At 41.3% G+C, this 72089-nt stretch overlaps 3 protein-coding genes across 3 annotated transcripts in view; 1 reads left to right on the top strand and 2 right to left on the bottom strand.

Annotated features, from left to right (window-relative positions):
• The window catches only part of LOC306980165 (SPRY domain-containing protein 3-like), a 16462-nt gene extending 2568 nt beyond the window's left edge, over positions 1-13894 (bottom strand). Inside the window, exons 1-7 of the mRNA XM_079579425.1 lie at positions 13796-13894; positions 10632-10778; positions 10480-10555; positions 6914-7038; positions 5973-6105; positions 5308-5496; positions 4469-4618 (exon numbers count right to left, since the gene is read on the bottom strand). Of these exons, the coding sequence (XP_079435551.1) occupies positions 4469-4618; positions 5308-5496; positions 5973-6105; positions 6914-7038; positions 10480-10555; positions 10632-10759 (801 nt within the window). The 5' untranslated portion in view covers positions 10760-10778; positions 13796-13894. The remainder of the gene's footprint in view (positions 1-4468; positions 4619-5307; positions 5497-5972; positions 6106-6913; positions 7039-10479; positions 10556-10631; positions 10779-13795) is intronic.
• A 7291-nt stretch (positions 13895-21185) lies between these two features.
• Positions 21186-31434, top strand: LOC306980198 (phosphatidylinositol 5-phosphate 4-kinase type-2 gamma-like; the record flags this gene model as incomplete). The annotated part of the gene is made up of 10 exons (XM_079579464.1): positions 21186-21323; positions 21415-21512; positions 23091-23187; positions 24865-25014; positions 26157-26303; positions 28255-28293; positions 29001-29114; positions 29240-29519; positions 30859-30962; positions 31267-31434. The coding sequence occupies 10 exons, from the start codon at positions 21186-21188 to the stop codon at positions 31345-31347; spliced, it is 1248 nt and encodes a 415-aa protein (XP_079435590.1). The 3' UTR covers positions 31348-31434.
• Positions 31435-35132: 3698 nt separating this feature from the next.
• On the bottom strand, positions 35133-71642 carry LOC306980164 (arf-GAP with GTPase, ANK repeat and PH domain-containing protein 1-like). The gene is made up of 22 exons (XM_079579424.1): positions 71490-71642; positions 70134-70330; positions 69393-69719; positions 67848-68721; positions 56464-56531; positions 54644-54731; positions 54448-54533; positions 54229-54370; positions 53256-53390; positions 52924-53048; positions 52399-52545; positions 50456-50533; positions 48654-48758; positions 48046-48223; positions 47800-47925; positions 47481-47615; positions 46002-46061; positions 44343-44494; positions 42663-42753; positions 41774-41996; positions 40481-40784; positions 35133-38214 (listed from the first exon to the last, which is right to left on the bottom strand). The coding sequence occupies exons 2-22, from the start codon at positions 70260-70262 to the stop codon at positions 37903-37905; spliced, it is 3885 nt and encodes a 1294-aa protein (XP_079435550.1). The 5' UTR covers positions 70263-70330; positions 71490-71642; the 3' UTR covers positions 35133-37902.
• Between the last annotated feature and the right edge of the window lie 447 nt (positions 71643-72089).

The raw sequence follows: 72089 nt of genomic DNA, 5'->3' as shown, positions 1-72089 counted from the left end.
CCAGGTGGTCAATTATACACAATCTATTACATTTGTAAAAGATTGAAACTTACAGACTCAAGGTTGAGAAGCACCTTGAGTGTTCGTAGGGAAATTTGCCCTCTGCATTTGACCCATCCTTTGTTGCCATGCCACTGAGGCAACCCTTTAAGCTGTCAGTTTTGGATTATAGGGTCAATATATTTTTCAGGCAGGTCGTCTGACTAAAATAGCTCTGAATTTCAACGCTTTATTGCAAATCTGCAGCATTGGCTTCAGTCTATGAAAGCATCCCCAACTTGAGACACTCCACTGATCTAATTAACGCTTATATTAAACATTTAAAATGATTCATTGATGTTTATTTGAGCAAGGCTTCTTTTTTTGCCTGGACACAAATAACTGTTGTTCAATGAGATTTACAGTACATTAAAGTAGTACTAAGTAACATGTTTACTGTAAAGGGACTATACGGAGTTTAAAAATGTTAAAACTAAGTATTTTCCTCCCCCTACATGTTCCAGCCATGTCCTAATGTATAGAATGAGCTCAGTCCTGTTCACCACAACTGCCTCTAAAATCCTGCACTGTCACTCAAAAAGGTGTTAATTCGGTCCAAAGTGCCTCATGCACGAGCTTAATATAGAAGGTACAGTTACATGTATGACCTGAGATGGCAGTAGTGAGTATAAAATGGCTAACTTGCATCTAGCCCCTTTAATAAAACCTTTTCGTAGTCCCTCTGGGGGTAATACAAATGTTAATGGCATGAAAACCACAATTGCAACTTCGCTGCCACCAGGTAGGAGTCACCAATACACACTAATGGAAAAAGCTAACAGGCTAACAGGCTAAGCTAACTGCGGGCTAGCGCCACTTAAACAGTATTTACATCCAAGTTTGAGTGAAAAAATGATCTCCATTGTGTAACTGGATGTACAATATTCCTCTTTACCTTTGTCTTTCCTGTCAGTATTTACTCTCACGGACAATTAATGGGTAAAAAAATGCAACATGCTACGACACCTGCAGTGGTGTTTATGGCCTCTAGGGGCATGAGGGGCATGAGTTACTTAGTACTGCTTTAAGTGAATACAAAGTGAAAAGCTCTGAAAACTTTGTCTTGAGCTCATCATGATTCATGTGACCTCCACCTCATTGTCCCGCAAACACAACTTTGGGAGCCCTTGTGTTAGAGGGTGCTGTGCTGTATTCAAATGCATTGAATTTGGTTTCACACTGTAGCGAAAGTAGGATACAGTGGTTAAAATTCATTAGCATAAATATTTTACACCTTGTTATAAGCACATTGAGTTGCCTTGAGCACAACATGCGCGGTATTAATAAACATGCCTTGCCTTATAGATTTCCAATGCAGAGAGTTGAATTTGTTTGTTTTAAAAATCATGCAGCTGGAATTATTATTACACAAAACAAAAATGTGCATTTATTTCTATTGAGTTGGCCATTGCCGTAAAAAATATTTTGTTTTTCGGCACCAGAAGGTCAACACATTTCATGATTTATGATGCACCAGGATTCAGGTTGAGGGCACACTCATGGTGTGTAAACAATGGGCAAGTTTATCCCAATTCTAAAACCTAAACGCTTCCCACATTGTTATTTCCAAAATATACTTCATCGTCATAATTTCTGGTTAAAATCCCTTATCAATTATCTCACACGAAACTGCCCAAACACTTCAGCCCTGGCGCAGACCCAGGTGTGACCGCAGATGTGTTTTGATTTTTGAATCTGGAACAACACTCTCCAAGGAAAAACATAATCTGTGTTTTCTCTTGTTTTCCCCATCCACCTCTGCAGCTGGAAACAATGATAATGTACATTTCCACTGAGCAGTACGCCAGTGTTCATCCGCTTAACAAGATCCGTAACATACGGGTAAATACGCACAAACAAAAGGTGTTGGTGGCGCACTGGTGGCACTGTGGTTAGCCACTGCCTCTAAAGCAAGAAGGTCTCAGGTTCAATTCCCAGATCGACTGAGGTCTTTCTGTGAAAAGCTTCCCATTAAATGTGATTTATTGCCATAAGTACCAGCTTGGAAGTCTTGGAGAGCATTTTCAAAATATGATTCATTCAAGTAATTGTTTTCTACGTTTTTGGGCTAAATGGGCTTTGTGCACATGGAATGTTTTTGGCTAAGTTCCTGTTGGCCAAAAAAAGTTAAATATGATTTAAAAGATGGAATAAAGTTAAATAAATGTCAAGCTGAGTGTGTTTCATAAAAAAAAATGTTCAGATGGTGCTGCTGCTATTTTACCATTTAGCTTCAAGGCAAAAACACTTACAGCTATAAAGTCCCCTCTGTGGAAATATTTTAAGTAAAGTTTATAATATGTTGTGAATATTTATCTTTCTATAACAGCTGCCACATACTCTTTCAATATTTATTTCAACAAGTCAAGGCTAATTCTCTATAGGGGACTGGGAAGATTGAAATAATAGTTGGGAAGATGGATGGAGCCAAATACAGGTACATTTTGGAGGAAAACCTGCTGGAGTCAGCAAGAGAACTGAGGCTGGGACAGAGATTCACCTTCAGCAGGACAATGACCCTAAACGCAAAGATAAATCTACAATGGAGTGGTTAAAAAAAACATATTAATGTGTTAGAATGACCCAGTCAAAGTCCTAACCTAAATCCTATTGAAAATCTGTGGAAAGACCTGAAAACTGACGTTCACAAACACTCTCCTTCTAATGTGACAGAGCTTGAGTTGTTTTGTAAAGAGGAATGGGCTAAAATGAGTCTCTACATGTGCTAATCTTGTACAGTCATAAGAATTGTGCATGCCCCACTTTTCGGTTTTCTATTGTTTGAAAAATAACAGAATCATGTATCATTTTGTTTTCACTTCACAGTGTCTGTTACCTGTGTGTGAACTTTCAGTAAAAATTCTAAATAAAATCTTTATGTTTATGGTTGTAAACATGACAAAATGCGCAAAAGTTCAAGGTATATTAGTACTTTCGAGAGGCACTGTATCTTGAGCCAAATTCACAAATGCGCCCCCAGCAGGATAAAGTCCTGTAAAGTCAGGATTTTTAGAAGAAAATCCTAACTTTAGCAGGACTTTGTGAATTTGGCTTTTGATATCACATAGATGCATTTAGCTGTCTGAGCCTGCTCTTACTGTACTTCTGTTACCCATTGATTTACCAGACCTGTTTACATTGAATGTTCTATGAATGATGAAGCCTGTCCCTATATTAACGTATAGCGATGTATGAGATGTTTGTTTCTTAGCATTTACATAATTTCTGCAGTTTCGCCATCATTTACATATTATAAGATATATAATGTTAAGTGGCTGTTGGATGTGTATGCGTCCTATAAAAAGCAGAAACTTAACGGAATAGGATATGGGAACTCCAGCTCAGACGACACTTTTAATGTGGCAATTCTTATCGAAAGTAAAATCTCCAATGATCTATATATTTATTCATGTTTTCTAACTCGGCTTTGATCACACCTAAATGTGGTTGAGAGTTTGACCACAGCTGAAAACATCTTTCATAATGATGTTTGATGGCTAAATGCAGTTGGCTATAGGAAAAAGAACCAGCTAACCCTGAAAACTTTCCCGGACTAGCCGGCTTACCAACTGTCCGCATATGTTAGGATCGACCTTTTTATTTCTATGCTTTTAATATTATGCAGTACAAGTAACCCCATCCCACAAATAGTGCATGCTGTTCTCCAAAGGTAAAGCTACTTACCAACATTTGTTTCCCATCTCTTCCACCGATGGAGCTAATATTCAGTTTGTAACAGAATATCAATATCTTGGTATTGAAGCTCGGAGGAAACTTGTCGCAACTTGTTACCACTTTTATGTCTGTTGTTGATTATGGTGATGAATGAATTGTGACGGCCTCCACTCACACTGTGTGCTTTGGACATTGTTTATCATGGACCATTGCGTTTTATCAGAATCATGAGGTTGTTGACTCATCTCTATGTTCTGTCCGCCCGGATGAGCCGGTCATCTTTGGCGTGGCAGGCTGAAACATTGATACTAGGGCCGGGCCGTATCATATCATGCACGGTTATACCAATGTCACTTTTGTACACCGGTGTTCATTCTAATACCACTGTAGATGTAGATTTTGCCTGGAGCCAGGACGGAGATCGCCGCTAATGCTACTACGCTCAGCTACACAGCAGCTTGAACATGACTGCGGAGACTGGGGAGGCACTTAACATTTTTAATTAAATTAATGAAGTTTCTCTATTGCTTGAGTGGATCATTCATGCAAGGAGAGGCTTTGTGTCTTGGATGGACAAGTTGTAGCGTAACCAGCTAGCCTTCCTTAAAGTGGCGCTAACAAAAACATGGCATTTTTCACACAGTTTTACTCCTCGCAGTCGTGATAAATACGACAGCCCCTGCAAACAATATCATTTGCATTTTCTCCACTTCAAATTTGGTGCCCAGGCTGCAGTGGCGTAGGTTGCCCTCACCTTGCGTGCCAGTCCCAGGGCGATGTAGCACTTCTCCCCGGGGTCAGTGATCTCCAGCTCGTAGTAGTGAAAGCGAGTGTTGATGGGACGCCGTGCCTGAGCCAAACCCACGTCCATGATGCTCTTCCCTTTTCCCACATATTCAAGCATCTGCAAAAACAAAGCAGCAGAGCTGACATGATTTTCAGTCAGTAATGGACTCAATTACTAATTTAATTATTAATGGAGAATGTGGTGTGAGCAATGGGACAAATTGGCAGCCACACTTCCCGCTCAACCCGCGGCTGCTCATTACCAGAAGTAGGTAGAGTATTTGACTCAAGAAAGTATAAAGTAAAAGTCAGATTTATGTTTTACTGTTGGACAAAGTGTAAAATAATTTTCCACAGAATTCACCATCAAATTTACAGTAATACAAAATAATTATAATTATAAGATACTGGAAAAAGACAGAAAAGAAGAAAATCCCTTGAAGTTTAAACTCATTTTCATATGAAGACATGAAGCTTTTGCTACAGATTTACTTACAATGAAAAAATTGCCCAAATGTTTTACTCAGAGAAGAGTACTGTAGAGGTACTTTATCAATTCCAGACAGACAGTAAAGGGATGTTTGGACACATAACACCTGTGCTATGAAATAAAATACTATGCCTTTATATTCATTAAATGACTCAGAGTTTTTGAACATGTCTCTGGCCTGAAGTTAAGGACTCAGCTGTATCTTGAGTCACTTAAGATTCAGCCTTCAGCAAAACCACACATTAACATCGAAACTCCGGCCTGTGTTTCAGCATCTTTTGTTATACAGTTGTTAAGATATTTGTGCAAAATCTCACCGTTCCTGTGACCTTCACGTCATGGAGCCGTGCCCAGTCCTCTTCATGACTGTCAACAATCATGAGCCCCTCGTCGTCCTCGGGACCCCACTCTGCGTTGAGGTCCAGTAGCACCTCCTCCCCCAGGGAGTGCATGCCCACCGCGGGGAACAGGGAGTCTGGGGAGGCGGCTACGTCTACACTGCCAACCTGCACCGATACAAAGGCTGTTGTTTATTATGATGAAGCACATGCTACGAATGCCAGGTAAACTTCAGACAGACTCATGTGAGGGGTGTGTTTGCGTTATGGGGTTCGTTCATTTCTGGTAAGCTGCCATGTTTTGGTACATTGGATCGCAGAAAACACACCTTTGAGGATCAGATATCAAGACAGGTGTAGCGAGTACAAGCTGGAAAATGATATAGAGCTATTTGTGGACATGTTGCACCTAACTTACATTTACATAAATGGCATGCTTTACAGTATTACGGCACATGTGTGTTACAAAAGAAAAAAAACATTACATGATTGACACAAAGCACAACAGTTTGTTTTTAATAAAAGAACAACTATCTAACGCAGTGGTAGAAAATCATTTCTGTCATTGTGCGCGACATGAGTTTTGTGGATAAAAGAGAGTATTTACTCCTGAACTAGAGCTTGAGTTTGAGTCCAGGTCTCACCTCTGTGCCATTTTTGGTGAAGAACACAGTGACCTGCCCCTCCTCAGAGTCCGGGAAGATGCCACAGCCGACCCGGTCTCCTCTGCAGCACTTTGGCCCAAACTGCTGCCCCACCGTGTTCCCATTGTACAGCCTGGAATCATGTGGAGGTGTTTACTCAGTGATGATAAGAGACCTAAAATGTTCCAGAACTATTATATATGCTATCAGAACAACGTTTGGTTGATGTTTTCCACTTGTGCCCTTATTCTATGAAGCAATAGTCATATATTTTCTTGTAGGGCTGCAACTAACGATTATTTTGGTAATCGATTAATCTACCGATTATTTTTATGATTAATCGATTAAGCGCTTGGCTGTGAAAGGTGCATGGAAATTTCATTTCTTCAATTTGTTTATCACATAGAGCTAAAGTAGCGGCGCTTGAGGACATGTTGATGGAGTAAACTTAAAGTAAACGTTTGTAGGAGGCTCTTTGTGCTAATTCTGCGTTCTGATTGGACAAGACAAAGTCAGATATTGATGAACTTTATAATGTACAAAACACTGCAGACCCTAACTTTAAAACAAAGTAGGTTTTCATCCAAAATACATAATTGTCATGTCTTTTTTGCTCAATTTTAGTCTGTGTTTACTAGAAAACGATTCATCGATTACTGAAATAGTTGACGACTATTTTAGGGATCAATTAAGTATATGGACTCTACTCTGTGTTCGATGTAAATGTATTAAACAGTAGTGACCCATTAGTTCCATGGCTCTTGTATTTTTATGTTGTTTTTAATCTAAAGCTAATATATGGATATCCGTGGCAACTCTAAATCTACAACTCTCCATCCTGAACTCCACTGGGTAATGACACCCCATGGCCTCAAATGAGGGGATACACATACGTATGTGAAGACACATTATCCAGGATTTCCAGGATGCAAGTCACATACTTGCCGTCGTCGGCGTGGAAGGCCACCGAGTTGGGGAGCCAGCCCGGCTGATGGTCCAGTTTATATGATTGAGGTACCAGCCCCACAGAGATCATCCCCCGCACTCCTGTGTCTACGATTGTCACCTGAAGGGGAACAGCAGGCAGGGGGAGGACAACAAATATATATTATTGTTTATTTAGGAGCATTACTGTTGCATAAACAAAACATCCCATACATGTAATTGTTGTATTAAGACAAAACTTCATTATGTCATCGATATAAAAGCAGATGAATATTTTTTACACAATTTCCGCCTGCATTTCCAAATCTACCTGGCACCAGAGAAAAGGCACGTACGTGAAAGTGATTCAGAGCTGATATCACGTACACAGGCCTACAGTTCTGAGGAAACTTAGGCTAATTCCTATGACTTCATCACACTCTAAAGAGATTTACTCTCACTGTAAAATCTAAAGCCAAGCGCTGAAATGTTAAGCTTCGATTCTTTCCCTTTTTACTTCTGTTACTGTCATGCAATATTTTGATCTGACACGGACTTAAGAATTTCAATAGATGGCACTGTTGAGAAAGCGAATAACGCAATGGTATACGATAGTAGGTTGAACTATTAATTGCAATTGATTTGAAATACACAATTTGAATGGCTGGATTATGTAAATGCAAAAGATTGAACATTAAGCTTCAATGTTGGCAGATTGACATAATTGATACAGTACATACAGTGAACTCAATACCACTAAAGTTACATGTCCTATATCACTTTTCCATTCATGTCATTCACTCTGCACTCTTGTTGGGGTCGGATGCTCTAACCCAGTGTTTCACAAGTTGTGGTACTACTGGCATCCCGAATGGTACATGAGATACTTCAGGTGGTACTCCGGCTCCTCTGCAGCTGTAGCTTATTTTGAATTTAATACATTTGACTAACCCTCTTTTGTGAACTGTTTGGAACATCTTTTGTCAAGGTATAACCTCTTTTTGATCTAGAATAATTGTGTCTTTGATCTGGCTAAGATCTGGTTGTACTTAGAGAGCCAAATCAAATCTCAGGTGGTACTGGGTGTGAAGAGAGTAAGTTCAAACCACTGGTTACTCATGGCAACCACTGATAAAAGCAAGCAGCCAAATAACAGAAAGATAGAAAAAGGCCCATTGTGTGAGCGAGAAGGGAGATAGTCATAGTTTCGAGCAGCTTTCTTTGAACCATCTCGACTATACTTCCTCCTCAGATGTGGCAGTTTCAAAGTGAGTCACAGAAATAATGAATAGAAAGGCTGATAAGAGGAGGGTCGCTGTCACTGATCCAGCCGAGACAAGTTCCAACCTGGATAGTTCTAACAGAGTCACTGTCTGCAGATTCACTGCGATCACTGCTATTACTAAATTAAGTCATAGGGAGTAAAATAGGACGTGATTAAATTGCATAAACCTTTGTTTGAGGCATGATGCATTCATTGTTGAAGGTAAACAATAAAAAAATTGCTATTGTAAGAAGCCAAACAATAGACTTTCATCATACAATAGCTGTTCAGTATTAAGTTGACAAAATGGATTCATATGGATTCAAATGGATTCATGGCGCTTGAGAATTTGATGATAATTACAGATGACCAGCAGTTGTTCTAAAATTCTATGGGTGATTGACTGGTTTTAAGAATAAAAAATGCTCTGGGGAAAATCCTCTGTTAAACCATTTCATTTCATTGTCTTTTTTTGTTTTTACGGATTGGGTCTATGAATATTTGAAATGACGACCATGTGGCTTAAATTGTGACTGAATGATTCCACCAATTATTAACACTAAAGAGATCATTTTCACCTTCACAGTCATTTTTTTGTTGAGGGACAGAACATTGAACTTCATGTCAGATATTAAAGGAGCATTATGCGATCTTTAATGTGAAAATAAAGTTGATATTTGTGCATATTTTACCTTATAGTGATGCGGCTGTTTGAATGGTCAGCAAAGCAAGTGGTCTCCACTCTGCTCCAGGATCAGTTGTTTTGTAGATGGTGAGAGGGTTCACCATCACCATCTTCCAAACAATTGATCCTGGAGCAGAGTGGAGACCACTGTGACGGAAACTAAAGGCACCATGCTGACCACTCAATTCATTTAAGAATTTTGAAGCTGCTATCACACAAGGGCTCCTATGGTAAAATATAACTTGACCTGTTAATATTTTTTTGATTGAAATAGCTTTTGATTTCAGTAAGTATGACCTCCTAATGCTACAAATTCAACAAATGACCATTTTCAGTTAATTACAAGCTTTAAAATGTATTGAAACGATGAGTTGCATAATAACTTGGAACAGTGGATTTTGAGGTTTTTACTATATTTATTTTTGATAAAAATACTGTTATCACTGGGAGATTTTTTCCACCACATTGAAAATTATGCTGACTCGCATTTGAGTTGACAATTTAAAAATGTATGTCATTTGCATAATAATTTGGAACGCAGTGTACGCACATTGTCGCAAACAAGGCAGAGATAACACGGAAGGAGCTACTACATCGCTTTGCAAAGCTGGCTTTCCCGCGCTTATTCATTCACAAATATTGACATATTTTACATCCATGTGTCCTGCAAAGGGTCAGGGAGATGACACTATAGTCCAAATATGGTATTTTTCCTTCTGTGAGACGCCCGGTACGAAGAGCAGAGAATTGTGTTGCGCATGTGCACTTGAGCTGGTTTTCTCAAAATTAGGTTTTTGTTCCACTCATGCAACAAATTAGTCACTCAAAATTTTCCAGTCTTGGGCTTAACAGTTTTACTCAGCTTTGAACCCAAAAAGCATGATAATGATTTTATGATTAGGATCCAAATTCCCCTCTGAAAAAATCTTTGTTCCTAATCAATTAAAATCTGGGTCTATCCATTATTTAGATTTTGGCTATTTTTCTGCACAGAATACATAATGAAAAACATTAAATGACAGAAACCTTTTCTCATATTTATATCAGTAAGTTTCAAATTGATATCGATGAATGTATTTTTTTTCCTATTCACCTGCAGTGTCGCATTAAACTCTGACCTGTCCACCTGCAAAATATTAACTATGGACTCTTTAGATTTAAGTCCACAGTAGTACAGCGGTTAGCGCTCGTGCTTCACAACTAGAACCCCACCTAGGACGGGGTCTTTCTGTGTGGAGTTTGCATGTTCTCCCTGTGTTTGCGTAGGTTTCCTCCAGATACTCCAGTTACCCCGACCACTAAAAACATGTGCCAGGATGAATGAGAGTGCGCATGGGGGATGACGGATGGAAATTAGCCCAAGGCTACAACACGGTGTGGCTTGTTCATTAACTTGCACTGTCCCAACCAAATAAACCAATGAACTAAACAAACCATTTATGATCTGGGGTTACAGCAGTTGGTCAAGTTCAGGTTCAGCTACATTTGCGTAGGTTTCCTCTGGGAACTCCGGTTTCCCCCACCGACTTTTTCTTTGGTTGTAAATGCCCTCGACGTAAACATTTGCACCTTTATTGAGCCAGCTTAGGTATTACTACTCCACTTTAACAGCACCAGCAGGAATAAAAACTTACTTCAAAATAGCGATTCCTTTTTGACAATGGTCTGGCTGCGACAAAACAGCCGACTTCATCGGAGTTCCCTTGATACCTTCGGAGAAATACATAAAGATCATTACTCCAATAACAAAGTAGTTTAAACGTGCGAAAAGTATTCTGTGGAGTACCTGATGACATCTCCGTCTCGTCTCATGCGCTTGAGCCTCTCCCTGTAGCGCACGGCTCGGACGTCGCGGATCTCCCGGATGCGCCTCCTCCAGTTCAGAAAACGGTAGTGAAGGTTGATGTCGTCCATCTCGCACACTCATCACAAACTAAAACAAAACAAACAACCTTTAAAATCTGCTGAAATGTGTATTGATAATGGAGGCCGACATTTAAAGGATATTATTTTCAACACTGTCAAACTAAATCTCCAATGTTGTGTGAGAGGCAAAAAAAAACGTTTTTTATTTTATTTTATTTCATTTTAAAAGAGGAAGTTACTTCCCACCCCATATGAGCAGTGTATCACGATGTAGTCCTTGAATGCATCATATCTTACCGTAACACCTGTATCGGGGATTGCAAATTATTTAAAAAAAGCATTAGGAGCATGTACTACAATAAAGAGCCTTTTATTAAGCATGATATCTACCTACAGCCTGACGGAAAAAATAAATCACCTGGATATGACTGTTATGATCTGAGGTGGCTGCCGTTGGTCAGGTCTGGGTTCAGCAACACTATGGGCCGGATCTTGCGGTTCATATCGCAATCTGTATAGCAGACGATTGCGCAGACGGGTGGCGCTCCTTGCACTCGTCTGCTCCTTCCCAAAGCGCTACTGCAGAAGGCGGTGGGTTGTGGGGGCCGGTAGTTTGTCCCGTAAACGACACAGCACGCAATGTTTAATAAAGCTGAGATACAGCTAAATGTGTGTGCACGTTGATCACCTGTACCAAAGCAGGCCCGTGCGTACGTTCAAGCCACAGAGTCCAAATAGGCTATATGCACACGAGCATCACATGACTTCCAGGTGGATCCTCGGGAGGCGCTGCTCATTCTGTCTCCGTTATTTCCCTATGTATCAGCGTTTTGTCCCAAAAAATGAATAGCTCAAGATTACATGGCAGGCAATGAGTTACTGACGGACAGTCACAGCATGTTAAAAATGTCAAGTCAGGAGCTAAGAATTGTCCGGAAGAGAAACACTAAATAAAAATGAAAATAGCAACAAGATTTTGAGTGAATGTCCTTCTGTGGACCCACCACCTGCAGGGGGAGCCATAGGGGCTGGTGCAATGTGATTTGGGCAGATCCAACAGCTGCCCCCACAACCCGGCAACGGACAAGTGGAAGAAAATGGATGGATGGATGGATTTTGAATGAGCCGCTCAAAAAATAATAAGCCTGACTTAAGTGGAAATACTTTTTGATACTAGCCATTAGCTCTGAGATAAAAGACAAAAATGGTCAATAAACATCGGCGTTTCCTACAGTCAAGAATTTACATCCAATGTAATGTTTTTAACACAAAGCCCTTGGTAGTCAGTGCATATAAGATATCACTGTTTACTATTTCATTGTTTTTTCCTCACATATCCTGCCTATTTGCACACCCTGAGGGTTTCTAAGAGCTGATTGTAACAAGTAAATTTCTCCATTGTGAGATCAATAAAGGCTATCTTATCTTATCTTAGCCAGTGACTTCCCATCAGTATCTCTGTCCGTGATGTTTTCTTGAACAGTTCATTGATTGGATCACAAATACTTACTGGGGAAATAGCGAGAGAGAAAGGACCGCGGCATACGGAGCTCGCACTTGGAAGTCACTTGTCATTTAGAGCCTCTCTTAACCCCGTTGAGAATCTTTGGGTGTGTTGGAGGCTTTGGGCCATGGTCACACTCTCCAATAATCCAGATCTTGGTGAAAAATTAATGCCACAATGGTCGAATTCACGAGAATTCTGAAGTTTGTTTTATTGAGCCAGGAAACATATTGAGATAAACAATATTATTGAAGACCTTTTAATGTAATAGAAACTCAAAAGCTTAAAAATGACAGAAATGCGTTGTTTGAAAAGTAAACATGAAATACAACGAAGCACCATTTACTTAATAGAGTATTACACTAGAACAATGTGACATAAAATGCTGAGCTGAAATAATTAGTTAATTTCTTATTTAGTAAACAATAAGTCGATAATTATTGTGATAGCCCTAAACAAAACCACTGCAAATGTGAGCTCTAATCAAAGCTAAAGGTATAAAGTACTAAAATACTGTTAAATACTTATTGTGGGCCCTGTGTCGGGACTCTTTTGTTGTGATGAGTGTTGACCAGGCCCAGCTCTACAGAGATGCACACACAATTTGCTACTAAAGCCTGAAACGTCAAAATAAAAGTTCTGTTGGAGGATAAATGACCCTATGCCATATCAGATACTACTAAGTGTTTATTTGTTTTAATTAGTGTCCTAATAGCTATGATGCAATTGTCCCATTCAGCAATGCCACTGGGATGGCTCCTGGGATGAACCTCCCCCTGGTCTTGACTGGGTCAGTATATCTGAGGATTAGCCCCATGTGCATGTTTTATGTTTGTAAGGATATAAAAATATTGTTTTCAAATGGACTATGTTTGTACACGTTATAAAAATGTAATTACTAGCATGAAATACTGGATCAGACTGTTATGTTAAATCATCTAGCATTAGTATATTTAATCACTCACTGTGATCGGTTCACTTATGAACCTCTGAAACAGGTAACTGTTAAATAATAGCGTTTTCAGTGACTCTATGCTACAGGAAACAAATTACACATCTTTTGCAACCACGTAATTTTACCTAAACAATAGGCCATTCTCTTCCTGCAAGCTTACAGTATACGTTTCAGTGTAACTTCTTATATCCTGTCTTTCATGATTCTTCCATAGGGACGAGGAAAACATGAACATATGTATCCAGATATATTTATTTCCCAGCCGTAAATGCATGCAGTGAATAATACAGCAGCCTAAAGACCATATTGTTATGACTCATTAATAGTCGCGAAATACGTTGTCAAAAGTGATCTGATCAATTTTAAGACAAAATAATGATCATATAAGTGATTTTATTGAATAGCCATGCGATGTGTTGAAACATTAGACTAAAAAGTAGATAAATTGACCCTATTCTAAAGCGAAAACTACATTCCCTGAACTGGCTGCTGCCGCTGCTGCCGGGGATAGCTTCTTTTAGCCGCAACAAATAATCGTTGTGCCGGGCTAACCACGTTTTAAAAGCGTATACCCGTCACACAATGTCTAAACCTCATAAACACAGACATCGGGGTGAATTCTTACTTTTGAAACGCAGAATCCTGGCGTTTTTCTTGGAGATTTCGACAAGGTGAAGTCACTTTTTTTTTGTTTTTTTACGTCCAGAACCTGCACTGTCGGAAGTCCCGCCCCCCGGAACAGCTACAGCCAATCAGAGCGCTGAATCACGGCTGCTGTTTTTTAATCCGTTTTCGGCTGCAATGATTTATTTATTTATTTATGTATTTATTTATTTGTTTATTTATTTATTATTCATGTAATTATTATTCAGTTATTTATTCATTCATTCATTTATCTATTTATTTACTTTTTTTTAATTATTTTTTATTCATTAATTTTTATTTTATTTTTTGTTCATTTATTACCCAAAGTAAGTTGTGTCCCATTGTCTTTCATGTTCATTGTGGGATATTTTAAGATGAAGTGCTGCTTGGGATCGACCTGGTCCAATATAGGTCACCGTGTCCCCAAATTGGACCACTTTCAAAAAACATTTTTTTTTGGATTTTACTGCAATAATATAATATTTGACAAGCTCCTATCTTGGAGGCATAGAGCACTTATTGCAACTCATTCACTGAGGCACAAATGCTTTTGATGCACTTCATTAGAAAGAGGGAATACGAATAGGGGGTCCTTAGGGGGTCCAATATAGGTCCATCTCCCCTAAGTAATAAAACAAAACAAAAAATCCACATTTCAGTTAGCCTCAGGACAGATGTCGTAACAACTTGCTGACCATCCCCGATTGTGCAGAGTGGACCGATAATGCAATGTACAAGAGCGCACCTCACCAGACCTGCGCTCCTCCCAGGCGGTGCTTCCAATGGGCCACTCTGGGTGGAGCCCGTCTATTTTTAAAAGTAAATATTATTCATTGTTTGTCAAGTCGTTGTTATGTTGACATTTCTGTTGAACGTCATCCGAAGTAAAAGAAACAAAAACACACTTCTGATCGTCCGTCTGTAATTTGAGTCATATATTGCAAAAGGCTCTCAGTGTTTAAAGGAAGGTTTGTCAAAGGGTCACCAGGCATAAACAATTGAAATAGGAAAGTTATCTTTATGTTTAGCTACTGTACAGTAGGCTTGCCTATGCAGTATTTTTTTTTAAATGGTTTTTACTTTTTTGAAGAGCTGTAATGTGCAGAGCCGTAAAAATCCCCATCAAAAACCAAAACAGAAGGAAATCTGTGACAATAGCTTTAGTTGCAGTTACTGTTGTTGGAGTTTTTACCATCCAGCTTTAATCGAATGATGTAAAACTGCCCGAAAGTATGTCAGTTCCTATACCTCTCTCTAGCCTCCTGCGTCTGCTGTGACTCAGAGTGGAATGTGGTGGGCGGGGTTTAGGTTCTGACTCACTTAGACGTACGAGCCGCTCCTTTGGTCTGACACATGTTCGGTCTTTGTCACTGAATTCAGTGGAATAAACTGTGGGCTTTTCTGTACAATATTGTTTTAATGAAAACAATGTGTTGAGTAGAGTCAGATGACGTATAAGCCAGGCCCCTGCTTGGATCTTTTATAGCAGTATGGCCTAAGTTGGAAATGACTCGAGGTGTAATTTGCAACTGAAAAGAAAAAAGTGATGAACTAATTCGAGTTGAAGAGGTTGAAGTTGCTTACCCTTGGAGTAACAGTGTACGCAAACCTCTCTTAAAATATTTGACCTTCCAAGTACCACAAGCCCAAACTGTTCTAAAAGCAGTCTACAAATTGTTCAAAATTGCCTTAAAATGTTGAGCGACAGTGGTGTATTCATTTTTCTTTTACTAGTAAACTTTAATGGTGAATAAAGCTATGTACAAAATGTCTCAATTTCTGGCTAATACAGAAGTCTTCAGGATTTGATAAAAGTGATGTAGTATGACCCAGGCGTGCTCGACCTGTGACTGAGCCTGGTAGATCTCGAAGGGTGCGCCATTAGAGTGAAGGGCCCTGCCAAGGAGCGGAGTTGGTAGTGTTATGCAAATAGGCTACAAATTGCATCAGAAAATACTGACACTTTGAGCCAAGGTTTGGGGTTTACTCACTTTTGGTATCACCAGTTTGGACATTTTGATGGAACATTACAGGGACTATGCAGAATTTAAAAATGTCCCAACAATGTCCTAATGTGTAGAATGAGCCCAGACCTGTTCACCACAACTGCCTCTAAAATCCTGCACTGTCACTCAAAAAGGAGTTACTTCAGGTCAGAATTGCCATCATGCATGAGCTTAATATAGAAGGTGCAGTTACACGCATGACCTGAGGTGGCAGTAGTGAGTATAAAATGGCCAACTTATCTATCCCCTTTAAAATCACACTGTTGCAAGCTTCACACGGACTGTTTTAGACTATTGCAAAGTGTGAGTACTTCAGTGTGTACAATAGATATAATGACATGTTTGCTGATATGCAAGGGTAGATACGCAAATAGTAATATCTTCAGCTTTAGCGGGGCAGTATTCAGTTACAGTTACTCAAATACATGTAACTTGGGTAACTTTCTGAAGAAATTGGACTTGTGTAGTTTTTACTTTTGACTTCTACGATACTTCATTTATAACGAAGTATCTGCGTTCTTACTTGAGTGAAAATAATTGTTACTTTATCCACTGTGAGTAAATATTTAAGCGGCTAAAATAGATGAAGACTGTCTTGTGCACCTTATTCTTCAGAATGATTTAGCTTTTCATGCCGTTTTCTTGCCATTTTCTTTGGAAATATCACGATTTCCACATTATTTTAGTTTAGTTTCACACAATTTATGGCGTCGTTGGAAAAAAAAATCAGACTTTTTCGCTCAGACAGTTACTCAGTACTCCAAGTAACGTTTTCTCTTACTTGAGTCATTGTTTGGGTCACTACTTTTTACTTGTGCTTGAGTTGGCTCATTCCATGTTTCTTTGGCATAGTACTCAAAGCTGGTTCTTGATGTGAAACCTGTACTGCCCCGGGGGAATAGCCTATCATTGCAAATCCTGTATTGTGCTCTGACAAAATGCAGAAGCAGTTTTACAAGATGGTGGACTGCTGAATCATGCTCCGATTTGCTGACTTTCTTTTCCTTTTCTTGGCCCATCTCATTAATAACCCTTACATTCGGAAAAAAACCCGGAGTCACGGCACGCGGATTTACGCTTGTGCAGAAAACATTAGTGTGACATGCAGCGAATGGTATGAGTGAGAGGGAGGGGGGCGGGGAGGTGTGGGGTGTGGAAATGACAAGGAAAGTTACATTAACAATTAAGTACCTCCCATAAACTCCATATCAGAGGCTTTAAAAGATGCTGCGATTGTCTTCCAGCTGCATTTGGCATTGGCAGCTTGAGGGAACGACTATTATACTAGCACTGATACACCTACCAACTACTCAAACTAGTACACATACAGTTACCGGACTTACATGTTACTTACAAGTACTTACTAGTTAACATTTGCATCATTAACCTGAGGGAAGTGTTTCTACTAGTACTACTTATAAAAGTACTAGCACTATCGCAACAACAAACTGGAATAGGTGACCTCGGGAGAGTGAAGATTTGACAAAACTTTTGGAGCTTTTTAGAAAGTACAATACTTCACATACTACTGTTACTTCTGGGTTAGAACTCTTGGCAACTACTTCTACTACTATAACTGCTACAACAAGGTGCCATGTGGTACTTGTGCTTTTTGTTGCTTTTACTTCATCCACTCTTCTCCATGCAAAGAGCTGTCCACACAACACCGTCTAAATCAACGACCGTGTATTTGAGTGGGGAAACATTAGGAGCTGGAGAAGCCTGTGGGTTCTATACCTTCAGATGTGGACATGGTTTGAAGTGTGTACCTCCAGAGGATGACCCCAGACCACTGAGAGCTTTGCTGGAGGGGAGAGGGCAATGTGGAAATGCAAGCAACAGCAATGCAACAGAAGCAAGTCGAACTACAGGTAAGGCAACTTTTCTGTTGGTGTAAATAAGATTGACTGCAATAGGTTGTGTTCATGTGACAGTAGAATTGAGGTGGTGGACAGGTAAGAATTCCATCATGGTAACCATTTGGCCAATGTCTTAATCATTACTGGGACAATCCATGAAACTAAAGCCGTCACAAGTTTTGGTGATCCTTTATTTTACACCACCATGTACCAAACTAAATTTAGTACCAATGTAATGTGCTTTGTAACAATGTGTAATAACTTGTACCAATGGGTTACTTACACAATGGAATAATGTGTATTAGTACTTACATGTCTTATTACATTATCTACCTCCAGGGTACAAATACATATTCCATTGTGTAAGTAACCCATCGGTACAAGTTATTACACATTTGACATAGCACGTTACATTGTACTAAATTTGGTAGACACAATGCATCAAGGGTAGTGTAAAGTTAAGTGTTATCCAAGTTTCAGCATCATCTCTGTCAGCACATATAAACCAAGATCCAATTGTTTTCTCATGAAGGTGTCCAAAAGTGGTAACAAATTTCAACATCATTTGTGTTGGTCAGTAGAAAAGACTTTCAACCATGAGATTTTCATGGCAAGTTTGTGAATTCAATCACTACCAAATAAAGATTTCATTCCAAAACGGTTTCTCTCCCATCTAGAAGCTGAACACAACCTATTTTGGATTTAGCGGAAGCAATCAGCAAAAATGACAAAGTATTTTGTTTTGTATAAGGATATATATAATCAATTGTAAACAAGTAAATGTCCCTGTGCCACCATCAGGTCGTACCATGTTCAAAAGCTGCAACGCACTTGTGTTGGTTTAGTCGTTTTTCCGTCTACACAAATCAGTCTAAAAGTCTATAATGTCGCAAATTCAAAACATGTCCATGAAACTGCAGTTATTTACGCTATATTTGTCCAACCAAGAAATGTTATATTACTCCCACTATATTAAGTAAACTGATGACTTGTTTGCTTCTTTCAAAAGATAAATATAAAAATAAACATTATGTATAGCTCTAAATTAAAAAAAAGTGGATTGCTCTGGTGTGGGGGATTTTTAGGCGCATTATTTTTTACCAGTGAGTCGTAAATCCTGCTTTGATGAATGACTTGTGCACATTTTTATTTGCAGAAGCAGCGCCTACAGAAGTCCCAGAACAGGTAATAAAGTGTAATGTATACCTGTAGAGTGTCATTATGGGAAAACGTATAGGTCTATCCTCATCTGAACTGTGCTCCTCAGGCTCCGTGTCGTAAACTTCTCACGGCGTTCCTCTCAGCCACGGGACCTCAGCTGGACAGACCTCAGCAGGGAATCTACCTGCCCAACTGCACTCCGGGCGGCTTCTTCAAAAAGAAACAGGTATGTCATTTAAACGGATTTGCACTATCTACTTTGAACACTTAACAAAAAAAAACAAAAATACTGGGGAAATTGTCTTTTTACTTTGAGCTGTGTATTTGTTAGTAGATTACAGGGCTAAAGCTCAAACTGATGCTTTCTTTACAAACCTCCCCTCTCGTGTTTGCAGTGCTGGGCGTCCAGAGGGAAGCAGAGGGGCAGGTGTTGGTGTGTGGATAAGAACGGGACTCCGCTGACTTCAAACTCAACACGGATGAGCGCCGCAGACTGCTAGATGAATCTGAAAGATATGCACAGAAGATGAAGGAACAATGTTGGTGTAAAGTGCTGGCCTATGGGCAAATGTATTTAATGTAAATATAATTTTAAGACAAGGCTTTTCATGGACATGTTATATAAGCATGTGTCATTTTCATATTTATTTATTTCATATTCTATTGATAATTATCTATTTTGCGTTTACAATAACAGCATATCCTTATTTACCTTTTGGCACTTATGTTTAGTCATATTCCAACCTGCTTTTACTTTGTCGTTTTTTTCCCCCAACCGCTAAGTTCCTGCCTGTCTGTACATAAGCCAGTGTGCATATGCCTTTATGCAAACTATGAGGCCTATGATGGGACTTGTTAAATGTACATTTTACTGAGTTCACGTGACACCTGACTCACCTGTAGGGTAAACCCCGAACAGTGACACCTACTGGACAGACTAAGCTAGTGTTGTGACAATAAACAATAGAAGCTTTGGTTCTTAACTCATTTGGCTGTTGGCGGGATGTGTCAGAATAAAAACTGTTTTTACCAATGAGTTTTCTTGTTTGCATTTTTTTCAACCTTGAAATGGGTTAAATGTTTTCCATGGTAAATGCTTTAAAGAGGGGGTGTTCTGCTTTTTTCAATCACATAGCACCAGTCTATATCACACTACAATGATGACCAAACCTTCTGTTGGTCTGTAAATGCAGTAAATTAGAATAACTGCCTTGTATAAAATGTCTCTCTCAAAATGGCTGTAGTGAATGTCTTGAAATAGGCCTCTGTCTCTTTAAGAACCTCTGACCCTTTCAGACACGCCCCCTCCACACGCTGTCTGTGGCATCAGTGGGGAGGGGGTTCTGCTGAGGAGCAGTGGTTGGTTACTCGGCTGGTGACGAAAGCTCGGAGGCGTCTCCAGGAGGTGGGGGCGTTCCTAGGAGGACTCAGGCAAACCTATCCCTAAAATGGCCGCCATCAGAGTTTTTACAGATTACTCAAAAATACGTGAATGTGCCAAGGCAACACTTCAGGCATGTTTTTAATGAGGGAGTGACATAATAACATGATGTAAAGGTTGAAAAAGTCCATTTTGCAAAATACCTCCCCTTTAAAATAATAGATCCATGGGTAAATGTAGCATTAGCAATAGCTGTGGCTGTAAGAGGCAAAAGCTGACAGAAATGCACAGTAATGTTCATCGAATGTTCATAGGTTACTAACACCAACGATAATATTCATTTAAGCTACACCGACTGCATAACACTTCACCAAATAATCGGTCAAAGATTGATCCAGCGTGACGTGGTTGCGTCAGGCAGCCGAAATGCCGATTGTGACGTCACTTTTTTTTTTTTTTTTTTTTAACCGATTGGAATAAAATAAAATTAAAGCACTCAGAAAAAATGTAGATGGACCGGCTAGCTAGCAGGTCCTTGCACTATAATTAGACGCAGTGTCTTTAATCACTTCGCTGGCATAATGCTTCGTCATTATTTACAGTTATTTATTTTTATTTTAAGTCACGTCACGTAACAACATAACCTGCAATATGTTCTGCTTACTATGAAGAACAAAAAAAAGTTCCGCTTACTATAGCCTACTTTTCCCACTGCCGCTACCATGGTCACTTAACTGTTACTGTATTTGACCTCCACGTGCGCCTATCATGCCTATCCAACTTTTTACGCACGCCTCCTTTGGCGCCGCGGGAGGAGTCCGGACTGATTTTCATACACAGGTGGCCAACAACAACAACAACCAACTCCTACCATCCATCCATCCATCCATCTACAAACAGTACCTCCTCTCATACCACTCTCCTCTCCTCTCTGTCTCTCTCTCTCTCTCTCTCTCTCTCGCCATGTCTTCCCCCGGCGCCGCGTCCTCCCTGGTGCCTAAACGCAAGACGAAAAAGAAGCATTTTGTGCAACAAAAAGTGGAAGTTTTCAGAGCAAGCGACCCGGTGCTGAGCGTGCTAATGTGGGGTGTCAATCATTCGGTAGGTGCGTGAGCTGTGCGTCACTTTAACACTTTAATTAATATCGTAAATGAACCTGAATTGACTTTTGAAAATCATTGTTTTGACGCAGATGAACGATTTGTGCCATGTCCCTGTTCCTGTGATGCTGCTTCCAGATGATTTCAAAGCTAACACCAAGATAAAAGTCACCAACCACTTTTTCAACAAGTAATTCACCTCCTATTATGCCGCTTTTCTATTGCCTGTCTGCTCTTTTGCTTTGAGAATAATTTCCTTATCTTGGAATATACAGCGACCTTTTGTGCGCAGTGAATGACTTCTTTGCCCATTACCAACTCCAGCTATTAGCCATGACAATAGCAACAGGGCACAAGGCAAGATAAAGAAATCGTAATTGAACAAGCTGGCCTATGGGAGTTAAGAATTGTGAATAGATTACTGAGCAGGGATTTGCACAGAGTGTAGCTAGAGGCTGTCTATAACTAATTATTATAAAAAAAACTAGGGCTGAATTAATCATAATTTCATATGGCACAAAAATATCGGAGAAGTAATGCTTGTTTTCCATACACTTTGGGGCTATAGCAGCTAGGTTCCTACAGTAATCCTATAATCCATCCAGGAATCCCAGGCAGACCAAAGTCTCAGCTGAAAAGAACAATTCATTCATTATGTTTTTGCAAGAACATTAGTGACAAGAGGGGAGCTACAACAATGGAATCAAGCTCCGTTTTATGCAATGGTTTTTCTCTAGGGGAAATATTTCAATGTCGCGCAGTCAATCATCATGTCTGGCTTTTCAAGTAATGTGTGTTGGACTAACAGGGCTAAACCAGGACTTCAGGGTTTGGATTTTGTTCCAACAATGTGTTAAATGATAAGTGTAAGAGCACAAGACACTCAAAATTGAGATCTCTTTTTTTTTTTTTATGTTTGACTGATGCAAGCTCCAGCCTCCAGAGTGTGTGCTGGTCTAGGAGACTGCTCTGTCTTAAAGCTGGGGTACTTGTTGTAGAGTAAATGTATTTTTTGCCACCACAGTGTATGTTGTAAACACAGCAAAAAAACAAAACACGTCTTATTGAGCGATGGAAGATAGAAGTAGAATCGAAATTAGCGCAATTTATTTTGGGGGTGGTCCCTCCTGATTCACTTTGCTGTACACGGGCATGAAACGCGCAAACAATTTATTGCTTGAACAATTTATTTGCTTGAACAATTTATTTGCTTGAACAATTTATTTGCTTGAACAATTCGGATTTGCAGAAGTAATTGTGAAAGCTGGAAACAAGTATGGGCCAAAACTAAAAATGTCACTTTTTAAACAGGGAAAAATCAGGTATCCCAGTTTTAATATATACCAAGTTTTTACCTGATTGATAAATTAGGTCTAAACTGAGCATAAACCATGTAAAAACCTGGAAAAAAACACCTTTAAATGCATTACTAAAACATAAATGAAATATTCTCGCTAATTAAAGGCACACTGCGTAACATCATACTGTGCTTATATACTTTCTTTGACTTTTTTCTTTTTTTAATTCATTTATGTAATAGTGATTGTTAATCTGTACTAATCTCAAAAAAAGGAGAAGAAAGGAAATGAAAGACTGTATTTGGATGAGGATCTAACCTATATAAATCTCATTTGGCTGCCTTTAGTCGACATCTCCATGGAGACGAGCTGGAGACGTCCCGCTCCCAGTAAACCTACTGTCATGTTTTGAGAAAAGCTGAGAATCTAATTATCTTTACTTGTTTATAATGCCTCAATCTCTTGTTCAGGGAAAACCTGCCTGGACAGTTCAAGTTCAAGGAGTACTGCCCCCAGGTGTTTAGGAATCTGCGAGAGCACTTTGGCATAGAAGACCAGGAGTTCCAGGTACAGAAACACATGGAAATAACAACACGGCCTTTAGAATAGGCAGACGTGTTCGGACAGCATCACTATCGACGTGTAAAGAGCTTTGAACTGACGATCTTAACAAAAGCAGGTTAAAAGCAGGAGTTGACTCATTTGCATTTCAGTCGGAGAAGGATTTGCATGGAGCAGGTGGACGCTGTGATCCTGGTCATTGCCTTTTTGTCTAGCATGTGATATTTACACAAGTGAAAGTGTTGTGATTTTCCTAATATAATTTTTTGTGTGTGAAAAAAATAATACATAACAAAGATGCCAATCGTCCCATACCATACATTTTGTAAATTTAGACCAAACCACGATAGTTAAAGTAGGTAAGGTTCATAAGTATTTTCAGATCCACAGAATAATATAGATTGCCTTTAAAAACTGTATTAACGGTAAGGTAGGACGCGCTCAACCACATCACTACAACTGAGCTTGGCTTCCCTTGAGCTACTGCATGAGGCAGGGCTTGCATTGTTTAGCACTTGCTCATGGACAGGTGCTCTAGGAGTCAGTCTTTGTTTATGTTCATTTGTAAACTGCTCTTAGCCATAGGACTCATGTTTGTCTCTGAGTGAATAATTGTCTTGATGATTAAATGATTATAATGGCTTACACTTGTATTGCGCTTTGCAAGCTTGGCAGGCTTCCAAAAGAACTATTCACCCCGTACACGGCGGTAGTAAGCTAAATATCTGCCCTGAAGAACACTTACTGAAGCGGGATGTGTCACTCACACACCGCATTCACACATGCACCTGCAGGAGCCACAATTCAAAATGCTAACCTTCGGGTCATGACTTGAGACGACCAACTCCACCATCCAGATAGATCCAAGATTGATCCAAGTTTGCAAGACTCATTGATATGATGTTGTTGACTCTAGCAGTCCAAAAACTTCAAAGTCTTTATTCTATCGAGACAGGTGCTAAATAGCGAGTGCAAGCTGGAAAACAGCATCAGGCTAATTGTGGACATGTTGCACTTATTTTGCCTTTTCAAATTAAGTTTAAGTTTAACTTTAAGTTTAAGTTTAATGGTTTTGTACAGCCCAATATCACAACAGAAGTCGCCTCACAGCTGCACCAAACATTAAGGCAATAAAACAGAGCAATAAATATGACAATTAAAAGTTCAGGTGAATCCAGGCAAATATAATGTCCAATTGGAGGTAGCGACGAGCGGCACGGGTGTCCCCCGTCCTTAGACTCTCCAGCACGGCCAGGAAAAAGTCAAAAACCCGGCAGGAGAAAAGAGAAACCTTGGGGAGAACCACAGAAGGAGAGATCCACTCCCATGGACGGACAGGCTATAGAGACCCAGGGCCGAAGGATCCCTCAGCAGACGGGCCAAGATCACAGACCGTCCACAGCACACATTAAGAACTTTTACATCACACAATTTTAAATAATTCAACATTACAACTGTCATTAGTGAAGTGAATATTTCATTTCAACATGTTTACCTCATATCTAGTGAAACAAATAGGTTTATGAAATAATAGGGGGGGAAATGGCTTTTGAATGAGTTTAAAACCAGTACAGTCATGTAACTTTTGTAATCACTTTCTCTACATTCCTCAGCATAATTTCAATCATTCAAAACCTAACTTCCTCTCGTAAACATTGGTTGTAATCTCTGGCTCTCCACCAGGTGTCTCTAGCCCGCAGCGCTCCTCACAAAGTGGAGGAGGGTCAGAGCGGTGGGCTGCTGCTGACCTCGTTTGACCGCACTTTGGTGGTGAAGGAGATCTCCACAGAGGAGGTGGAGGAGATGCACAACATTCTGTCCGAGTATCACCAGGTACCCCTGCAAAAGCGACAAAAGGAATGAATTCAAAAAGTGGCACAGTGATTACATTTTTCATGTGTCTAATTGAGATTTCTTTATTATTCCTATGTCCTCAAATTTCCTTTTAACATGTCAAAGCATTTAAAACATCAGGTTCAGGTTCATCTGTACCTGCCCAGTGCCTGATATTTCTTTTAGTTTATAAACAACGAAAGGGAGTTAATGCAATTTGAAATGTTATGAGGTCCAAACTCACTCCTAACTTTTGAAACATCCCAATTTTTCACAGAGATACTGTCAGTTTGGGAACATATGATTGACATTTTTCAAGCAGCACAACAGTGTAAACAACTAACCTGCTGCGAAGTGCGAACCTAAATAAATAATGCTTTACAAGACGCAATGCAAATGTCTGCTTCCAAAATGGCTACCAGAACACACATTCAAATCTTTGCAGGATGCCCCCAAAAACACGGATTCTTTACTCCCAGAATTAGACTGACAAGCCAGTCCATTCCCTGTTGCTTCTCCCGTCAACCTCAAGACTTGTTGATATTATGTACTACTTCTGAGAGAGATCCTGGCTGAAATATGTAAAAGGGCTACATTAGGCCACTTCTATATGTTTTTCTTCGGCATGTAGCTCATGTTTCTACCACTGAGCAGACATTTAGCCTTCACATAAGCTGCTAATTGAAAATCACAGACGTCTCTCTCTCCCACTCAGTTGTTTTGTGTCTGATGATTCCATAGAGGAGTCACGACCTACATAATCTTTTAAGCACTCTCCAGTCTCCTTTCTCTTTCTTTCTGCCCCCCATCTCTCTCTCTCTCACTCTCTGTCTGACTCACTGAAGCTGTGGCCATGGAGACTGTTGTAGTTGGATGAAAACAGTGACTCACAGAGAGGGGGACCAACTCAGACAAAAGAGCCAGGTTAAGGATGTTTCCAGTTATCAGTTCGAATGCAGGTTTTCATTTTCTGATACAGTGCACCCTCCATCTTCCACTCCACATATGTGTTGCTGGCCTAGTGAGTGCTCGATCTTCTCTCGTCTTAGATGCTAAGAAGAGTTTAGTTGCTAGCTCAAATGTATAAAGCAAACCTCTTTTTTTCCCCCCCCATCTCATCTCCGTCCTCCTGTCCCTCTCAGCATGTGGTGATGTGCCACGGCAGCACGCTCCTGCCCCAGTTCCTGTCCATGTACCGGGTGTCTGTGGACAACGAGGATACGTATCTGTTAGTGATGAGGAACGTCTTCAGCCACCGCCTCACCGTGCACCGCAAGTACGACCTCAAGGTATATAACGCAGGGCTGGCCAGTGTGGCAAAAGAAGTCTCGCCTCAGTTTACACCCATGTTCAGGTCAGTCATAGTTGCCCCGCGCCTCCTCTGACGCAGGAGGACCAGTCGAACGGGCCCTGTCCAGATCATTGTTGAACCAAAACACAACAGTCTGGCACAGTCCAGCGCGATAGAGTAGTCCAGCTCGATATCCAAAGAGAGTACTTGCAGGGACAGGCGGCGTGTGTGGATTAGTCACCAGTCTGGCTCAGATATCTTCTCTATTTACTCTCCTCTGTTTCCTGCCACACACTTGTATCATTTGTTAAGAGTTGGAGTAGATTGCATCAACCTTTTATCAAGTAATAAATGGATAAATAGAATTTAAAAAAATGAGCATTTGTTTTGATTACAGATAGTTGGTCTCCATAAAGATGTTGACTAGAGGCAGTAAATTTAAATGGGTTAGGTTATGTCCACATACAAATCCATTCTTTGAGTGCCCACTGCAAAAATAGCATGTTTTTCTGTATTGCTGGAAATTGTACAATCCAAAATGATACGCAGTGTGTCTTTAAAGCAGAACTAAGTAACTTGTTTACCTTTATGAATCCTTTTCGTAGTCCTTCTGAGGGTAATACAAGCTTTAATGGGATGATTGGGATGACCTGGTGTCTCTAGCCAGAAAACCACAAAGCAACTTTCCTGCCTCCGGGTCGGAGCCACTAATACACACTAATGGAATCACGAAGAAGAAACTAGCATGCTAACAGGCAAAGCTAACTTCAGGGTTAGTGCCATTTTAGCAGTATTTACAGGCAAGTTTGAGTGACAAAAATGATCTCCATCGTGTAATTGGTTTGTTGCACAATGTACAATATTGCTGATTTATTTATAATTTATTGGTTTATTTGGTCGGGACAGTGCATGTTAATGAACATACATGGGTCTCATGCACGTAAACACGCCCCACCAGATTATAGCTTGGGGCTCATTTCCATCTGTCGTCCCGATGCGCACTCTCAAACACACTCTCATTCATCCTGGCCTATTGTACATGATTTTAGTGGTAGAGGAAACTGGAGGTAGGTTAGGTTAGGTCAATTTATTTGTACCCGTGGGTAAATTCGTCTTGCAATTCTGAGAACTCGTCGACACATTAAAACACATATACAAAGATAAAACATCACACATATTTAAATATAAAACTGTAAGTGCTCCAGATACTAACAGGATGTGCCTTTGGTACAGAAGCAACTGAAGTTTAAGCCACTTGACAGTAACAAAGATTGAAAAAAAAGCTGTGTCAGGGGCAATTTGATCCCGACTTGTTCATAAAGGAAAGGGCAGCGGGAACAAAGCTTTTCTTAATACGGTTTGTGTGGCTTATTGGCATCAAAAACCGACGCCCAGACGGAAGCATCGAAACTCTGAATGCAAAGGATGCTCAGTATCTTTGACGATGCTTCGTGCCATCCTCTCTAACTGTCTATCATGCAGAAAGTCCAAGTACCCGGAGTAGAACATACAAACCCCACAGAAAAGCCCAGGCCCTGGTGGGAATCGAAACCGGAAAGCTGTGAAGCACTAACCGCTGTACTACCGTGCTTCTTTCCCTTTGTCTTTTCTGTCAGCATAGTATTTACTCTCACGGACAATTAATGAGTAAAAAAAAACATGCTACGACACCTTTAGTGGCGCTTATGACCTCTAGGGACACAAATTAGTTATGCTTTAAGTTAACTCGGGTCAGGCAAAATCAAGCTTTCTACAAAGATGCAAAAAAAAACCTCAAAAACACCTGAAAAACATTCAGACATTCACAAAAGCACTATAGTTCACTTGAAAAAGACTCAAAAACACTTCCATTTATGTAGATAGACAAGCCTATGCAAAAATGTGACGTTGTGCAAACTTCAAAATGTTTGACAAGTTTGATTGATTGAAATGACCTTTTTTATCCACAGGGCTCCTTGGTGTCTCGGGAAGCCAGCTTTAAAGAGAAGGTATGTCTTTCAGGATTATACAGAAAAGTCCAAAATAGGTCAGACTGTTCTTATCAAACCACTTGTCCTTCCAGGGTGACAATGTCGTTGCTTCTATCCCTTGCTGAATTGTTGACACAAATGTAAAACCAACTTCTCTTTACTTACAAGTTTGGTCAGCTATAAAAGCATGTCCTGAGGAGGGGTAGTGAAAACATCAGTAGCAGGGTGGAGTTACCTGTAAAACTCAGGCCTAGAGAAAGGCCAAAATTGAGACTTATGGGACATAGTGAAAGAGAACATGAAGTTAGCGAGTTATTAATAAATGATATCACATTAGATTCAAATAGCAGGCGTATTTTGTAGCAATCAGTGTTGAAAGAACATCAGTGCCTTTGTGGTTGGCCTCCAGCGACTCTGACCCAGATTTGAGGAAGAGCTTCAAAACGGAGGGTTTAAAAACAGAAACCTTTGATCCATGTCTCAGAGCGTCGCTAAAAACAACAACATTTAAACAGTGTGATCTTGTTCTTGTCAGCGAAAATGAAATGATGAAGATTAGGGCTGCGAGATGGATCAAAACCGCAATTTGAACGGATGGAGATGTTGGAATGTCAGTGGGATGTCAGTGGGAATGTCAGCTTGGCTCTAAAAGAAGACCAATGCAATACTAACTATGATGTTATTCAGGAGTCTTAATGTCTGATGAAGCGCTTGATGTTGTGCAGGTGAAAGAGTTGCCCACTTATAAAGACGTGGACTTTCGGAACAACCTGGAGAAGATCTACATGGACGACGAGGAGAAGGAGAAACTCATGGACAAACTCAACAGAGACATTGAGGTAAAGATGGACTTACGGGCCTATTTGACTGTTTATGTCTCACTTTGTGGAAATGTAGTTGCTCTTGTGTTACGTCAACATATATAACACGTGAATACATGCACACACGTATGTTTCCTCTCCAGTTCTTGGTGCGCCGCAGGATCATGGATTATAGTTTGCTGATGGGCATTCATGACGTGGAGCGAGCGGAGCGAGAAGAGACCGAGGAGGAGGAGGAGAGTGAGGAAGAAGAGGAAGACGAAGAGAATACCGTGCACTACTCCAGCTCGCCTCCGGAGGGCGTCGGCGGGAACTACTCCAGCTCTCCAGACGGCATCGCGGGATACATGAACTCATTCAAACCGATGGGGCCTGGAGAGTTCGACCCCTACGTGGACGCGTACGCCGTTCAGAGCGCAGTGGGTGAGTGTTGGACTTGCGCCTGCTCATTCAAAGCTCCTCCCATTTCCCCAAAAGCTCCGCCCACAGCCCCGCTTAACTAGGAAGCTCTCTCCACCGGATCTCCGCATCTCAGCATGTGTCCCATGGTACAGCTTGTCCCTCCTCTACAGAGCAATGAGAGGCAGAAGCATCGCAACAAGCTTTAACTTCGACAAAACAACACGCTGCAGCATCTTCTGATACTAATACTGTTTGTTTAGATGTGGAGCCAGGGGAGAGGGGCTCTTAAAGGGACAGGCCACCGTTTTTACATACTGAGATATGTTCTTACCTTAGCTTTCACGAGTTCTTTAGGACCTGTCTGATCTTCCCCCGTGCCTTCAGTCACGTAAACACAGCGCAGATGGCGTTAGCATTTAGCCTCTCCCTCTCTCCTCTATAGCTCCAAAACAGGTCAAGATAGAAGCTACCAAGCTCTTCCACGTTTTCCCTACTTAAATATGTTTACGTGAAGTGTTCCACTACAAAGTATAATTACACAAAATTAAACAATGTGGATTTTCTAAGTGGATAAAAGGGGGAACTATATTGTAAGGCGTAATAATACCAGGAGTAGTTTGAAATCCACGCAGTAATCTTCACTTTACTGCGCAGTAATCTTCACTTTACTGTGCGAATGCCAAATTACTCCTGGTATTATTACGCCTTACAATATAGTTCCCCCTTTTATCCGCTTAGAAAATCCACATTGTTTAATTTTGTGTATTATACTTTGTAGTGGAACTTCACGTAACCATATTTAAATAGGGAAAACGTGGAAGAGCTTGGTAGCTTCTATCTTGACCTGTTTTGGAGCTATAGTGGAGAGAGGGCGAGGCTAAATGCTAACGCCGTCTGCGCTGTGTTTACGTGACTGAAGGCACGGGTGAAGATCAGACAGGTCCTAAAGAACTCGTCAAAGCTAAGGTAAGAACATATCTCAGTGTGTAAAAACGGTGGCCTATTCCTTTAAAGTGACAGAGGCGATTTGCAGTGTATGTTGCTAAGGAAGAAGGGGAAACTGTGAAAGCTGTTTTAGAGCTATATGGCATTTGCTAACCAACAAATTGTAAAATGGTGATAAAGAGGTTTTTGAAACTATTACTTCATACCTGTAAAAAAAAAAACGGTGATTTGTAATTCATAAATATTCTGTTTTCTGTCGACCTTTCAATCAATGTCAGAAACTTAGACAGTTGAGAGAAAACGCAAATATGAACTGCTAAGCTCACACAAAAACCCTCGTTTGATTGGAAGACAACATTAGAACACATTAGAACACACAATATAGAAGGAGCTACACCCTTTTCCTGTGTTTCAGACGCTCCTCAGCGAGAAGTGTACTTCCTGGGACTGATCGACGTGTTGACGCAGTACGACACCAAGAAGAAGGCGGCTCACGCTGCTAAAGCCGTCAAGCACGGGGTAAGGCTCAGGACAATTCAAAGTAGGGGAGACGGGGGCTGTTTATTCACAGTGGTTGATTGTCACATCGATATTTGCAGCCACACTAGGGGTCACTGCGACTTGACATTGTTATTGAACATCAAGTTTAACATCCTGACTCTCCTGCTGTAATATGTCATTCATTCAGAAAACATGAAAAGGATGTGATTGTCTTTTTTCGGGTTTGAACATTTTTCAGCTGTCTCATGTTTTGTTTTGTTTGTTCTATGTTTTTTATGATCGCATCGATTTGAACATTGCTGTTTTATCTTTGTGTGGACAGGCCTCGGCTGAGATCTCCACGGTTCATCCAGAGCAGTACGCCAAACGCTTCAAAGAGTTCATCACAACTATCTTTGCGTAAGAGTCACAGACCTGCCACCAAGCTGTGCCTGATGGACATGTGCCATTTTGATACAACAAAGATTCAGAATATTCAACTGTATGCTCTTTTTACTTTCACTTTCAAAGTCTTGTCACTACAAACTGAGCTAAGGTCGCCCAGTCACCCTCTACCATATGGTGTAATGGATTTAATTATTCAAAAAGATGTGGACTCTCCCTCAACTCAAACAACCTGGTCCAGATAAACCTTTGCTACAATGGAAAACTTCATGAAGCTATGAAAATGAAAACGTGTAAAACTGCATGGCCAATACCACAACGCCTGCGTTTGCAAGTAAAGAAAATGTACTTAGCCATGACACCTTAATGAGAAACCTTCTTTTAATTTATCTGAATGTTAAGTACCTTCTTTTCATTTCACCTTTTAACTTAATTTGATTGCTTTAATCGATTTCCGCTTTGCGCTGCTTTTGATGATAAAGTCAGTGATTCTGTTTGAAGAGTTTCTGCTTCTTTTGTTTGATGAAGTATTTGTATTCAAGGTCTGTTCCTTTTGGTTCAGTCAGAGCGTCTCTCTCTCTCTCTCTCTCTCTCCCTTCACTTTATATTATTGAACCGTTTATACCACAGTCTGAGGCGATTAATGCTCCACAGAAATGCATTGGACCTGAGAGGATATCTGAAGCAATACTAGTCAAAATGGTCCCCGAAATAGCTTGGAGAGTCTCTGATACGCCCCATTACGGATTTGTAAAGTACATTTGTACACTCTATTTCAACTTTTCTGACTTAAAATTATGTTCGGCTTGACGTGATGTTTTTTGCTGGCAGCTGGCAACTGCAGTAACTCAATAGATCTAATTTACCTTTTGGGCAAAATCCTTGCCAGGCCATGATACCCAGGTATTTAAACTGTACCAAATGTTTTTGGCTAATTTCCATTGGTCAGTGTGGGAAAAAAACATAGATGTAAGATAGAAGAGATAACCGGTGTTACGTTCAGCCCCATCCATAGTAATGATCCTGAGTGGTCTGTGAAATTAACATGGCTGTGAAGTCTTCTCCTTCAAAGCATGTTCCTTAAAAGGGTAAAAAAGTGGGAAGCTGCACCCTTGTGGGGCGGGCAGACCGGCTACAAGCCTCCACAGTGCTCCAGAGCCTGTCAATCATAGACTTAGGCTTCCACTTTTTATTTCTAATGAACAACTCTGGAGCCAGGCTTTTAAGCAGTTTAATACATTCACCAAGTGTCTTTTGGAGTCGCCCCTGGTCAGAGGTGGTTTTACAGCAATGTCAACTCCCCGCCATGTGGACCAAAGAGACGAGCCTGCCTCACCCATTAGGTAAAAACTGCTTTCTGTCCACATTTTAATGTAAATTAGAAATAAAATAAGGCGTAAAGCACAGAAGAAGAAATTAATGTTAATCTTGTTTGGGAGTAGAAAAACTGGTGGCACAGTGGTTATTGCTCGTGCTTCACAGCTAGAAGGTCCCGGGTTTCGATTCCCACCTGTGTATAGGTTTCCCCTACTTCTAAAAACATGTACAATAAGTTCCTCCTCTGGGGCCAGGACTCCCCTGAAAAAGAGATTCTTCATCTTAATCTTTATTTTAGTAAGACTATCCTAATTAAATAAAGGTCAATAAAAAAAGGTTGTAAGTAATTTTTCAACAGCTGCCTGTTTCTGCCACATCCCGATTAAATATGTATTTATTTAATTGAGATGGGGCCAACTAAACACAGACAGGGAAAGTCATTACCCAAGGAAGATAGCATCCTGTTATGATGCAACATTCCACATACACAGCCTATTGAATTTGTTGAAAAGTTGTTTCTTTCAATATTCTTTAATACATAATGCGTAATATCTAAACTGTATCAATGTGCGAATGAATCGCTTCACACTGTGTGCCCATATTTGCTTTTCACGGTGCCGACAAGAAAGTACTGTAGCCTTTGTACACTTGTTTCCTAATTAGTCCTCCTCCTTCCGAGAGCTCTGTCGGCTTGTTCGCTCTGAGCTGGTGTTTGAGCTAAAATCAGCCCCTGCGCTCATGTACTCAGTGAAAGTGGGACTTGAGAATAGATAGAAGTAGGTCAGTCCCCGAACAAGCGGAAAAAAAAGTCTCAAAGTCTGGTCGGACTGATGGCTGGGAGAAAACTGGAGCACAGCAGCTGGAAATGTAGTGTAATACTCTGGCCACTCTAGTCGGTGCAGCTCGGGTAATGCTTTAAGGGGAGACACTACAGGCAAAACTCATTTTTTTCAGTTTTCAGGTTTTGGGTCTAATTGGTCTCTGAACATATAAGCTTTCACCCGGAAACAGAAAATATACCTAATCTTCACAATAACATGTTTAAATATTGCGCTGATTCAATGTTCCCCCATAGACTTATATGGGACAGTGCAATTTCAAGGGCTTTTTTCTCAAAACACTTTTTTCTGACATTGTAGCGACACTATGTCCACGTCAGTCGGACTTCAGATTTTCCAGCCTTGGACTGAACAATATTTGGATGATTTTTTCAAAGGGATTTTTTATTATTTAATCCCTAAGCCCCATTTATTGAGTTTTGAATGTCAAAAAATAAGGCGAAAATTAAATTTTTACAAATTTTTCCACTAAAAAACAGCTTATTTTAAAACTAAACAAGAAATCCTAAATCCCCTCTGAAAAAGTCTTGGTAAGTCATTCATCAATAAAATGAAACCATAAATTTGAATGTAGCTCTATCCATTATTCAGATTTCATCACCGAAGAGATGGGAAATTTGGGGCATTTTTAGGCATAAAACACCTTGTTCTTGTATGAAAAGATAAAATGACAGAAAACTTGCAATGTATTTTTTCCTCACATTTATGCCAGTGATCTACAGCAACAGTTTCAAATTGATATCTGTAAATATACATTTTTTCCCTATTCACCTGCAGCGTCTCGCCTTAAAATGCAAATAACCTGTTTTTCAACTCAATATAAAGCACTATTTTGTGGATTGTTATCTCTCAACCCTGATTTGCCTGATGCGTTTCCTCATTGAAATGTACGAATAATCATGAAAATACAATCTCACAACATCTAAGGTCATCGAAAGTCTAGTCATGCTGTGGATTTCGAGTTCTTTCAAATCTTAGAAAACTCACAAAACGCATTAGGTTTGCATTCTGGTTTCCCCTCTACTACCAAAAACATCCCTGGAAAATAACAAAGGACTTTCCTTGCTAAATAATGGTCAAATATAATATGTTGCAGTTAATTCTCTTCTATTTATGTTAGGATTGGGCTCCATTTTAATGCAACCAAAATGAAACTGTTACAGGAATATGATTTTACCAAAGGCTTACCAATGGTTTTTAAGAGAAAAAGTATCAATTCTATTATAATCTTTTAAACAGAAATGGACAAATACACCACATTTTGGGCAGTATCTTTATAATGAATGCTCTATGGATGAGTAAAAAAATACAAATGGTCATGGATGTTTAAGTTACATCACACATAAACACAAATACGAACAGTACTGCATGAAAATGTTCAAATCTTCATCGGGCATCTTTCCTTTAAAACACTTGTGATAATGAGACATTATCTTTACCATTCAAAGGCCCAGGCTAAAACGATAAAACATTCACTGTAGAGTTACTGTCAATGAAGAGGACACACCATCAGCGTCAGTTACATTCAGTCTAAAAAAATCAAGGCATTTACACGAGCTCAGCACTGCACTGATGCAGCCCCACTGCAGGAGGCGCTAGAGGGAAGGGGTCTGCACTAAATGGACTTTCAGGAATTTGGATGCCACTACTACTGCTGAAGTGGCTTAAAATCTGCTGTCTTGTGTAAACTGGTTGCACTTGGTGGCTCAAGTGGTAGAGTCGTCTGCAATATAAACTTTGAGTGTCTTGACTGAGGCTATACGTATACATATGGGGTGTTCCCATTAGAAGATCAACAAGGCAAATAAAAAATCAGTATTCTTAAAGATTCTATACCTGCTTTATATATTCACAAATAATTAAAAAAGCACATACATAACACATTAGCTGTAGTCCAAACTCATCCCTTTCCTAACTTTCCTAACACATTTCTAACATCCAGATTGTTCACGGGGAGCAATAATGTCACAGTAATGTAAAAAACAACTAGCTGCTAGTTCACAATCAATAAAAATACTTTTAGAATCAGATGCAAATGTCTTCACATAAGGATTCATAGGGATTTTGACTCATATTGCACATTAATAGCTTATGAACTGGATAGGCTTCCTTTCTTTGCAATAGTGATAACCCTCATAACGAAGTGCTCGGTGTACCGGTTTGAAAGTCTTAGTTTTAACGTGCGGCTCACTCAGTCTCCAAGATGGCCTCTCATCTTTGCACGCACAGATATGATTTTGTGTTAACACAATAGCTACTTATTAAAAAAATAATTAGAAAAAAAAAAATGATTCGGAAGCCTATGTAACACTTATAAATCATGAATTAAGTTAATTTGCTTATGCATTGAAAAGTCTGTTACTAACTCTTATAATAGTATGAAGTTATTATAAACTTTCAAAGAGAAAGTTTGTTAAAAACTCTCTAATACATCCTCTACATACTAATTTTATTTATCTTATTTGTTTTTTGTTTGTTTTTTTGCAGAAAAAAATAAGCTGCAGCAATAGTAACAACTCGGCCAGTGCTAGTATTTCATTTCGCGGCACCTTAACTTCTATATTATGTGTAATATATTGGGATTATCTATTTGGTTGTTCCTCTAAAATGTGTTTTCATTGGAGCCTTACATGAGAAATATTGGTAACATTAAAAGCTATGGCAGAAATCCAAATGGTCTATTTTGCTTTTTCTATTCAAATAATATGGCTATTTGAATGACTTTAGTGCAGACCACCTCCACACATGTGCAGTGCCGAAGTCCCACACAGTGATAACAACAACTGCTCAAAAAGTTGGTCTCAAACTAAACAGATGCTTCTCAGCACATCCCCACTGTACAAATCGTATAATCTTCAAAATCTTTTTAAGCATCTCTATACAGTTAAGTCTCTTCCACGACCTTCTATCATAGACATAGTTATAGTATTTTATAAACACAATATTTGCACTTGGACATTCATTTTCTATGGCGTGGATGAAACCGTAACAAAGTAATACAGCAGATAAATGTATGAAACCAAAGTCTGTGGGTTCATGTAAAAAACTGTTAAAATACTGCATGACGAAACGAGGAGATCCGCTGGTTTACAGTGCAATACATTCCCCTGCAGTCTCAGGGCCTCCCATATGTACATGGATATTTTTATAAACACATTCTTCTTCAACGGATGTCTCTATCCAGACAAAAGGGATCATTCATTATTTGTTCTGACGAGATGAAGATTAAGATCTCAACAGCTTCTTACCTACTTGTCTAACCTCGAGTCTAAAGTGAGTCTAGCCACTGAATGGAAGAAATTAAACTGAAACTTCAATAGGCCAGGCTTCTTCCCTCATTCATATAGGGATACTTGAACTCCCCCATTTGAGGCTGGGACTCTCCATTGACTTGGACAATACAAGCCATCTTTTTACGGTCAAAACCATCGCCTTGTTTTGTGAGGTGCTCATTTTTACTTCAGTCAAATCACACTTTGTTTCAAACCAGCCCAGTACACGATGAAGGAACAACATCATCTGCAAAAAGCAGAATGGAAAATCTGTTGTCTCCAAAATAAAACCATTCGGACCATGGCTGGAATTTCAGTCCATGAAAATAGTGAACAGAAGTGGTGACATAGCACAGCCCTGTCGGACTCCCAACACGCACTAGGAACAGGTCGGAAACACCGCCAGAGGAGACCCTAGCTCCTGTCATACAGGGACCAGACAGTCCTAAGTATAGGACTACTCCCAGAGCGCCTCCTACAGGCAGCCAAAAAGTACTGAGTTCCTGAAACGCACACAATGAGAGATGTGTCCACCACAACATCCACAGGCTTGAGGCGCTTTAGACGGATCGTATGCCGCTTATTAGGGGCAATTAATGAGCTTTTACACCATCTTCATGAATTCAGTGAATAAATCTGCAGCTGGACTGTCTCTGCCTTTGATGAACATTTTCAAAGTCTCTTTCACCATTTCCTGTGATTGAAACATAAGTCCAACATCAAATTATCTAAAAATGAAATTCAAATTACATTCAAGCACAGTGTTGTCAGCACTTTCCAGCGTCAGCAATCATTTTAAGTTCCTCTATAATTGTTTTGACTGGATTAAGAAGCCCCCCCCCCCCCACACACACACACACACAATGAAAATATGCATTTACAAAAACATCCATGTATCCAGGCCCTTTAGATGCGATCCTTCTGAATGCTGTCGTTTGTTTTTTGGTTAAACCTCAGTCTTGGGCGCTTGCCAGAGTCTATCTCACTGTCCAATCACCTTCACTAGTGCAGTCGCACTCCTCTGTGGCCTCTTCGGAGTGAACATCTGGCCACCTGTGCCCTCCAGCTGCTGTTTGGGACACTTCTCTCCTCATCTTTTCTCCCAATTTCCAAAAACACATTCCCATCATCATCATCACCGGATCCTTACGACACCGCCCTCCTCGAAGTGCTATAGCTCAGGCTCGTCCCTCCTCCCGCCGTCTTGTGAGTGGTGATTTTGAGCGTCGTCGCCACGGTGAGGCTGGGGTTCATGGCGACGGGGTAGGCGGCGGGGGCAGGGCCCGACGTGAAGCCGACAGCGGAGGAGGAGAGGGGGGAGGAGAGCGAGGAGAGGGGCGCCTCGTTCGGGCAGCCGTGTTGGAGCAGGATGTCTACGCACTCCGGGCTCCCGGCGTTACGGGCCACCGCCAACGCCGTCTGGCCCTGCGCGTCTCTGTACCGCACGTCACAGCCGTACTGTGGAGGAGAGACGGAGAAGGAGGGGGAGAGGACGGAGAAGGTTATCAGATCATACAGCTACATTTATTGCAGCCTTAAAGAGGGGATATGACGCTTTATGCAGGTGTTTGGTGATAATCTCAAACATATCATCATCACTTTCTTACACTTTGTTGGTTCGAAAATGCAACTTTGATCTAAAGCAGCGGAAACAAACATAGATTAACTTCCAGATTTTTACACAATCTCCCCATTAACACCACACACTCCCTCCGTTTGCTCCCCTTTGCTGTGCAGCTATTTTAAAATAGACCAAAGAAAGAAAGAAAATCTAGCTAAGCTTAATCCTTTCATCATGTGAAGGTGAGCCATGGGAGAGGAGTGGGAGGGGCTTACGGGAAGATTGCTTGGACAATCAGGAAGTGAAAGTACTGGATATTTTTGTTTCAGCTGATTCAGATAAGGATGTGCTTGTGATTATGACCAAATGTCGGCAAAAAGCATAATGCCTAATGTTTAAAGTGGGTTCATCTTTGCCCAAAATCATTCTCAAATGGGTTCTTCTTTAAATAATCAAAAGGCTTTATGGATGATGAGATAAGACTCAAACTCTTTTAGATGATGTAAATATAAAAGTGCACGGGACAGATGTAAAATAACATCCACAGTCCTGGCTCCTGCTGCTCTCTCCCATTTATCAAACAGACTGGAGCTGAGTCACTGCTCCATACACCGGCTTTATGCTGAGCCCACTGCAGACTTCAATACCACTATTTATTTTTACCACTTCTGCATTTTGTTTTGATGTATATTAATAGCCTGTCTGTTCTGCTTTTTCTCCTTTTCTGTAAAATAAAGTGCATTAGCTGGCTTCAATTTGAGATGGATTTCCAAAAGTGCAGCCGCGTCTGATCATAACAGGCTGCACACTTAGTCACAATAAACTGAAATCACAGCTGGAATGATTGCCAAAACCAACTAAAATCCTGTTTCTATGTTTTTTGTCGTATTGTTCTTTCCTCTTTTCTGCTCCTAACCCTGATATTAAAACCTCTATAAATACGTTCTGAAATGCATGTGGTTTTTCTGTAGTTTAGCTCATTATCTGCTTTTTTCTTTAATGGAAAATGGAATGGGGGTGGGGGAAACTATTATATGAGGCACTGCCAGCAGGAAATAAAGTGGTGAAAGATAAATATTGAAATGGTGAAGTGCAATATTTGAGATGCTATCTTAGGGCGCTTCATGTCTTTACGCCTCAGTTTCTCCACTTGCGCCGACTCGCTCCGCTGTAATGCTGTGTAAATCAATACCGCTATATAAAGCTCATTGATTTGTGTATATTTAACAAGGAAAGTCATGTAAACTGAGTAGGAGCTGCATCCTCAACATAAATGTTGGAAAAGCTGAGGTTTTCCCCAGTACCATATCGGGTGTAACCAAATTACAATGGAGTAACAACAAGAACGCAAATATTTGATCATAATAATAACAACAACAGTATTGAGCCATCTGTCATGGATTGCTGTGTGTTGGTGAAATTTACATTTGTTGAATGAGTAGTAAGTGTATATTATATTGTCATTCTCTTAAAGGCCCTGTACCAGATTTTTTAAAAATACAAACGATGAAAGGAAGCTAAATCAAAATGTTAGTTGTGGTCCGAACTCATTCCTAACTTTCCTAACATTTTGCAGCCTCCCAGTTTCTTCATAGGGACGAGTTTATAGGAGCATTTCACAAAGTGCAGGGTCACTTTTCAGTGTCACTTTCACAAAAATGCTCCTAAACTAGCCTGCAAGTTCATGAAATTGATACAAATGCCTTATGCACTGTGTGTTTTCCCACAAATGTCCGGCTTTACAATAAACTAAAAGAGGAAACCACAAAATGTACTATGAGGAATGTAGCTCACGGCTAACTCGAATGGAAAGTGGCTCATGGCTAAATCCAGCAGATTTACACAAAGTAACAGTACAGAGTGTTAATTATTGAGCACAGTAATCTGAAATAAACAAATAAAGTAAAGTAGGTGTTGACTACTAAATATTATACTGTTTTACAAATGTGCACTGTCTTTGGACAACCATGCCCAAACTCCCACCCTACTTCAAAGTTATGCAAAAATTAGGCAACCTTTAAAACTAAATCTAAAATGAAAGCTTCTGTCACTTTTTTTAAAACTTGGGCTTCTTATTTGAAATAGGGGATTGGGTACTGCAGCTTTAACACATATTGTAAAGAAGTCATGTGTTTAAAGAAGTTGATTGTAGAGTAAACTCACCCATAGCAGGAGCTGCGTCATCACCACATCCCCGTGCTGGCAGGCGGCATGGAGGGCGGAGGCGGGCAGGCGCAGGGCTAACAGCGCCCGGGATGAGAGGGCCATGCTGAGGGGTGCGTTCATGTCCTCTTTACTGCAGTGGGCCAGGAGCAGCAGCAGCTTGGGGAGGTTGTGCTCCATGACGGCCAGCAGGAGGCGTCCCGCCAGCGTGATGTCCGGACCCTCACCGGGAGTAGGGGGAGGCAGCGGGGCCACAAAAAGCTTCTGCTCGTACTTGGCCCGAATCCACGACTCCCGCTCCTCCCTGAGTCAGCAAACACAGGAGGAGGAGAAAGGACAGATGAGGAGTGGAAGCTGAGGTGTTACACAAGATAAGGTCCACGTGCAGTGCATTATACTCGGCTTACAATTGATTTTTAGATTGACCAATGACCATCCGTCCCAGGTTGTTCCATTTTATATAAATGAGAGGTGGAAGATACGGTGGGAAGAGGACATGACCACAGGCCTCGACTCATCCAGATTTAATGATGCCTTCACGCGCTCTGGGAAAGATGATCCTTTCCAGTTGAATGGGAAATTTCAGCTGGATTGTGTTCAAGTGCTTTAAAGTGACAGTCTGAAGTTTAAATGTTTTACAAATGTAATAGATATATGCCTATAATTGACTGCCTACAGTTTGTGTAATAGTGTAAGTAATATTAAATAATTATATGTTTCCCTCCCTTTGCCGGTGCCATCACTTTGACCAATGAGATGAGCTTTCCTGTGAACCGATCAGGAGGAAAGGGGAGGGAGCTGATTGTTTACTTTTGAAATTTAGTGTCCGCCCTCTTCATTTTGCAAACTAGGAGTGGCTTTCTGGTCCAATCAGAAGGGAAACAAAGCAATGCAAAGCAAATTCAAATTCATATGTATGTGCACAATACGGGGCAGCAGAGGGAGGGAAGGGAAGAGTTCAGCTTCCAGACAGCCTGATGAATGAAGCTGTTGTTCAGTCAGTTGGACCTGGCATGCATTGAGAGTCTCGAGACTGATTAATGACATTATTACCGCAGAAAGCCTCCAGTATTGAAGGTGACAGTCACGTCGCCGGTGTAGCGACAGTTGTTCAAGACACTTATGCCTCCAGTGTCTTTGTTCGCTGGTGTTTGAAAGTGTGTCGAGTTGTGAATGGTTTCTCGATGTAAAATGCTGTGAGGACCCAATATAGGTGAAAAGGGGCTGCATGAAAGTGATTCTTTTAAAACAGACTTTACAGACTAAAGCCCACATCCAGAACCTGACCCTGACCTGGTGGCGTCGGGCATGGGCTTGCGGTGCCCGTGGGTGCGCGCCTCCCAGATGCTGTTGACCAAGTGGTTCCCGATGGCGCTGAGGACCAGAGTGAGCTCCCGTGGCAGGTCGTCCAGGTCCAGGGACCGGACTCTGGACACGTGGGTCCCCAGGTTCCTGTGGATCCCGGAGCACTCGATACAGAGGAGGGCGCCCAAGTTCAGACTGGCCCACGTGGGATCTGGGCCAAGAGGAGGAGGAGGAGGAAGAGGAAGAGGCAGTTATAGTTGGACCCTGGAGTTAGCACTTCCTATGACATGAGGGTTGTTTACATTTCATGTTATCTAAGATTCCGGTACAGAATAATGACCATGTGTGTAATTAAAAGCTGCACGTATAATTAATTAAGTAATTGTATTTTTATGTGTTTTATGTTTTAAATATTAAAATGAACTACCTGGTCTGTTTTCGCTCCTTATTATCTGAATAGAAAAAGAGCTGGGATGAAAAAATCTGTTGTGTCACAATGCAAGTGCACACAAAAAGCTGCTAAACATGTTTATTATGTGTGAGAAAGGATTTGCCATTTCCGCTGCGCCATGAAGAAACTTCAATACATTTTCACAAAAGCCGACAGCAGTTTTCATCTCTTCCATTCGCGTTTGGGAAGCAAGCAATGCTTTTAGCCTCCTACTCAACATCTTTCAAAAGCATAAGTGGTTGATGAAAACATTGCTTTTTTTTTTTTGCATGGGCCTAATTTATAATGCAAATTGCTCGCTCACATTTAGTCAAACTAATCTTAAAGCCATATTATCACAAAACCTAAGCCCATACATGAAGCCACCATCAAAAAACAAAAAAAAAGCTGAGGAGAAACGGCGCTACAGCCCGTGTTGTCACTCACTGGGGGCGTCACAGTCCACGCAGAAGCTGTTTCCTTTGGCGTTGCGGATGGCCTGGAGAACCACAGCGTCGCTCTGACTGTTCCTGCGATGCTGAAAAACAAGTGTTAAAAATACACATCAAGTTAACACAAAGTTTTGAAGTGTGGTTTTGGTACAGCTCTTTCAAGCGTCTACAGTGGCGCAGATGGTAGAACAGATCATCTCATGGTCAGAAGGTCGGGGGTTTGAATCCCGCCTCCTCAAGGTGCACACTATTGTTGTGTGACTCATTTCTTTTATGTAAATAATGGGTCATAGAAGAGGGGGAAGGAACTGCAAACCTACTTATTCTCTTCGCAAGTACTTGAATCAGTCTAAATGTAAGATGATGTATGTTTAAACCATGATTTTTGTTTTGAAAGAATTTCATTTTAGAATCACATTTGACATTTACAGTGATTTACAGTGGCGGCACGGTAGCACAGCAGTTAACTTTACTGATATTGAATTGACTTTGACTCTGATTCTGCTTTGGATGGCAGTGGATTCCCAAATCAAACTGCTGGACCTCTTAATAATCTGGCTTTCTGTCTTCAACAGTCAGATTTCCAAACCATGGTACCAAAGAAAAGGATAGAACCGAGTCTATAAAAGCACAATAAAACAAGGTGAGCATGTGTGGGCTGATTTTAAACAACAAACGTAGCAAAAATATGTGCTGCACAACTTTCAAATGCCAATATTTACATTACTGCACCTTACATCATCTTCTAATTGCACAAGTGTTATTTGGCATATTCAAAATCAACCCCGACATTGACCTTGTTTAACCTCAGACATAACTGAGTTGAATTTATGACTGTGTGCATTTAATATATTCTCAGCACGCCGCCGCTTTTAAGGCCATTAAAAGGCAAGCAATAAGCAATAAAATGTAAATGGATTTGAACAGGTGCCAGTAGGTGAGCGCTGCATTATCTAATGCCTAAACCCGAGCAAAAGAGCACTATCTACAGTAGAAGTGCATTTCGGGACGCAAGATGAGGAAATATTCAAAGTACAGAGCTGAGAAGTATGAAGTTACAGATACAGAGGTGAGCCACAACATTGTTAGCACTTGTCCCTTACGCTACAAGCCCGACCGTAATCTCCAATTAACAACGTTTTTATTTAAAAAGGAACAACAGTCTAATTTCCATTGATATGTGCAGCAACACATAGACTGAACGATGCAACATACACACAGTACAACCACTTACACCGCGTTCCAAATTATTATGCAAATTGTATTTTAGTGTCAAAAAAGTTTTTCAATGATACTCATGGTCGGTATTGTGTCTCAGGGCTCTCTGAATCACTGACATCAATCTCAGACGCCTGTGATGATTATTTGTCAGGTAAGTCCAGTTAAGGGAAAAACTACTGAAAAAGGACGTTCCACATTATTAAGCAGATCATCATTTTCAAGCCATCAGCGAGAGAAAAAGGATCTCTCGCTGATGAAAAGCATGAAATAGTCGAATGCCTTGGTCTAGGTATGAAAGAAAACCTTCGATATTTCATGAGAGATTAAGCTTAATCATCATACTGATAAGGGATTTGTGGCTGAATCAGAGCACACACGGGTTTGGGCAGATAAAGGCACAACAAGGACGGTTTTAGCCAGACAAATACATCAGATGCCGTGTTTGTGGTCTTACCTTGTTCTTGCTGCTCTCACACAGCTGCAGACTGGCTAAGATCTGGCTCTCTATGGCCTGCACCCACGCGTCACGCTCCTCCATGCTCTGGGCCTCGAAGTGCCACGTTTGACCGGTACTCGACACGACCAGGAAGTCAAAGTTATCCTCGTCTGAGAGAAACAGGGGAGGAAAGGGAGACTCATTCTTAATCATTTATTTATGGGGGGGGGGGGAATAGAGAAAAATGGAAGGAAAAGGAAGAGCAAGATTTTTTTTTACAGAAATAAAGATGAAAGTTATTTTATACAATGTGTCAGTCGCTCAATGTTTCAACAATGTTTGTATCAATGGCACCGTAATAAAGTTGAGTGCTTCAACATAGAAGAAAAATTGCAACATTAAAGGCCCTTTACCCAAGGTTTTTTTTTTGTTCTATTGGTGGATTAAAGTTACTTTTATCCTTAAGAATACTACACCAGTGATTTTTTTTTAATCACTGGTGAGATAGCAGCTAGTTGTTGTTTAAAAATGTTGGAGATACATGTAAGTTTGGACCTGAAGCAACTGTGTGAAAAATGTCCACGTTCATTGTTTGTAAACAACAAAAATCAGGTATAGAACCTTCAATGGCGAGGAAACGTCATAATAATGTGGTCAAAAGTTGATTTTGTATGAAATGTCCCCTTTGAAATGATACTGTGTCATTATGTTCTAAAAGTTTTACAAAACCTTATTTGTGAAATGTGATTCTCTGCACAAAAAAGGCCCCACAAGGTAAAACCTGGGACTTTTTGGATGTGAGGTAAAAGATCTGAGCACTTTGGCACAAATGGTAACCACTTTTTATAATAACAAGACTGTAAAGTATTTGTAAAGCTCTGGTACACACTGTATTGAATTGAACATTTTATTTTGAGCCATATAAACAAAACTATACAGTGTTCAAGAACAAATACAGAGGCAAGGGTACATGCCATATACCCAGATCTTTACCTTTACATACAACATACTTCCTTTGCCCCATAACTGGCCAACAAAATAATAATACATTTTAGCTTGAAAAGGAGTGGTAAGAAGACAAACTTATTTACTTCCACCTCCATTCATATAATCTAAATAATTTAAATAAAGCTTCTCTTTTGCCTAAATGATGAAGTATTGAAGCTTTACAACAGCTTAATAGTGTGTAGTTATGGCAAAGCGTTACCAAATTAAAGGAACAGGCCCCCTTTTTTCCCATACTGAGATATGTTCTTATCTGAGCTTAGACGAGTCGATGCGTAACTGTCTGGTCATTGTCTCAGTCACGCACAGCGACCAAAGATGTTGTTAGCATTTGGCCTCTCCCAGTATATTCCTATAGCTCCAAACGGGGGTGAAGTTGGACGCTACTGCGCTCCTCTACGGGCACGCACAAAGACCAGACAGGTACGTATCAACTCGTCTAAGCAAAAATAACAAAATAACCAAGTTGGCGTTTTAACTTTGCCTGTGTTATTCCCAAACAACGTCTATATTGTTATTCGAAGTGTGGGTTGCAAGCAGGGAAGGCTCCCGAAACTCCAATGAATTTTAAGCAGGCAGTTTGCATAAATACAGTAGTGCTGATGGATATATGTCAGTGGAGGTATACGTGCCGCAGCAGGCGTGAGCGGAGATGTATTGGATTATTCTTACCTGTCTTACTGACGTTCCTTAAGCTGCCGAAGCTCTTGAGTTTCCACATTTTGCGCTTGGCTGCAAAGGGAGATGAGAAATGTCAATAAGCCTGAAGAGGGATCAGACGCCGTTACATCAGCCACAAAGGAATATGTCAACAACACACTCCGACAATAGCGCTGGCGGCCATCTTTAATCCCACTGACTATTGCTCTATAAAAAGAATCCGTCTCTGGGGGTTTCAATTGGATTTTTAGAAAAGGATACATGAGGATGGCTTTAACTGTGTATTAATGCTTCTGAATGGACAGACTGTATGACTAATCAGAAATCAGTTCTAGGATTCTTTTTTTTTTTCCAAAGATACAGTACATTTATTAAAGGGGACATATTATGCAAACTCTTTTGTGAGCATTTAAGCCGGTGATGGTTATTTTCCTGTGTGGTTCGGAGACTTGGAGTGGTTTTCCACAAATGTCGGAGGAATCCTCTGCCCTGCCTTTGTGTGTGCGGTGCTCTGGAAATCTCCGTTTGCACCTATATATGTCCCCGCCCCACTATACCTGCTCTCATGTACATTATGTTTCAGTGCGCTCATGATGTCTCCCATCCAGATATTGTAAAAGGAATTTTTAAAAAAAGAAAAAACTGCTGGAACATACTTTGCTTTTTTTTCCCTGCAGTTGTGCAAACATTTACCAGCTCATTTTAATTTCTGGATTATTACTATGTCTCCACAAGGAAAATGTTTCTTTGAATGTCAAGGAGAAGCCTAATTTTCAAGTTTCCAGGCGATAGCATCAGTGGATCTACTGGAGTTTAGCTGTGGTGACGATCACTTTTTACCGATAAACTTTATATATATTTTTTTTGTTTAAGCCTTATTTAACCAGGAAAGTCCCATTGAGATTAAAACACTCTTTTTCATGGAAGTCCTGGCCAAGAGGCAGCAAAGGAGTTACAAATTACATACAATTGTACATCCATGTAGAAGGAGCAGAGAGGACAACAGGATGGAACAGCGAGCAACAAATGATCATATGCTTCGTAAACAAGGACCATAGATGTAGCACTTAGTAATTCTATTTCTGCATGGCCTTTATCAGCAGCTAAATAACCGCTAATGACATCAATAACGTCATGTACATTGATGTAGTTTACGTGAATTATGATTGTAAAAGCATTTCATAATAGCTTATTAGGTGTTAGTACCACTGTAAATACTAGCACAGGGATGCCATTGATACAGCCACTAGTAACTAGCTGGTCAGTTGGTAGACCAAAAGGCTGGCAGCTTGAACCCCCATTACTGGGACCCGTCCAGACTTTTGGTCCACTTGATAAGACAGCAGAATTGATGAGATTTTTTAATTATTTTTTGCGGTTTTATCATACAGTTGCTGTCTCGTCATGTTGCTCCTGTAAGCGTTAAGCCTTTCTAGTTCTATTTACATCCTCTCTCACGGATTGATTCACATTACAGTCTGAACACATTACCGTCCGCCTGTCCGATGGTGTCTCCTTTCTGGTTCATGCTCTTCTTCCGCCTGTGTTTCTTGCGGTCGGTCAGGGGGGATCCTGAGCCCATGTCTTTGGTGGACGAGGAGCTGGACACTCCCTCAACTGCAGAGTCTGGACACAGGTGAAGCAAGAAAAGAAAAGAAAGTCTGACTTGCACATTTGCTTCAGTAATATCAGGAAATTCTATTCATTGTTGTGTATAGTTGGCAAGAAAATTGGGGTTCTTGAATTTGTGACCTGCAGTGTCTAGTCTAGTCTGTGGTTATGATCTCTGACTGTGTGCAGAACCCCTCACCGACGCTGTGGGCATGGTTGGACACGTTGGAGCCACACCTCTGCACCCCCCGGTTGTTCCTCAGAAACAGAGCGCTGCCCAGCTCCATCTCCTCCATCTGGAGCAGACTACTGGCCGTCAGCGGTACTGCAGCACAGATAAAAAGAGTATTTGAAGCTTTCATACCTCCCGAGATGCTTTTGCCCCTCTGTCATGGCTTGCTCTTGCTTCGGTTTTGCACAATACAGATCTTTCTTTGAGACTGACCTGGCCCGAGCCCCTCCGGTCCCTGCGGATCCTTTGTTTTCCCGTTGAGTCCAGCCCCTGATGCAGGTCCCGGCCCCGGTCCGGTCTGAGGCACGGCTCGAGGGGGGCGTTTCCCGGGGACCTTCACCGTGACGCGCAGCAGGTCCATCTCCTTCCCCGGAGCGTTCAGCATGTAATCCTGACACAACCGGGGAGACAAGAACGGCTTAACCAAATGTAAATAACTTCATGATTATGTTCTACAAAGTTAAGCCTGGGACACACTAGCGGATTTACCATGTTACAGTGTTGTTCTCTCATCAACAACAGATCTGGAGTTGTGTTTTAATCTTTGGATCTTCTCCAGAGGCTAAGCTTAACAGAAAGCTCCTGCTGTTTCCAAAAAGCTCCTCCTGAGGTCCTGCATTTCCAGGATATGCTTTCCTCACTTGCTAAGATTAATCCTCCCATTGCAAAGTAAAGAGAGAGGCAAATCAGGCTATAACTTCTGAAGTGTGTCCAAGGCAGCTGAGCAAAGGAAAATGCTAACAGATCTTCAGAAAACTCTTGAAAAACATAACATAATAGAGGAAACAGTATGAAGACCCTTTCCAGAATAAAAGACTCACATTCACACTGGCGTGATACGACAGGATCCCGTCACTGGTCAAAGTCACGTACTTCTTCTTCCACTCTTTATTCAGAGAGTTCCCGCTGCGCTTCAGTAAGATGCCCTGGTCAGGGACGACAAATGGACAGAATTTGGAAAAGAAACAGTGGGCTATATAATCAAAGGCTAGAACAGAAGGGACGGTCGATGAAAGATGTGGCCATGGCAGTTAATAGTACACCAAGGACATTTGCCTTTTTTAATATAAAATAAAAATATGCTGAGCTTTTCTTCTGGGTCTTAGGTAGTGTAACGCTGTGGTTGTTCTTCTCTCCCTCACATCATCCAAAGGACAGCTATTCTCAAGGTCAAAAACAACTTTAGAGATCAACAAAGTGTCTCAGTCTCTTCCAGACACGACAACTGCTGAGCTGCCTTGGTTTGATTCGCAAACTTTTTTTTTCCGTTTAACTTCCTTAAACTCCAGACGGTCAGATTTGCCCTGGAGCTGGACTCCACCACCGGCATGGCAACGCGAGCACGCCACATGAACGCCGAGGGAACATGGAGAAAGAACTGTACTGACTTTCAGACAAAATATTGATCTATTTCAAGCAGCTGCGGGTCCATCTGAGAGACATTGCTGACACTGATATAAACGGTATTAACATGCTACAGGTCGTGTGGGTTGTTTCAATCCAAAGTAAGAAATGTAATTTCATTTTTCTCTTAATACGTCACTATATTGACCTAACTGTTGGCAGACTGTGTTGAATGTTTCTCATAAACTCAGTGCTTTGGTGCATAATGAGATAGAGAGCGGCACGGTGGCGCAGCGGTTAGCGCTCACGGCTCACAGCTAGAAGGTCCCGGGTTCGATTCCCACCTGGACGGGGCCTTTCTGTGTGGAGTTTGCATGTACTCCCCGTGTCTGCATAGGTTTCCTCCGGGTAGTCCGGTTTCCCCTACCACTAAAAACATGTGCATGTACATGTCCCCTCTGGGGCCAGGACTACCCTGAAAAAGAGATTCTTAATCTCAGTGGGACTATGCTGGTTAAAGGTCAATAGAATAGAGAAAGAGCTACGACTTCAATGGAGAGGAAGCAGCACAATCCGGAAAACATGTACAACAGGTTCCCCACTGGGGCCAGGACTCCCTTGAACAAGAAATTCCTAATCTCAGATTTTCCTGGTTAAGTAAAGGTCAAATAAAAAAACAAATACAAATGGAAAGAAGTCAGGACCAAACAGTCAGTAAGGGTTAATACAATACAATACAATGTTTTTACGCGTACGTTTACATGAAACGCTTTCCAGAAACATGAGATATTCAAACAAACAAACACATAGACCAACAGAGAGTTCGTCTATGGGTCAGTCACTTTTTCGCAGGTGCTCTTCAAGGATCCAGGTACAACATTTGCTCCAATTTTAATGAATAAAAATGCGAGAATTGTGTTGAACTTACTTTTAGTTTATCTACTACATTCCTACTGCACAGTTTCACAACATGTTGGATAGACACAATGCCACATAACAGCGTTGTGAGGTAACACCGGTTGTATTTTTGGTGTTTCATAACATTTCACAGCACTCAATTCAATAGAAAAAGTCAATAACATCTCAAAATGTCTCTGCTTTGGAGGTTTCTCTCAGATTTCACACATTTTGTTGCCTCAGCCAAAACACCTACTACCTCCATCTCGTCACCGGGTCAATGTCAACAGTTATTTTGATGGCGCTGCCGCTGCGTAGCCTGAGCATAAGCGTCGTTCCAGGCTTCGTAATCTCATATAAATAAACCTGCTGCGCCTCTCACCTGCTTTATGGGGATACAGCGCCCACTGCCCAGACTGCTGTCCGCACTGCGCCTGTTCGAGTCACTGCCTCGACGGCCCTGAAGAACAGAGGAGGAGCAGATTGACGACACGTTGTAATTACTGAAAAGCAAGCGATGTTGAAGAAAGGTCCCGTTCTCAAAGGTGACTGCGCAAGGGTTGGAAAAGTCAAATTATTATCAGTTGAAACAAAAGTGTGATTTTAAAATGGTCGCAATTAGCATCAACATAATGTCTGGTTATCGAGGTATGGAAGTGCATCTCATCTTTACTGTAAAAAACGTGTTCTCCCTCAGTTCTACGTACTCTCATATGTTTTATTGACAAAATGTATAGGAACCAAGCCACTTAATCAGCTTCAATAACCGTCCGGAAGAGGAACAAAAACCTGGCACAAGCTGCCTCTCGCTAAAAACACTACATTGATTCTGCTGCCAATACTAAGATTAAGCTTTAGCTTTAATGCCTCCCATCACGGAAAATAGCCTCTAATTTAAGTAAAAAGCAAACAGAACAAGATGGCGCCGTAAAAAATGCGGAGAGAACACATTTTATGGAGGCCAGTGATGTAAACTCATCTTTGTGTTTTATTTATAGGCTGCAACTGGACATTGTGACGGTTCTCTAACAAGGGTGATGGGCTTGTAGCAATAGTAGAAGTAGACGTAGTAGCAGTAGTAGTAGAAGTAGTAGTAGTAGTAGCCTTAAAAACATCACAACAGGCCGTAATCCTAATAATAATAATAATATCAGGAATCAAGGAATATCAATTTAAATTTGCACAAACACTCTTTGCAGTTTGGCCTTGTTACGGTAAAATTATATTTATTTAAAGCCTTACTTCACTGAGTTCGCCCGAGGCATTGACCATGAGGCGGAACCTTGAATTTATTGCACTGACTTATATACTGACTCGTATATTTTCATGTCTTTAAGGAGACAATTTACATTGCCAGGGACCACAGATGAAAAACAACCGTTTGGCCAATTCTGGTGCATTTACAGAAATGTTCGAATAATGTACAATCAAATGAAAGAAAGAATATACATAAAAAACAACTTATCAACAGGCGATCAAGGCCTGTGACCACTGGAGAAGGTCACATGACACACCCGGACCCTCCAATCAGCGACACTATAGCCACAGTTCAAATGATACCTTTTGGTGGGGCTTATGGAATCATTCGGAGGTGCCAAGGCAAATTCTAGTGGAAAGAAGCAGATACAAGACAACCATGCAACCAAGCAAGAAGCTAATGTTATGCTAGTACCAGCTAAAGTTGAGCTAACACCAGCTAAAGTTGAGCTAACACCAGCTAAAGTTGTGCTAACACCAGCTAAAGTTGGACTAACACACACCAGCTAAAGTTGTGCTAACAGCCTCTAAATGCTACGATCGGCCAAATCACCTTTTTCAACAGCGGTATGATGTTGTGAAATAGTAAATCCTTATGACCTGCATGTTAATAGTGAGGGCAGTCCTCTCTTTCGTTTGCCAATCAGAGGCCAGCATTTGTTCATGTCATGTTAGCCTTGGTTCAAACGCTTTGGCCACAGCTCGAGGTCGGCTCCAAAACTTCAGCCTGGTCAGCCCAGATTAGTCCTGGCCTGGGCAATGAAGACGCTCGCCTAACCGCCTAACACCCCGTATATGCCCCAAGGTATGCCCTGAATCACAGGGTAAAAAAAGAGTGGAAAACCTTGTAATAGCAGCAGTGTGATCATATATTTTGAATGCTGTTGTCATCTCTGCGCTGTTGCAGATTATATTACAACTCAGTGTCTTGCTGTTTTGTTGTTCCTTAGTCAATATTTAAAATGTCAAGTAAATGTTAATGAACTACTCTCGGCAATAAAGCAACACAGCTACACCAGATGATACAAGAAACATTGCGGGAAAAGGGGAGGAAAAGTCAGCATTTACCGCGAATCTTGGCGTCCTCCTGCGGGTGGCACTGCGGATGGAGCCAGGCGTGTCGGCTTTGACCGTTTTACAGATGTCTTTGTGGCTGATGACCGGCGTGGAGGGGAGAGAGGAGGAGTAGTCGCTGCTCTGGCCTCCGTTACTGGCCTGGGAGGGGAGCGAGAGCAGAAGATAATTGAGTTTATGAAGCAGATGATGGGAATCGTCTAAAGGCTGCAAGAACAACATGCTCACATAATTACAATTACCTATCGAAGAAGTGTAAAAAAGAGCGGGCAAAAATAAAGACCAAACCAGGATTAAAAGGAGGGCGATTCGTATATTTCAAAATGGCACTGAACAAGTTAATTCTGAGGAACACAATTTGTATTAAAAACTGGAAGATTCAAACGTCTGGCTGTGAGGAGGGCCCCGACACTCCTGCTTTCAAGAAGAAAGCAGTCATGTAGCCCCAATGCAAACTGTTTTTGGAAGAAAATGCTCCGAGCAAAAAAGACATCCCGTGCTTAAGCAGATGGCGCGTACCTGTCCGGGGAAGCCTCCGGACACAGGGGTGGAGCCTCCGGAGTGAGTGGGGGAGTTGGGCAGAGATTTGCAGGTCGCTGCCAAAAGCGCCGCCTGCTTCTTTGCCGCCATGATCTTCTGAGCGGCTGAGAGAGGAAAAACATTAGAACGACTCTCAACAGGGCAAATACTGGGTGTAAAAGACTCATCTCAAAAGATATAATTACCAAAGTAGCACACTTTTTTTCCCCTGATACAATGTGTGGTGGATATAACAAAAAAAGCAAGCAAAAAAACCTGCCATCAACCCATCAACATCCCCAAAATGTCTCTTTGCGGCGCTATTTTCTCACCATCGTTGAAGACTCGGTTGACGTTGAGCCCGTAGGTGGCGCAGGTCTCGTAGTAAGTGCATCTCCTCACGTCAGAGCACAGCTGCCTGGCCTTCACGTCGTCGATCACTCTGGGGTTACTGCTGCTGATTTTATCTACGAGAGAGAGAGAGAGAGAGAGAGAGAGAGAGAGAGAGAGAGAGAGAGAGAGAGAGAGAGAGAGAGAGAGAGAGAGAGAGAGAGAGAGAGAGAGAGAGAGAGAGAGAGAGAGAGAGAGGAGTGGGTGAGTACGCAACGTTTCAGAAAACATTTTAGCTTAAACAAAAGCATCAATGCACTAAAATAATGAGAAACTGACGGAACTTGGGCAAGCACGTCTAAAACGGATCTAAATACCACCCCCTTGTGGCTGGGGACCACTCCAAAAAGCTCACTGTTACGACTCTGTTACGACTCTCCCAAATATGACTTAAAATCCTGGCTCCAAAGAGTTTTATTTTGTCTAAAAAATGTGTTTCCTCCTGTGACAAGAATCATATATTTAACCACGCTGGGTTTTGTTCTCTGGATTTTAAAATTTTGAGCTTCTGGCATTGATAAACAGGCCCTGGTGAACTGTGGAGGCTCATAGCTTCCCACATTTTTGCCCTTTTTCAGAAGAACATGACCTGTAGGAGCAGCAAAGTGCAGCATCTTCCACACTTTAACCAGGGTTAAACTAAAGCGGGTCTAAACTAGTATGTTTAGCTGAAGTCAATCCTGGTGAGAAAATCCACTTTGGGCATCTCTTTAGTGCACCGCCGAACCCTGGTTTACATGCTTATGTGCCATATTAAGGTCTAATGGAAGCACATGAATTGAAAGAGAGTGTAAAAGGCATCCAAACATATATCCATATAGCAAGGGCTTCAAACAATGATTTTGAGTCCATATGCTCCCATTAGCCATTATTTTAGTTTATTAACAGTGGTAAGGAGCTGCAGTGGAGACTTACCCTGAGTTCCCACCACCACGAAGGCGATCTCGCTTATGGGCCGGTGCAGAGCGAGCTGGTGGTAGAATTTGTAAACGTCTTGAAAACTGGATTCATTCTCCAAACTGAAGACTAGGATCACAGCGTCCACCCAATTGGCAAACTGGAATGGAATCATGGTAAACTTGCCGCAAATGACCACAGTAAATCTGCATGTTGCTGGTTGATGTTATGACCCACCTGAGATCCCGGGAGCTCTGTCTCTTCTCTGATGAAGAGAACGTGACTCTGTCCATCCACCTGCACGTCCTTAACGTACTGACGCCCTACAAAATCAGGTCAAAAATGAATGAATGATAGTCGAAAAAACATACCTTTAATGTACTACTCAAACAAGGTGATCTAGTTTGGGATTTTTACATTGAACTACACTGACCGTCAGCGTTCTCCACAGCCAGGTAGCTCCCAGTCATGTGTCGATGAACGAGAGCTGATTTACCACTGCACAAACTGCCCAGAACTCCCTACACACACACACACAAACGGAAAGACAAGGTAGAATGGCTTTAGACCACATGTGTCAAACATGTGGCCCGCCTAATGATTTAATGGCCCTTTGTAGAGCATGTAAAAAAGAAAAAAAGTAAGTCTCTCGCCCATTCCTGTGTGGAGTTATGCTGGATTGAGCCAGAATGCTCAATCCAGCCACTGGGGGCAGCTTCCATTTGAAAAAGGAAACAATTCCACACATGTCCAGCAGAGGGCACTGACATAATAGGAGATCAGGACATAAACAACATATTAAAGCCATGTGGTAAATGGTTAGTCTGCCCCAGGGCATGGAGTGTGGAGTGAATTAAAGAGGGGGGGTTTTTTCAATCACATAGCACCAGTCTATATCACACTACAATGATGACCAAACCTTCTGTTGGTCTGTAAATGCAGTAAATTAGAATAACTGCCTTGTATAAAATGTCTCTCTCAAAATGGCTGTAGTGAATGTCTTGAAATAGGCCTCTGTCTCTTTAAGAACCTCTGACCCTTTCCGACACGCCCCCTCCACACGCTGTCTGTGGCATCAGTGGGGAGGGGGTTCTGCTGAGGAGCAGTGGTTGGTCACTCGGCTGGTGACGAAAGCTCGGAGGCGTCTCCAGGAGGTGGGGGCGTTCCTAGGAGGACTCAGGCAAAGCTATCCCTAAAATGGCCGCCATCAGAGTTTTTACAGATTACTCAAAAATACGTGAATGTGCCAAGGCAATACTTCAGGCATGTTTTTAATGAGGGAATGACATAATAACATGATGTAAAGCTTGAAAAAGTCGATTTTGCATAATACCCCCCCTTTAACAATGGCTATATGTAGCACTTTGCAAAACGTGTGACACAGGCTGGTGAAGCGCGATAAGTGCAAGCTGTTGTTATCTATTAGGCTACAGGCCCGCGAGCCGCCGTGGGGGCTGAATTTCGGTCCATGACCCAAAACGACTTTAACACCCCTGCTTTAGACCATTTTCAGACAATACCTCATTATGTAGCAGTCTGTTATCATCTAAATTCCATTTTGAATGGTTGCAATTAGCAAATGGTAAACACTGCAATCAGTTAAAATACAGTGTCATCTGCAAACCACACAGTATCCTGTCTCTTTTAGGGGTCTTATTGGGGACAGTCTTGTTTTTCTATAAGTAGGCTGGACCATCTGTGTATTCTCTTTCTCTCAAGGACAGTGTTTAACTCACAGTGGGATAAATGAGGTTTGTAGTTTGTCCTGTGAGAGAAATGAGCAGAGGCTGTGAATGGGAAGCAGCGGCTTTACAACATATACCGCCTTTTTTATTACATAAGAATTTCTGTTTTTTGGTCTCAATCATGTTGCTGTCTTTCTGTTTTTTTTAATATTCATAAAAGTTTAGGTATGTAATAAATTCCATCCACTGCTCGTAACACAAAAAGGTACAGGCGCGAACATAAGCTGGAGCGTAGATGTTTTAAAAATGCACTTGTACGTGAAGGTTATGGTAACCTCCATATAAGACTAAGTGAAAGAAGCGCAGATATGCATTCAGTGAAATATGAAACGACACCCATCTGAGGCAAGTTTTTACAAATAACGTATTATACAGAGAGATATGAAGGAGAAATTGTGTTTCTCACTCAATTTCTATACTAATACGAATTACCTACAATAAAAGCTATATGTGTAGAAGTATGTATTGAATGCTTAATTTCATACAACTGTTCAGACCGGTTTCTTACCAGGTGTAGTTCTTGCAGAGGCAGCACAGTGGGAGCCATGGTCCACTCCTGACTACTGGTGCAGGCAGCTTCATATGAAAAATATAACAAAGAGAAAGAACTGTGAACGTTGTTTATAATGTATGGGACATCGATGGACATGCAAAAAACATCTATGGACTCTGTGGGAGGGAGTGTGCTGCATATCAAGGTTTCCCTTTGAAATGCATTTGGGATTCTGTTCTAATTCAGAGCCAGGAAGACTTTTTAAAACCTCAGAAATAAGTTTAAATTGCTTAGATTCAACTAACAAAATTTGAGGGGGAGAAAACAGTCAAATGCCCTTTACAGTTTTTATAAAGACTTTTCAAAGATGGAGTGGGGAGTTTTGATGCAAGAGCAGAGCCTAAGAGTCTTCTCCTTTTCTTGTTCTTTCACCCGTTTCTGTTCCCCAACTTTGTGAGCATGTTAATATAGTTGTGTTTAATGTAGTTGTGTTTAGTTCTTGTACAAGCCAAATCCCTCTTAGCGGAGATATGAATTAACTCACGAAAGTACTATTGAAAGACTCCGATCTCCACTCAAGTACCATGTTGTTTCGGACCAATCGCGTGGTGGTTTTACAGTCGACAACAAACACTTTAAGCTATACTAGTCAAAAACTAAATCTAACAAGTCAAAACTAAATCTTAGCTGTTGTCAAAACAACTAAACTTTAGATAAACTTTCTGACCTGAAGTCCTTAGAGCCAATGTTTTGTTGCAGTGGCTGATGACGGATTTGGAACCTTTTGTTTGCAGTAGAACTTTGATTACATGAGGGGAAAATTGATACGGCTTCCTCTAAAGTTAATAAACCGCAGTGATATTGATTATTCCGATGCCATACAGCTCCATATGTACAGCCTGTTGTGCCTGTTTTATTGACCTCACTCACGGTTCATTCACGCAGACTGTAATGTGTTACTGTGAGAAACTGTTACAGGGAGAGCCGTGGCACCGGGGAGTATTTCTCTGAGTGGTCGCTAGAACAGCTCGCTAAAGTTGGAATTATTTAGGATCTGCACGGAGCTACAAAACCGGTCTCTGTGGGATCATATTATGTATAAAACCTGGTTATATTTTTGCTCTTTTTTTCCTGGGCTGTCTTGCACGCACTTCTCTTTAGAGACGCATCCACTGATCTTCAATGATTTTTAGGTCAGGAGACTACGAAGGCCAAGGCCTTCAAACTGCGCCTCTTGAGGTCGTCCAAGCAGGGTTTAGGATCAATACCCATATAAGCCATCTGCTTTCTAACTTGCAGATGGTGTCACGTTTGCCACTGGAATTTCTTTCTTCTACCCATGAAATGCTCCCTGTGCCACTGGCTGCAATACAAAGATACTTTACACACAAAAAAAACACAGGTGTAAAAATCATCTTCCCCTTACTTCGGTGTTCACATTACTAGAAATGTTGATCCAGGGTGCCTAAACTTCCGCTCCACACTGCATTTCTATCTCTCCCGTTTGGCATTGGCCCAGAGCAGTTGGCTTATTGTGTAACTAAAGCTTTATCACATTTAATGCTAATGGACTTTCTAATAGCAGCGAAAGGCCATTTAAATATATTCACTGATTTGGAGTTTTGTAACTCAAGGGCATTCAAAGTTCGCTCGACAGTTTTCATTTTTCACAGACCAAAAATGATTCAAAACAATAAGGCTATGAGACTGGGCATAATTATGAGCGATTTCAAAGTGAAAGTTAGTTCAGCATGCACCAAATGCTTAACACAAGTATGCCTATGATGTTTCTGAAACTTGTTTTGTCAACAGCTACAGTACACATAATGCTTTAGAGCAAGGGTGTCAAACATGCGGCCTGCGGAGCTATGAATTTTTAAAGAATGACCAGAATGTTCATTCCAGCCACTAGGGGGCAGCTTAATTTTTTTTAAAAAGTAAATATTTTCACACATGTCCAGCAGAGGGCACTGACATAATAAGAGATCAGCATATGAACAACACATTACAACCACTTATTATACGGCTCTTCACAATGGGATTTTCCAACGTTCTACCGGTCATTATTTTTTGATAGAGAACCTCTGAGAAAAACAATGACCGCTGCCAATGGCAACGGAGTTTGTACTTGTAATACAGGTCTTTCATATCACTCCGCACGCACATAGTCGCGGACACTATCTCTGTCCCTGTCACTTGCCTGGCCTGACAGAAACTCGTCCTTTCTGTTCAAAAGAAGAACTGTCTGGACAGCTCCTCGCAGCCTATCATTTTACCATTTTACCCACATCATGCACCAAGAGGTGGGACTTCATTCCCCCAGGAGGCGGAAGCCGTCACCACCCTCTACCAAAACAACAGAGATGGCGTGCGCGGCGAGTGATACAATGTTTTCTTCTGCTCTTTCGTCTGTTTTAAATCATTGGGAAAAAAAATTGAATCCCTAGAACCAGACAAGAAACAGCGTTCAAAGCGATCCTCGTAAATAAGGATGTTTTTGGAAAGGCCTTCTGCCGCTTGTTGCTGTGACGTATCGAGCGTTGCTCTGATTGGTTGATGCCGTCTGTCAATCACGCCCACCGGGAAATCATTGTGATCATGCTTGCTCCCAGACCATATGTCTTAGAAATATCTATGAAAAAGCATGTAGTTTGGCAGGCCAGGCAAGTCACTGCGAGAGAAGTTGGGGTAATCGCTCGTGAAGTTAGCGGGAGTCCAACTTTCAACTTACCCAGATTCACCACCATTCCTCCTCTCCAACTGCACCTTCAACTAAGTCGCTAGGCTAGCTACTTGGCAAATGGCCATATAACACGTGGTAAATGGCAGCTGTGGCTTCAATAACAGCTTACCACCAGTGGAGTGGAGTCAGTGAATAAAGACTACTATGTAGCACTTTGAGAAACTTGTGACACAGACTTGTAAAGTGCAATACAAGTGTATGCTGTTGTTATTGATTAGGCTATAGTCAAGTTGGGGCTTTGACCAAATCACAGCTCATTATTATTATTCATTTATTGGAAAAATGTTCTCTATAGTATTTTCCTGCTTACATTATAAGTAGTCCGCGACCCGCCGTGGGAGCTGAATTTCGTCCCACGACCCAAAATGAGTTTGACACCCCTGCTTTAGAGTTGTGTTGACACTTTAATCCATTTTCTTCCAAAAAGTTTAAAAGGATCTGCAAATTGGCCTCACTTTCCCTTTAGCTTTATCTCGTAATGCAATTCTGTCCAAACTGCCACAAAATGCGTATACAGTTATTCCCCAATAAAAACTAAAGCGTTCCTGAAAAGTAACACACATTTTCCAAAAAGCACCCTATTCACAATGTACTGCACTCTTGGGTTAAAACTCTTGTGAAACTGTGGACTTTCTGGTCCAAACTTGCGCATGCAGAATATGATAAAACCGTAAATGAGAAATAGAGATTGTGAATTTTAAATCTTATCATTTGAGGAAGAGTAATGTATTCCCTCTACACTCAAAGCTGAAGTGCGCATCCCAGTGGATCTTCAAGCGCAAATAAAGGCTTACTCGCATATTCAATTATTTATGGAGTAAGAACACGTCAGCGGTTCACTTTAGTATTCTGTCTTAAACAGCTAAGTGAACACATGTCAACATCGGAATCGGAAGAACTTGAATGATCCCCAAGGGATTTTTTTTTTTTTCGTTCGTACAGATCTCAACAAGTCTCCACCAAGAAAGGACACATTTTAAATGACGTGATAGCTTACATGAAAACATTTACAGACATTTTAATTTTAAATGTGCCGAAGAACTGAGCCGTCTGTGATGCTCGATGGATGTGATACCTATTGTCTACCTGCAATATTAATGAGACCGAATGTGCAGTTAAGATGGTGGTCACGGTGTGCAGCCTAAAACTACATTACATGGGTTAGCAGGTTTTATATGGGAAAAACCCATGGAAACAGAGGGAGTTAGTTCCCTGGAGAAGGAATTGCAGTCTAAGCGAGTAATTGCAGTCTTTGCAAATTGCTAATCGTGGCCTTTAGATTGTTTTTCACTGTGATTATCTGCGCAGCCCTATAGTTTCAGATTCCAACCGTCTTAAGCATATAGGTTATGTTTGGTCGTGATGGCAAAATTACCGTTGTTTCATTATGAACCTCGTCAGATTCAAAATGTGTGTATTTCAGACGCTAGACTCGTTGAGGGATAAAAAAAGAAATCACACGTTGATATCTATTTTTAAATGGTTTATCTGGACTATGAATACTTTGTCAGCTAGTGCATTCTCCCGGCCACACTGGTGCTGTTGGTCAAAGCGCTGCAGGCCCCGCTGTTCATGTGGAACTCATTCGGAGAGACAGGGACATGGACATGTTTGCACACACTGTCGTCTCAATGCTGCTCCTGACAACTCAGCCTGTTCCCGGAGGACAGCCACAGACCGCCGCTCGCCGCTCACCGCTGCGGAGGACCGCCGCGAGATCGCTCGGAAACATGTGTGTGAACAGTGAGCGCAGTTGCGCGTGTGATGTGAGGGAAAAAAAGTGCAATATTTGACAGCTGTCTTGAATGTCTCGAATGCCGCGAGGATCATGTTATTGCGCTATTTCACTAAACCATTAAAGTATGTTCCGTGAAATTTAGACAAAAAAAGTGTCGAGATTAAAACAAAGGCTGAAATTGGACTACATTGGGAAAATCATTACTAAACTTAAATTTTACATATTTATTAGTGAAGCTTTGTTTGCAATGGGTAGCCTGGTTTACCATAACCTCGACTTTCTCAATTGAGCTCCGTTATCTGGTGGGAGGGGTGAACTCCTTTGAAGAGCCTCCCGCCTCCCCCGCTCGCTGAATCGTAGGCTGAACGTCAACCGATGTAACGCAGCCACTGAGATCAAGCCCAGACGTACATGTAGGGAAATTATAATTGACCGGAGTTTACGGATGGCTAAGGCCAGGCTAGGGAAATGGTGCGTTCCAGGCAAATGGTAAAATTTCCAACCTCCCACTGGGAAAAATGCCTTGGAAACCGCACTCGACCTGATAATTACAACTTGTGAACTCCAGACTGCTCCAAGTTCAGATACGAGATGAAGACGGTAATGGCGGCCCCCAGTGAAGAAGTTCAGCTGATGATAAAACTGCAACAAAACCAATGCAAAAGTCGAGTGAACTTCTAGTCGCAGCCTTCACCATTATGCTTTGTAGCATGTTTTCAATTGTATCTCGTGTGGGGAAACATTTATATATAACGTTAGCTAACTGTTTTAGCTTTAGCAATTATGTTTACATATTCACCTGGAACACTCTGAGGTGTAAGTCGTCATTTTCAAGTGGGAAAAATACCAGCTACTAGTTGCCTGGATCGCACCATAAACCAGGATCTTGGGTGAGAAAACAGAGGGGGAAAAGAACTACTCTTTCTCCATTACTCCACTACTGCTTTGACGTATGCTGAATTATGGGTGTAATTTCTGCTAAATGAAGCTTATGCGCAAATTCAACCTGGAAGACCTACCAGCTGCATTCATTCATCACCTTATCACCGGCAGCGCACTCCAATCATCCAATCACGGACTCCGATCAAGCCGCACCTTCACAACAGCCAATCACCGCAGCTGCTCATCCCCTCAGCAGCCCGTCATCAGGATCCCCTTTTTAAGCTTCCTGGTCAATCACTCAGCCGCTTGCCAGCCGTGCTACGACCCTCCTCCACCCCTTTCTCCGCCTGGCTCCTCCTCGGATCCGCTCATCAAGTGGCCAACCCAGGTCTCTTCCACCACCACCAGGGTCCAGGCTCCGGGAAGATCATGGCTATCACTCGTCAAAGCCATGCATTCCATATCGTTCGTTCAGTCTTCCGCCGGGGTCTGAGCCCCAATAATAATTCATGTTCGTTAATAAAATACTCATACTGTCATTCCGTTTCTGTGAGTCTTTTCAGGTTGAAATAAAGGTACAAAGATAGGAGGAGGAGCAAAGTGGTTCAACAAAAACCATAACACTAAGGTTAGCTTCATGCTACATGCTAACGGCTAGCTTTGATTACGTTTTTCTTCCACTTCTACGGGACAGTAATTTTCTAATACAACAATACTAATGGCTAATGACATGTTTTGGTGTGTGTCTATTGAAACACTGAAATAGCTTTGACCCGTGACAAGATTGTTCTTAGGGCCTCGTTTCGCCCTTGGGCCATACTAGTTTGGACGTCTGGGCTCGCTGAAGGATGTGTGCTTTTTCAAGGCTAACCACAGCACCAAAGCACGCACAGGTTTCGCTCACACATTGGACAATCATGCATATATTTTTTACAGCACTTGTGGGATGCCTCAGTTTGCAGTGAGTTTTTTCCTGGCTCTTTCTTTTTCAGTTTGCTCCCGAGCCACAAAAGGATGCCCAGAAACGATTGAGATTTCAGCATTGTGTTATTTTTAGGTGTTGCCACTTTCAGCCCCGTATTTCTCGCCTGTCCTCCCATTTTTTTTTTGGGCTTTCCCTGGTTGGGTCTAGCTCAGTCTCTCACATTCAGAGCACACTGAATCCTCGGCTTGCGTTGCCATGGAAACTCCCTCTCCTCCAGCTTCAATAAACAGGCCTTTTCAGGGTTATGGCAGTGGCGAGTGTGAGAGGCATAAACGATGCCGCGGTATGGACACGGACATGAAGTTGTTATTATTTGTTTTTAATTCATTCATTTCATTCATTCATGTGATGAAACTGTACTATACCTTTAAAAGGTATAGCATTTTTTTTTTTTTTTTTTTTATTGAGTTTTATTCTTATTTATAGTTTTTAATGTGTTTTTATTTATATTTATTCTTTTAAACTGTTTTATTCATATTTATTGTTTTACACTTATATAGCGGTAGAGCTCATTTGCATTGTTTTGGTTTTATTGATTTTGTTGCATGTGCAGCACTTTGGAAACGTTTTGTTGTTTAAATGTGCTATAGAAATAAAGTGGATTGGATAGGATTGGAAAAAATCAGTAAAATGTTTTATTCAGTTTATTTCAACTGCTTTGGACATCTTTGCCTTGGTATGATTTGTAGTATAGCTTAAAATAGTAATCATAGTATTTAAATAACCTATCCTTCATGTTTGGCCACATGAAGGATAGGAAGAAGAAGTTTGGCCAAAATGTCTGGACCAAACGTCAGACATTTTGATGGCGCACAGTCATCTCCTCTGGACACATGAGGAGCTTCATGTATTCCTCTGTTACGTATATCGGAGGACAGGCTGTTACTGGAACATGCGTGAATTAAAAGCGCTTCACCGTAGTTAGTTAGTCTTTTTTATTATTGTTATGTTATAAACTATTCTGCAATGCAACAACCACATGTACTGACAACAAAGAAAGCATAAAAAACGACCTTGTGACTTTTTCATGTGTTACAAAACGCTCCTCTGCCTAAACTAGACCGTCACGAACAGAAGACATGTGTTTTTCACGTACACCAGAGGAGCAGCTGGATCATTCATTGATTCTTAAGATATTCTAGAGAAAATCATTTCAGACTAAACCGGCTAAGCAAATAGAGCAGTGGAGTTGAACAAGGTAGGTATAAAGTGTTTTTTGGCAGCGCTCTGCAGTGTTAATGTCCTTGGACAATCTAAGCAAAACAATTTAAAAAAAAAGAAGTCCTTTCAAAGTGTTGATAATTTGTCACCGTAAAAATGTGTCTGTGAACCGACCAGTCTAAACATTTTATAAAGAAAGAGAGCAAAACACGACAGTCTGGAATCCGACATGTGTCTATGTCCATAAACATTCAGCTGCAGGTCTTAATGATCAATTCGGACAGATCAATTTTATTTCTTTTTTCATTGCATTAATTAAATGTGACTTCAATATGAAGAAGAGGCACAGAGCGATGGTGTTTGTGGAAGTAAAACACAAATCTAGCAATGTTTAGGTAAACAACAACAGCCTAATTGTTTTAAGGAGGAAGAAGACGGACTGTTGGGGGGGTGTGGCCTTTTGAGGAGCAGTGATAGAGATATTTGTTCCCCCGAGTATCTGACTGAACAACATAGACACATATTTTGCAAATGCGACCCTGGCCACCTGGGTATGAGGTCCTAAATCTAATATTCATCTGATCTTTTGCAAACCACAAATGGCCACAGCCCACAAAAAGAACAAAAAAAAACTTAACAAGATCCAACCATTTCAACAATTTCCATTTTCAATCCAAGTTTACTCGTGCAAATACAGCACACGATCCCGATACATTTTCTGGTCTTTTGTGGTAAAAATCCCTAAGTGCAAGCGTTTGTCCATTTGCAGATGCAGGAAGTGGCCCTATCCCGCCTCCTGTCTCTGTGATGAAGCAGCTCAGTGTGTCCCCATCATTAAATATTCATGTCCCACTTACTCCTGACAAATCATTCAGGCCTGTACGCCCATCCACACAACCTGCCACACACAGGACTCTATGGAAGGAAATTAATAAACATGAAAGATTGATAACACGGCATCCTGCGGTCTGAGAGGAGCCCCTGAATATGTTTGAATGAAATTGTGAGTAGGATTGTTTGGAGCAAATGGGATTCTGTCAAAACATTGCAAGTCACTGAAGAAGTTCTTTACCCAATCATGATTTTGACAACATTATAATTGCATAAAGATTCTTAATCTCAGTGGGACTATCCTGGTTAAATAAAGGTCAATAAAATAATAAAATAAAATAAATAAAAGATTTAGACGAGGGATTCTTAAAATTGTGGTGTGGCTTCTTCATATGGTACTCAGGGTCATGTGCAATTTTAACATGGACACCGGATTGTAGCCTTGGGCTAATTTCCATCCGTCGTCCCCCATGCGCACTCACAAACATCCTGGCCTATTGTACATGTTTTTAGTGGTAGGGCAAACCGGAGTACCCGGAGGAAACCTACGCAGACACGGGGAGAACATGCAAACTCCACACAGAAAGGCCCCGTCCCCGCCAGTTCCGTATTAAATATTTCCAGCCTGATATAACATCTAGGCCAGTGTTTCCCAGCCAGTGTGCCGCGAGAGATCATCAGGTGTGACACGGAGGATTATCCAATTCCGCCTGATCGCCATGTCTTTCACCGGTCATTCTTCAGTTCCAGTGAGGTCAGCTTTGTGTTCAATAAAACAGGCCCAGGGTTCACACTAATTTAAGTACGTAAACGGAGACTTGGCTTTCCTTATATTTCAATCAATAAACGTAGTTTCTGTGACATCTTTGGCCGTGTGCTTTGTGATTATTCTAAAGTAAAAATATCCATATGGGCGTACAGAAAATAGACGGGCATCCGAGACTTGCCCTTGTTCACTAGTGGCCCAAATTGGCAATAATGTGTGTCATGGAGGGTCTATTGAGTCCAGCCTGAGCTTTAAATATTTATAGAAGCAGCAGTTATAATTTCATTCATTAACAACATAGTTGTTTAGAGACTAGACATCCTCCTCATGCCCCATGACCCCTGGATGCCATTTTTGACACCAGCTGTCAACAAAAGCAGGAAGCATGTTCTTTCTTTCTTTCTTTCTTTCTTTCTTTCTTTCTTTCTTTCTTTCTTTCTTTCTTTCTTTCTTTCTTTCTTTCTTTCTTTCTTTCTTTCTTTCTTTCTTTCTTTCTTAATGTCTTAATGTCTTTCTTAATGTCTTTCTTTCCTTTTTTTCCTTCCTTCCTTCCATCTTTTTTTCTTCCTTTTTTCTTTCTTTTTCTTTCTTTTCTTCCTTCCTTCCTTTCCTTTCTATCTATCTTTCTTTCTTTATTTCTTTGCTTTCTTTATTCATTCCTTTCTTTCCTTTCTTTCAATATTTCTTTCTTTCTTTCTTAATTCCTTCCTTTTCTTTCCTTTCTTCCTTCCTTCCTTTCTTTAGTTTTGTTATTTCTTTCCATTTTCCTTCCTTCCGTCCTTCCTTCCTTCCTTCCTTCCTTCCTTCCTTCCTTCTTTCCTTCCTTCCTTCCTTCCTTCCTTCCTTCCTTCCTTCCTTCCTTCCTTCCTTCTTTCCTTCCTTCCTTCCTTCCTTCCTTCCTTCCTTCCTTCCTTCCTTCCTTCCTTCCTTCCTTCCTTCCTTCCTGTAATGGTTTGATTTAACAGCAATACCAACATCTATATTTAATCATAATCAGTCTAGCAATTTACTGTTACACAAACCATTAGTTAGAGGTGAGCTTAATAATCACGCACAATCTTTAATGGCACTATTCGTCAACCCTAGCGATGTGATGTTTATGTTAATTATAAATGAACAACAAACAGAAGAGCTTCGTGCCCGTCATCTTTACAAACGGCTCACTCCACACATAAAGCCGTGAGTATAAAATGGCCTCCCTGATGTTAAAGGGACTAGATGATGCATTTTCCACCCCCTACTTGTTCCAGAGACTGCAGTTACTTGTAAGACCTGAGGCGGCAGTGGCGATTTTCAGCTTTGACATAATATGCTAAAGGAGAGTAGATGAAATGCACACAAGTTTAGGCGATCAGCAGCCGTATTCCATGAGAATGGCAAGTCAATGTTAGGGTAAAATATGAAGCAAAACAAAGCGAGCAAATTAACAACAGAGCTGCGAACTTCCCTCAAGAATCCAAACGAGATGCATGTCTTGTTTGGAAAGCATTGAGAAAGCAAGCACATCGAACACAAGTTAAATCCATTTCCTTGCATGCTGAGTTGTAAATCTACAGCGAAGTAAAAAGAGATTTAAAAAAATAAAGTAAAGTACTTTCCGTATCAGCTGTGGTCTCTCTTTCAAAATGTATAGAACAAGGTAAAAAACTCTTTTTAACATAATTTCAGCTTTAAGTTTTTTCAGTGCTTAAATCAGCAGTAATCTGTGGGAAAATACTGTATTCTGTATTATATACGGCAAATTCAATAGGTATTTATGGCTAATGGGTAAAACTGGCCAAGGTTAAATAAGAACTAAGTGGGGCTTTCACAGTTCTAACTCCTTCCCAGAGGAGAGTTTAAAACCAACAACACTTTATCAGTGAGAAGGTGAGAGGCAATTCTCAACTCAAAACAACCCAGTCCAGCTGATGACCTTAAAAACCTCTACTACAACACACTTTAAATCAGGGGTGGAAAGTGCAAACATGCAAACAAGGTCTGGGGGTCCTTCACCAGTAAAAAATAGAGAAGATTTATATATATATAAAAAAAAAAGTTAATTTAGGGCAGGGAATACAACTGTATTTCATTAATTAGCTCAATCAAATCAACAATCAAATGATAGTACTTCCGAATTTTGTTGATGAATAGAAAGTAGTAATAATGCCTCTGTAAAATAATGAGCAATGTGCAATGTCGATATACTGTAGTAATACCCATGTTGATCATTATTTTTTTCTTCACACTCTTTTAATATGTGTGTGTGCTGTTGTTGTTTTTTCATTTAACAATATGGAAGTCAGGCACTCACCCTCCTCTTCGCTGGATCCCCTCTCCACTGGTGGATAGAGCGGCGGTGCAGCAGTGGGCGTACTCTTTGTAAATATCCCGCTAATGAACTTGAGCATCTTCCTGTCCCTGGGTGGCGCTCTCTGGACCGTCCCATCTTTCCCTCTCTTCACCTCCTCCGAAAACATGGGCAGATCGCTGTTATCCAGGGTGCGACTTGTTCCCTTCCTTGCCCCCCTGGCTGTTGCGTCAGAGGAGGGAATCACCACTGACACGGCCTTATACCTGTCTCCCTGTGGGCTTTCTCTGGCCATTATCCCCGAATACCCCCCGCTCATCGGCGCCCCGGGACGAATCAGCGTTCCCCTCCCTTCGCTGTCTGCCCAGGACGCTCTATAAGGCCCTAGGGTTGTAGCTGCCATCAATGGAGACTGGTCACCCATGCGGTTGTCCCTTCTGTCCAAAGTCTTTGCGGAATGATACTGGTTCGGGTCCCGTAGGTCCCTCCAGGCCGAGTTAGCGCCACCCTGGGGACGCATGAGGACCTCCGGGCGCGGGCTAACCTGGGACGAGATGGAGAAAGGAAGGCTGGATCTCGTCCGACTATTAAGATCCGCTCCGTTCTCCCCCTTGAGGTAAAGCATGGGCGGTTCTCGGTAGAGTTCGGTTTTGGGGCGGATTGTGTCGGATCGCGGGCCTTCTCGGTGGACCGGGAGGGCATCTGACGCGCTGCCGTAGACCTTGACCATCTGGCGGACGGGAGCATGCACAAACGAGGAGTCTTTGCTTTTGGGAAACCCAGGAAACTCTTTGTGTTGGACTGGACTCTCACGCTTCTCGATGCGTCCCTTGGTGAGTTCGGCCGGGCTGCCATGTCGGGGAGCCTGCACTGGAATCTGGAACAGACAATTTCCGTGATTAGCTTAGCATACCATGCTAACCTTAATGATGGACTGCCTTGAAATTGCTTATACAGCTAATGTAGTTTAGTTTTCAAAATTATGATTTGCTTACCAGTGTCTCAGACAAAATTGCCATGACTTGTGGGGTTCCCCAGGGGTCAATCCTTGGACCCCTCTTATTCTGTCTATACATGCTTCCATCGCGTCAGCTAATACAATAAGACTTAAAAACAGTTTTGCTTGTGTGTCTCTACACAGTCAAGCACCAAAGTACATCTCTGACATCTTAGAGCCATATGAACCATCTCTCCTGTTGGTCCCAAAGTCAGTACTAAACACGACGAGGCTGCGGTTCAGTTTTCCACTGCTAATCTGGAACAGACTTCTACTTCAGACTGCAATGTTCAAATCCAGGCTGAAAACATTTATTTTTAGTTGTATATTACACTGAAAGTATTTTATCTGCACTCTTCCCTTTTCATGTACTTTTTAAAATATTATATTTATGTTTTATGGATTAACGTATAATCTGCCTTCTTGTTACTCTGATGCATTTTGAATTGCCTTGTGTATGAACTCTGCACTACACATACACTTGCCTTGCCTCAGTATTCAGCAAAGTACAGAGTAAATAAATAATGCAGATAAATGACAGAATGTTTCACCTGCACTTTCTGGACTTGCTGCAGCTGTGGCACCTCCTCCACTCGTGGGCTGGGCTTCTCCACCGGAGTTTTCACACTGCGCTCCTCTCTGTCCGGGACACAGCGCTCCTTTTTCTCCGGGACACTGGCCTCCTCTCTCTCGGGGACACTCTGCACCTCCTCATGTTTGTCCACTGTCTTCTGCTCTGTCACTTCTTCTGTTTGTTGCTTACTCTCATCTGTCCACTCCAACTCCTTTCTCTCCTCGGGACCCACTTCACGGTCCTCATGATCCTGGGCGTGATCCTTCTTCAGGTCTTGGTCATAGTCCTGGTCCTGGTCTTGAACCTGGTGAGAGACAAAGTGGGTGTAGATGAAATTCATACAGTCTTTAATGCCCCAATACAAAGTTATAACACCACAAATGGAAGATATCTAATCACTCATTATGTCTTAAGAATTATAACCATTCCCTTAGATACAAGAATGAGGAATTTTTTTTAAAATTTAGGAAGTAAATTGGACAAAAGGGCAACTATTGAGCAAATGCTTGTAAAGATTAGCATCCTATTTTTTTTAGCAAACCAATTTATTGAATGTGTTTTGTTGTATTCCTATTCTGATAAAGACAATAACTTCAAACACTTGACTCTGCACATTATTTCATGCTTCAGGACTTCAAATCATGACTTTTATGCAAGTCGATATTTATAGATATATATAGAGTTTCTTGTCACATTATCTGAGAAGCACTTTCCCCACCTGTTGGTCCAGCACATGCTCCCTGGGCTCCCCCTCCTGGCCCTCCTCTCCCACGGCCTCGACCTTGACCAGGGTAAGGGAGATGAGGTAAGTGGTGGTGCGTTTCTGGGGCTGATCCGCGGCGCTCATGGCGGACGGCGGACTGAGACGACTCTGGCACCTGCTCTGGAGCTCAGCCACGCATACGCAGCTCACACCTGGGTAGAAAAATATATAAAATATATATATATATAACAGAAATAGCAACACATGGAGGGGCATCACGCAGGGGAACTGGTAAAACCGGAATATTGGCACCCCTGGTAAAGTAGGGTATTGTTCTTTTTTACTTTTTAAACATATACTTTAAGCATACATTTCATAATACATTCCCAACATGAAGAATTGGGAAAAATAACAATGGAAAAGAGCCATCTTCCTCGAAGCAGTAACTCTTTAGTTTAGGATCACAGAAAAGTTATGCACACTCCAAAACAAACAGTATTTATTTGTTGTCTTTCAAATGAATCGAGATGCCAATAATTGTGACACATGCGTACATTACTTTTTATAGCCTTCTCTATATTCACCAGGAGTGACAATGTTTTTGAGGGCACTGTAGAGCTGAATCAAGAGCAGTACATGACATTGCTATTACCATGAAGCCTTTGCAATCAGAGCGTAAAATAGTGAGGATTGCACGGGCACAATTCTTTGTAACGTCCTTTTGAAATGCATTTAAAATCCCTTCGCATATGAATCAAAATCACAACCTAATATACTCCTTTACCCCATCAATACACAATGCATTTTTGGTTGTTCTGGCTAAGAATTTGACTTTATGGCAGCCTATTGGTCAGTGCAGATGTGGACCTCATTCACAGTCATGATACAACACAGTCTGTTCTGATACGGACCCTGCACTTGTTGAATGTTGAATTTATTAGAGTGAAAATTCGTGAAGAAGAAGAAGAAGAAGAAGAAGGGGAAAAAAACGCAGCCCTGATCACCTACATTCCAGTGCTGCAAAATGCTAATTGGCAGAATCCTCTAAGAGCCTGGCCCCAGTGGTGGTGGTGGTGAGTCTAGACTCATTCGAATGCCTCCATTGGAACCCCTTCTGTGCACAGCTCCCCCTTGTCAAGTCATTCACAACACTCACATTTCTATCAGGCTATCCACTGAACTCATTTAGGCTCCATCATCCAACTACCTGGCATGTCACAGATATCAGACTCCCCCCAAACTGGGAAGTCGGTCTGGAATTATGCAACCACTAGTACATTCAGTTCATTCATGTTTGGCGAAGAGTGGAGCCACATCAGTGCCATTTTTTCATGCGCAATGATTATTTTCTGACTGTTGCCAATACCGTACCTTCGTTTTCGCCAGAGAAAATCCATTGGACGATCCTTTGCACGCTGGGTTGAAGAAGAAAAAAAAAAAGAAAGAATTCAGCCTACCCCTTCATGTGAGATCTTTAAATAAAGAGGGGAGACACAATCCAAATGGTGGCACACACAAAAAAGAAGAAAAACAGATGCAAGAGGCGGCAAAAAAAAGGGAAAAAAAGCGTAAAAATATCCCAATCGAAATCAGTCACTTGTCACGAAGCGTCTGGCAGCTGGACCCTCCGTATGGCAATGTCATGCATAAATTCACGTACAGGCCTCTGCGAAGGAGCGAAGGCTGAGTGATAAACGCCAGAAAAAGAGAAACATCTGTTGTGTTTCCGCTGGGAAGAGGAGGAGGGGGCTAGAGGAAGCCAAAAAAAAAAAAAAATCGGAATGAAAACGAGCTTAAGTAGCCGATTATCGCGACGCGCGCAGACCCCGCGTCTTCCCGGTCACAGCATCCCCATCCCTCCCGAGAGCCTCTGTCCAATTAGTAAGTCAATAAAATGTGTCTGTGTGTGAGAGAGAGGAGCACCAGGCAGCTCCGCTAACTGCCCTCCTCCTGCTCCCCCCCTCCTCCAAA

The sequence above is a fragment of the Gobius niger genome, assembly GCF_951799975.1.
Source record: "Gobius niger genome assembly, chromosome: 20".
NCBI classification, from domain to species: Eukaryota; Metazoa; Chordata; class Actinopteri; order Gobiiformes; family Gobiidae; genus Gobius; species Gobius niger.
The sequence above is the reverse complement of the archived record's forward strand: the minus strand, read 5'-3'. Positions and strand labels throughout refer to the sequence as shown.

What these genes read in the sequence shown, in the direction of transcription:
- LOC306980164 (XM_079579424.1), bottom strand. Translation starts at nt 70,262, where the DNA reads ATGAGCGCCGCGGATCAGCCCCAGAAACGCACCACCACTTACCTCATC. An exon ending in CAGAGCTCCCGGGATCTCAG is followed by an intron (nt 54,371 to 54,447) that starts GTGGGTCATAAC and finishes ATTCCATTCCAG; the next exon opens with TTTGCCAATTGGGTGGACGC. An exon ending in TGACGCAGCTCCTGCTATGG is followed by an intron (nt 38,215 to 40,480) that starts GTGAGTTTACTC and finishes TCTCCTCCACAG; the next exon opens with TACGGCTGTGACGTGCGGTA.